This window comes from Tamandua tetradactyla, chromosome 1, assembly GCF_023851605.1.
Source record: "Tamandua tetradactyla isolate mTamTet1 chromosome 1, mTamTet1.pri, whole genome shotgun sequence".
NCBI classification, from domain to species: domain Eukaryota; kingdom Metazoa; phylum Chordata; class Mammalia; order Pilosa; family Myrmecophagidae; genus Tamandua; species Tamandua tetradactyla.
Window position 1 is genome coordinate 48,923,931 of NC_135327.1, and position 72,089 is coordinate 48,996,019.

General features: G+C 38.4%; 1 protein-coding gene across 3 annotated transcripts; it reads right to left on the reverse strand.

Annotated features, from left to right (window-relative positions):
* Positions 1-14,097: 14,097 nt before the first annotated feature.
* On the reverse strand, positions 14,098-49,573 carry BTBD3 (BTB domain containing 3). 3 transcript variants are annotated; one of them, XM_077115188.1, is made up of 5 exons: positions 49,471-49,573; positions 23,048-23,321; positions 22,465-22,555; positions 21,763-21,881; positions 14,107-18,767 (listed from the first exon to the last, which is right to left on the reverse strand). In XM_077115188.1, the coding sequence occupies exons 2-5, from the start codon at positions 23,188-23,190 to the stop codon at positions 17,735-17,737; spliced, it is 1,386 nt and encodes a 461-aa protein (XP_076971303.1). In that variant the 5' UTR covers positions 23,191-23,321; positions 49,471-49,573; the 3' UTR covers positions 14,107-17,734. The 3 variants fall into 3 exon arrangements, with proteins under 3 accessions (XP_076971304.1, XP_076971303.1, XP_076971305.1); XM_077115190.1 differs by lacking the exon at positions 49,471-49,573 and adding an exon at positions 49,046-49,164; XM_077115189.1 differs by lacking the exon at positions 49,471-49,573 and having other exon boundaries at positions 14,098-18,767; positions 23,048-25,215.
* Between the last annotated feature and the right edge of the window lie 22,516 nt (positions 49,574-72,089).

A 72,089-nucleotide genomic window follows, 5' to 3' on the forward strand; every position in this document is an offset into this window, starting at 1 on the left:
CACTCTGAATTTACATCTTGAATTCAAGGCTATCAAATATGCCTCCTAGTACTCTTTACTTGAACGTGCTGCAGTCTCTGAGTAGATTAAAGTGAGTGCGTGATTTTTATTTCATCAATAAGAGAATTGTAGGGAGTCATTATGTGACTTGGCTATGACTTCAAACTATCTATTCAGTAGTACAACTGAGTTAAGCAGTTAGATGCCCAGGATTTTAAACAGGGCTCTTTTCTCTGGAACTTGATGCTATCCAAAAATTATTTAGAACAACCATGACTACATGAAGTATTAAGAATTTCGGACCCACCTATTGTTTAATGGAATGGATAGTGAATAAAGTAGACCCTCAACATTTGGGAAAGATGTATCCTAAGTCCTTTGTGAATTTACAGATTTTCACATGCTGGTAAAGCTATATATAATTCTCACACTGGGTAGGGAATGGGTATGAACTCGATTCCCTGCCCCCCACATTAGAAGATTTATTGGAGTCTTGAATAATTTATACATAGTTTGAGAAAAGCATAGTCAACATACCTACAGAACTTAAAAAAAACAAGCCAGGGAACATAATGGTCAAAAAAACCTTGACTGGTGGGAATAGAGAGAAAATAAACTGGGGAGCGTTTCAGAAGTCATAAATTTAAAAAACAAAACTTTAACAACTGTCTACTGAAACATGTAATTCTTCCCATGATAGTAAATTATAACTGAAAAATATAAGTGACTCTTTCAGACTTAAAATAAATATAGGATTAAAGTCACAAATGTGAGCCTAGGTTGAAAAAGATATTTCACTCTTTAACTTATATGACGTGAGACCTTTTTTTTTCTTTTTTTTTTTTTTTTGCATGGGTAGGCACCTGGAATCATACCCAGGTTTCCAGCATGGCAGGTGAGAATTCTGCCACTGAGCTACCACCACACTAACCACTTTTTAATTTATATGAAACCTTGACTTTCTAAAAACTATCTCATACATTTCTTTGCCTTCTCTTCACTCTCTCAGAAGCACCAGCAGCTGAATGTCTTGGAGGAGGATCACATTTAAAGGAGAAAAAAAGCTATCATTATGTTAAACTGCAATATAACTTAGGACTCTTTCTGATCCAAGTAACAGAAAACTCCAAAGATACTGGCTTGAATCACATGGCGTAGGTATCTGTAAAGTTCAGTGGGAACATTGCCTTGATTTTGATGTCCTTATTATCATGAGAGTTATAGGACTTTTCTTCTGTAGTCCTTTCCTTTCCGTCTTCTCTTCCATGTTGGTCTTAACCTCAGGCTGGTTTCCCTTGTGAAGACAAGAAGGCAGCCAGCAGCTCTGAGACAACCATCTACCTCCTCATTTATGTTCTCAAGCAAGTCCAGAGAGAGAGAGAGAGAGAGAGAGACTTGATCATTTTAGCTCAAAGTTTTTGATTGCAAAATGGTCCCCAATTCTCTACTCCTCTCCAAATCATGTTCTTTGCAATGTAATCTTGTAGTTTCTCTTGTCATGAAGTGGCATCCATTTTTCACTCCTTGAATATACGCTGGCCTCGGGCAACAGAACATGGTGGAAGTGACAAGATGCTCGTTGACCAGTTGTGAGTCCAAGTCTCAAGAGAATGGCACACTTCCATTCACACTGAAATCCTGCCTCCACCATAAGGACAAGCCTAGGCTACCCTGCTAGAGATGAGAGAGCAAGAGGAGTTGAGAAAAGCTGTATCAGCTGACCCTAACCTAGCTTAGTCTACAGCAAGTCAACTTCCAAACACATGAGAGAGCAACAGAATTTTAGGAGGGTTTGTTACATAGCACAGCCAACTCATACACAGACCTTCTGAGGTTGCTTTGAGTACATTGTTTTAAGTCACGTGCTTACTCCTAATTGATCACTGTGGTCAGTCAAGGCCCACCTCAAGCTGCAATAGGAGTAGTGGAAACTTGAATGAACATAATGGACGGTAAAAGGAAGAACGATAGGGAGTGGGGATAAATGCAACCATTGTGAGCAGACAACCTGCCTCTACCATCACTTCCTGAGAGTTCCCGGGTGAGTAATGGAATTAGATGAGGATGAATGGGAGACCCAAATGGCTTGAGTGACTCTTACCTTAAAAGCCCTTCACAGCATATTCAGATGAAACACCCTGCCTCAACAAAAGTACAAATTACCAACTGCCCTGAAGTTCCAGGTTGCGTGAAAATTCTTGAAACCACAATGTCAAATTCACAAATAATGTTTTAAGTACTAATGGTTTCTCTGACTCCATATAAAACATATTAATAGACAAAATCCCATACCTTTTAAGCTCACAAAGCTTCAAAGGCTGAAAAGAGCTGACTGCACTAAGTAGGACACATTTCCCCACGAGTATACAATGTGGCTTTCAAGGCCCACATAACTCAACATATTTTTTTCTCCAGGTACTTTCTGTGGCAAGGGATTCTTCCTGCAATACATATGGATGTAATGAGATTACTTTGTAACTCTGTTTGGAAACACTGTTAAGTTTTTCTTAAATGCTTATTTGTTTGTTTGTTTTTTAGTTCATGTTCTAAATGAAATGTAACTGGAAAGGGATTATAATCACCCTACACAAAGAAAAAGGAAAGGATATCATATGCATTAGAATTGTGCTGACCCACAGGTATAAATATTGCTAAAGAATCATCCACTGCAAAATCAGTAATGGGAATTAGACTTCAAAAGGCAAAGAGCTATCATTGCGAGAAGGGGAATATTTCCTTCCACGCAGGGGAAGAAATAATCATGGGGTTTCTGCTAGCAAACATCTTACGAGCTGCTTTTTTTTTTTTTAATCTCCCTTCTGCTTTTGGGAGAAATAAAGGTAAGGGACATGTGTGCTGGGAGCAGCAATGTGCAGTCCTAAGAAAATAATTTAATAGCATTTAAAAAACAGTATTTGTAAGATGCCAGGTTGTCATTACCAGACACAATATCAAAGTCTAAGGATGAAAGAATGTAGCTCCAAGGGATTCTCACATGAAAACTGGCCAGAAAGACTGGAGATTTAATATGTGTAATTTCAAGGAATCATCCATTAAAAATTAAGGGAAATTGGATTAGATGCAACAGCTGTAGAAAACAGGGACATGTGAATAAGGGATTTGTCATTATGTACATTTTCATATATATATGAAATATATATATTGACCTTAGTAGATTGCTGTGGTACATTAACTGTAATAATGGCCCTAATTTATCACAACTTCCTGCATCCATAAGCATCAGGCCCCCAGGTAACCCTGGGCTTGGCCATGTGATTTCCTTTGGTTAGTGGCAGAGTAGAAAACTTGATCCAGGGAGAAGCTTGCAAAGCACTTGCATAGTTTCTCTTCCTCTCTTGGATTACTGCCACCATCACGTTTCCAAGGCCAGGCTAGCCTGCTGGGGTCAAATGAAGCAAAACTGAGTCATCCGAGCCTAACTGTGTTCAAACTCACAAGGATACTAAATCCATCAGATCTGTGCACAGACACATTCTTAAATCCTTTCGATGTCCTTAGGTCTGACCTCAATTCTGACACCAAAATCCGTATTCGTTATTAATTGCTATAGGACAATTACCTTAAAATGTCCAAGAGCTTAAATACCAATAAATGCTTATTATCTCACATAGCATCTGCGGGTCAGAAATCCGGTATGACTCAGCTTGGTGGTTCTGGTTTGAGTACTCCTGTAAGGCTGAAGTCAAGATGTTGGCTATTGTACATTGAATGCTTGATTGGGGTGGAAGATTTGCTTCCAAGATGGCTGACTCATGGGACTGAAATCAGGAGACCCAGGCTCTTGCTGGCTGTAGGCAGAGGTCTCAATTCCACACCACTTGGACCTTTCCACAGTATGGCTCGATTGACCTCACAACATGGCAGCTGGGTTCCCATCAAGTGAGTGATTTAAGAAAGCAACTCAGTAGCCATGAGATCTTTTGTAATGCAGTGGCTACACACACCATCATTTCCACAATATCTCATTTCCACAGTTCAGCCCACTCAATGTCGTGTGGAACCATGCAGTGGTGTGGATTCTAGGACATGTGACTCACTGGAAGACATTTTGGAGACTGGCTACCATAGATATTATAGATTAAGACCTACAACTATAGTGTTCAAAAAGAGATATGTTCCCTTCTAGATCAGTCTCTTGTATTACTCAAATATCTTCTAGGCCTCACCAGCTTGTGGCTCCCAGTGAATATTACTTCAACAGTTTTTCCTAAAATCTATACACGCACTGGGTACCACAGCCAAATGACAGGATCTCAGCCCATCCCTCTTCTTGTAGCTTTCTAGTAGATGCCAGAGTTGGCAGGTCTTATTTTACCTCACGTTTAATTCTTCCTACCTCTGTATGATGGTTAATTTTATATGTCAATTTGGCTAGATTATGGTGTTCTATGGTTTGGTCAAACAACTGGCCTAGATGTTACTGTGCACATATTTTGTAGATGAGATTAAGCATCAACAATTAGTTGACTTCAAGCAAAGGAGATTACCTTCCAATCAGGTGAAGGCCTTGACAGCAAGGACATAGGGCTCCAGGCATCAGAAGAAATTCTGCCTCAAACCCACACCCTCTACTCTTTCCTGTGTTCCAACCTACATAATTCAGATTCAAAAATTCAACATCACTCTCACTGGAATTTCCAGCCTCAGGGCTATCCTACATATTTGGACTAACCAGCCCCCACAAATCATGGGTGCAAATTTCTTTCTCTTACTCTGGATACATATATCACACCCACATATACATACATGTATACATATATAAATGCATATTCACAAACACATATACATTTGCACATACATGTACATATACATGCATACTGTTGTTTCTACTTCTCTGGAGAACCCTGACTGCCACATTCTGCTTCTGTCAGCTATAGTGTCTTCTCTAGGTGGGCCTCTTGGCCCTTGTCTTCTGAAGCATGGCTTGCCCAAGCCAATGTTGATCACTGGTCCATACTACTGCTACTGCATGGACTTCTCATACAGGCAACTGTTCTCTCGAATGTTGCTCCTGCTGCTTAAACTTCCATTCCCAGATGCTTCCAAATGTCCTGGCGGTAAAGAGGCTTATACTGGGTCATTCTTCTGGAGCCACCAGCCACAACTTGAGCTCGGCACTCACCTCTCTCGGTGAAGGAAATCTCTTGCCATATGTGTGTACATGCAAACAGGCATGCATGTGTTCTTCTGTGTAGAAGAAGCTGCTTGGTCCATTAATGAAGTGTATTTCCCCATTTTACTCTACACGTCTCTCCATATCATGGTGCAAAGGAATCACCACCCACTGGGGCTCTCACACTAATCTTTACACTTATGTTCCCTTCTCCAGCCCAATTGCTGGGTATGACCAGCATCCTTCTTTACTTACAGTAATTTTGTTTCCCTCACTTGACTCCAAAGCCACTCCCTGCAATCTGGGCTCACATGCCCCCACCCTCCAAGTCTATTAGACATGTCTCTATATGTCTGAACTTTAATTGTGGTTCATAAAATCTTATTCTATTTTTAATACAAAGTAAGTATATCTATGTAAGCATCTCTGTATTACCAAAAGTCTTTGCTAGACTTTTTAATAAAATTAACTTCAGTCAGAGTGAATATGTATTCTGAATTTTTATTTTATTGTCTTTCTTAGCATTAGATTCTTTCATGTGTATAGAACTTTCAGTTTACAGGCTTATTTTGAATGGGAGATCCCCACTTTCTTTTGTGCATATCCCTCCCTGTCTCATGCTTTTACAGTTGTCTCCATGTCCACACCCACAATTTAGAACCAGATCTCAAAAGGTGGTGCAGAGCTGATGGCGACTTGGCTCAGCTCCTGATCTTAAAATCGATACCTGCAGCTTGGCAGGAGCTATAGTCAGTGGCAATATTGGGTTGGTTCTTTTCTGCCTCCTCTTTTGAGTTTGGGGAACTACTCCCAGCCAATGGCTTCAAGCAGGACACTCTTTAAAGGAACTCTCTCATGTGGCTTTTGTACCTTTCAGGGAATGGCTTTCTAGTGCCTACTGCTTGCTTTGAGATCTGGAAACAACACAGCTAGAGCTTCCATCCCACTCACCATGTGTGTGTGTGTGTTCCATTTCCTTTTCTCCTGTATGTGTCCATTTTGTATTTAATCCTAGATTTGTCTTTCCAATTTTTTTTTTTGGGGGGGGTGCATGGTCTGGAAATCAAACCCACGTCTCTTGCATGGAAGGCAGGCATTCTAACTAGTGAATTACCTGTGCACCCCAATTTTTAAAAATATATAACCTTCATTACTATTTGTTTAGAGAATTTGGGGCTGGAAAAAGGTTGGGAAGTCTTCCTGAATTATCCTGACATGGAAATTCTGATTTAAAAAAAATTTGAGCTTCTGTGTGAAAAACAAACTAGAGGGGGTTAGACTTGGATGAGGGAAAATGTGTCAAGAGGCTGTTTCACATGAAAGAGGATGGTAATTTGGGTTGGCATGAAGACAGAGGAGTTGTGGAGAAATGGATGGATTAGATATGTGGTTTCAATGTCAAAACAGCAGGACATGCTAATGGATTAGGCATGGGAAATGAGGGCTAAAAGAACCCAAGATGACTGGCTTAAGCAACTACATTTGGAGTGGTGCCTTTCACTAAGATTAGAAAAATGGGAAGATGAATAAGTTGTTTTTTGCTGATTTATTTTTTGTTGCAGGGGAATAATGGTAGTCAAGAGTTCTGTTTTGGAAATGGAACTTTCAAACTGTCCAGTTAGACATCTGAATGGAATTGTGAGAAGGTGGTTGAACATCCCAAACTAGAACTCAAGTCTGGGCAGGAAACATAACTTTAGGAGTCATCTTTCAACCTATCCCAAAACAACAATCATTTTATTATGATAGCAGGTTCTGTGGATCAATATTAGAGTAGACACAGTGAGGATGGATCCTCTTTGCTCCATTATGTCTGAGCTCTCAGCTGTGAGTGACTCGAATGATTGGGGCTGAACAGTTGGGCCTGAAGGATCCATTTCCACTCCCCAGATGGCTTCTTCACTCCAAGTCTCGTACCTGGGCTGAAGGACCGACTCATCTGGGAATGTCAACCAGAACACCAACACATGACCTTTCCAGCATGGCAGTCTCAGGGTATTCAGATTTCTTAAGCCCCTCAGGGATCCAAGAACAAGCTTTTCCAGTGACCAAGTTAGGGGCTGCATGAGTTTGGCTGACTCAGCCTTGGAATCAGTCAACTGGGCTCTGCTGGTGGAAACAGTCACAAGCCCACCCAAATTCAAGAAGAGAAGATACTGAATGAACCTTGCAATGGGGGGAATGTAGAAATTTTAAGCCATGCTTAAAAGTGCCACATATTATTCATCATCATTCTCTCCCACCACTATATAAGTTCTGTTATACCAGGATTTTTGTCTGTTTTGTTCATATTGTATCCCCAGAACTAAGAAATTTGAATATTTGGGAAGGAAGGAAGGGTGGGAGGGAGGGAGGAAGGGTTTTAAGTTTCTCCAGTGAAACAGAACAGGCAGACTTAGCCATGTGACCTTCCAGCTGAAAGAGAAACTCCAAACTTCATCCGCCTTTCTTGAGTGAAGGTAATCTCTTGTTGGTGCCTTAATTTGGACATTTTCACAGCCTTAGAATTGTTAACTTGCAACTTAACAAATTCTTCTTTTTAAAAGCCACTCTTTTTCTGGTGTATTGCATTCTGGCAGCTTTCACACTAGAACAGATACAATCAACTTATTGATGATTTATATCCACATAATATTCTTACAGCAATGATCATGCCAATGTTTGCTAGGCCAGACAAGTGGACACCACAACCTGGGCAAGTTGACACATAAACTTAACCATCAAAGAAACAAAGTGAGGATATAAAACCATATAACCAGATGAGACCAATTAGGAAGAAAGGACTAGAGGAAAGATTACAGGGATCATCATTTAAGGATCTGAAAGAGGAGAGGAGACAAAGTTTCTCCCCATGGATCTGCTCCCCACAAATGGGTCAAAAAGACATGGCCATCTAGAAACATGCTTCCACCACTCCATAATGTACAGGTATCTGAGACCCTGGAATTTTCTGCCCACATGGCCTTGAGCTCAGAGCAAGCCATGCCACCAGAGTGTCTACCCTTAAGACCTAGAGGTGACCAACAGACAGCTCTTTGGCGTTGGACTGGGGAGACCACACACTAGCAAGCAAGACCCTTTCTACTGAGAGATAAAGCAGGGCTAGTAAGAGAAAGGAAGTGGGTCATGGGCAGGATCCTGGAAGTCAGACACCAGTTCTCATTAATGACCACATTCCCTGCTGCAGAACTCTAAGGCAGCAAGAATTTGTCGTTTGAACCTGACCATCCAAGTCACGACAAAGGCATATTTGTCAAGATAGAATGGAAACACATATTTTATTTAGCAGTCTGTTAGCTTGATTTATAACTGTTAACATTTAGACATGATATGTTGGCATAGGTCCTATAACCATTAGGGTCAGTCATGGTTAGAGAGATGGCCTGAGGTAGAGGGGTGGGAGTGCTAACTCCAGAACCCAGAATATCTGAGACTCAACTTCAATCCAGCATAAACCCTCGCTGCACTTGCAATTAAAATTTGCTAAAATTAGATTATGTTGCCACCAGGGGACCTGTGAGAACGCCCTAATGAAATCATAATCTAAACTTTCAGGCTTCTCTCAAATATGATTAACAAAGATCAATAATTTAGGATGCTTTTTCATTCAATAGTGAATCTTATGAAGTGGAGCCTTCATTTAAGCAGCTGAGTATAAATATCAATTTCTGCATTTAAGGGAATATATAATTTCAGCTTTAAAATTCAAGAGTACGGTGTTTGTGAAAATTTAGCCCATGTTATAATGCCAGAGGTGAGTTGATCACAAAGAATCCTTTGTCCACATGTGTATAAAACAAGCTAGTTTTTACTTCCATACTTTTAGCTATGTTATTGGAGCACATCCTCCTAGCACTTCAAATGAAATTTAGAGAGAGAAATTGTTGCTATTCAGGAACTACATGCCATATATGAACTCATACTCTTTGATCCAATCTCTGCCACAATTCATATGTGTGTGTGTGTGTGTGTGTGTAGGGAATTTTCAAGTATATATACGCAAGCAAAGATTATGGAATGAAACCCTGTGTACTTTACTGTTCACACAGTTCAAAGATCATCAACATTCCCTTCAATTTTTGTTTAGTGTTAATTTTGCAATAGTCCCAAATCCTCTTACTGAAGGCAGAAGGGTTTCTTTCTGGTTTTAGTTTACTTTTGATTTTATTTCCTTAGTTGTATTCACTTATTTTGCTACATGATTGAGATCCATCTTTCTTTGTATCAACCAGAATGATAGGGACCTGCTCCCTAATGGATATTTGAAGATAAATAATTCATTCTGTTTATCCTATTATTGTTTTTTAGCATTTTCACGTTTGGGCCCTTTACTCCCCCAATTATTGTGCATGTTTCTATTGTAACCAGAAAGGAAAGTGCTTCAGGGAAGAAACTGGAAAGAACACCAATTTAATATAGGCTTTTGGGGCTAGCATGAAACCATAGGATGGCAGGAAGCAGTTACAAAGCCTCCCATGAAGAGAGAAGTTAAATCAATCTGAGAGCTGTTCCCTGTCAAGCACAATGTTGACAAGGAACTGCTCTGACAGCGACCTGCGGAAGGCCTTACCCTGGCCACACAAGCTAACTTGCTTTTCTAACCAGGGCATCTTAGCAAGTGTTTGGGAAGAATGCAAGCACCTAGGTAAGTGGCAGTCATGTGGCAGAGCCCTGACAACTGGTTCTCTCTCCGTATCTGCTCCTCTGGTTTTCACTGCTGGCTTCTCCTGAATTTCCTCTGGCTTTTAAGGACTCCAGTCACAAAAGCCACAAAGATTAAGTTCCCCCTGATTCAATTTGGCCTCATCTAAATAGGATCTTTGAAGATCCTATTCATCAATGAGCCCAGCCCCAAATTAACAGAATCTTCTATCGTCCTATTTACAAGTGGGTTCAGAACACTGGCCAGAGGTTAGAACCTGGAGGGGGACATGATTCAGTCCCCAACAGGAGGTCAAGTGCCAACAGTGGGGGCTGAGTTACCAGCACTTCTGGCACACCTGTGTGTGCTTAAATAAAAATAGCTGGTCATTCAACTATTCCTTGTAATAGTCACATCACTCATTATAAACATCAACTCATACCAAATCATTTCATGGCTAAAACTGGTTTTAATCCTAAAATATCTGGAGAAGGGGCTTTATCCAAAGTGTCTAAGACTTTAGGTAAAGAAAAAAGAGCTATTCAGACTCTAGCAGAACTAGTAAAGGGAATATTCCTTTACACCAAAATAGACTGCTCATGGAAAACATCTTTTAAGAGTCTCTCAAAAAGTCAGAATGCACACACACATTCAGCTTTCACAGAGTAACTTTCTGAGGAATACCAGACAATTCCCTGGCATAAAGGCATCTGATATGCTAGAATCCATTAACATCAGAATAAATTATCTCAAACTCTCATTAACATGACAAAATCAAAATACTTATTAGAAACTGGATTAGAATATGAGATTTACTCAATAATACAGTTCTTTGTATAGCTTTATTATTCTCTAGCTATTGGCCAGTAATTTCAAAAAAGCAACAAAATGACTCTTCTATTTTTCTTTTTGTTTGCATGGGTAGGCACTGGGAATCAAACCCGGGTCTCTGGCATGGCAGGCAAGAACTCTGCCCGCTGAGCCACTGTGGCCTGCCCCTATTTTTCTTTTTAATTGCCTGCATTGACACCCTGTTAAACGTGCGTAAACTAAAAGTCAACTGGTTCTAATAAATGCATATGAGGAAAGTGCGTAAGTTTAATTTATAGGCTTTTATCTTTTATTTTACTTAGTCGGTACTTACTGGGCACTTCCCATTTGCCAGGTGCTTTAGCAATATTAATTTATTTGTCTGTCATAAAAACCCTATGAAACCAGTTATTGGTGCCATCCTTCTTGAGAGAACTGAGGCTCCGAGAAGTTAAGTATCTTGCCTGAGGCCACACACAGCTAGAGCCAAGCTTCAAATTCAGGCTCTGGATTCTGAGTATTAGCCACTTCACTATATGGAATCTCTTTTTTTGTAATTTAAGTATAGAATCAAACTGACTCTCTACAGAGGATGATGGAGTAAGAACTGTTTTCTATCCCTCTCCACAGGGATAAATACAAGGCAAGAGGTTCCATTCCAACTTCAGCAAGCTCCCATTTAACTGGATGCATCCTGGGGATCTTTCCTCCATGTTTCCAGAATCTTCATTCTTCTCCCCATTCTCCGGCCTCCTTTAGTCCTTACCTGCACTGCTCTCACAGTCCTAAGTGCTCCTCTTGCCTCCAGTCTGATCCAATCTATTCTTGGCATTGTTCAGAGTTTTGTAAAATACAAATCACCTGTTTCATCACTCACTTCTTCAATGTGGCTGCTTCATCCTGCAGATAAAAGCAGATAACAGCCTAATACATGAAGCACTTCATGCTCTTAACCCAGCCACAGTGAGTAGGTGGTCTCATTCTCCCACTTGTACCCTCTATTTGGACCACACTGAACTGTCATTCTCTTGCCCCTGCTATTCCCTTTCTGGAATTTCCTTCACTCTATTTCCCTTCACAACTCATGCCTCAATCTTTACTGAGTAATTTATTCTTCAAACCCAGCTCAAACACCATTTCTTCTGGGAAACCTGCTGTTCCTAATCCCACCCCCCAAGGCTGATCTAGATGCTCTGCCTTAATGCTCCTGGAATAACAAAGGGCCTTTTTCTGCTATCTCTTAGGACTACTGATTTATCCTTCTACAGCTCCCTCCTCAACACACCACTCACTGGAGACACTCAAAGTGTGACTGGCATAAGGCAACAGCCACATCATCCAGAAGCCCATCAGATAAGCAAGTTCTCAGGCCTCACCCACCAAATAAGACCACTACCATGCACCATGCATCACTGTCTTGGCCTCCACAGCACCTCTCTTATTGCCAGGATGAAGTAAGGAATCAAACAATGATCACTGAATGAACACTGGGTTAATCCTTTGAATTAACTGAATGATTCATTAACCCTTTCTCACTCTTTTCTGGGGAGCTAAAGTATCCAAGAAATACTATAAATATTCATTAGCCCATTAACACCTCCACATATTCTTAGAATTGGAATTTTTCTTTACAAATGAAAAAATATGACAGCTTTTAATTGTGAACTGGCTAAGGTTCATATACTTTGAGTATTTCTACAGAATCATAAGGGGTGCTGAAATCATTTAAAAGTGGAGTACTGGTTAAGACAAGCACAAAAATGAAAAAATTATTTCGTCAAATGCATAGAATGCATATAGTAGTCTACTGTAAAGAAAAAGATGTTTTGTTCTGTTTTTTTCAAAAACTCGGCCTCAAGCTTTGAAAAATTACTTGCAGTTTGCTTAAACAGTCATTATCTTTCTTGTGACTGCTTTTTAAACATTAATTTAGGAAGGAAAATGCAAGTTGTACAGATACAGTAAAGATTGCTACACATCAAAACATCTCAGACTTCTCATTTCTCACAAAACAGTCTTTATACTATATGCTACTCATAAAAATTATAGCACTTCCTGTTAAAATTAACAAGGCCACTAGTATGATTTATTTTTTATTTTTATTTATTTTTTCACTCCTCTAAAACAAAGAAGGAAAAGACAGTCTGTTAAATATAAAACTTTTTGACAAAGCTATACAAACAAAAAATTATGCCATAATTTTGAATTTTTTCCATTACTACTGTCACATGAAGTGAACTTAATCCTTAAAGTAACTTTACACACACACACACACCTTTCATATCCCTTTACTTAGATACTAACAGCTTAAAGGGAAATCAATAAAGAGTAAGCTCATGTTTAAGTGCTAGCAGTCTAACACATAACGTCACTCCATGTCCTAATGTTCTATACACAGATTTATTTAAAGCACAGGTTTGACAAAGTAAAAGAGTGGGTTGTTTTGCTTAGGAAATACACCCTTTTTCCCTGCTCCCCACCCCTCCCCCAAAAAAGCTTCAGAAGAGGCAGCAAAGGGGAGAGGCTCAAAATGGGAAAATATACCCCTACATTCTTTAGAGACCAATCTACAATTGCTAGCATCTTACACTGCTTAACAAGTGGCAGAGTCAACCGCCATCTTCATCTCATTCTTAGAAAATTTCCAACTACTTGGCAATTTTCTTAGTTGAGAAACTTTTTTCACCAGTGCTTATGAAATAAATGGCAAAAATCTATTTTTGAAAGCTTTCCTCAGTATTAGTTTTGTTAGGCAATATACTCTGGAAAGTAGAGGGTAACATGAAGTGTTAAGCAAATGGGGAATAGTTGGTCAATAAATGTAAATGCTTTCACAAAATAGCTGAAATTATTAATTAGGAATCCTAAAGTGTAATAGCCCTCTACTGAAACATCTTCAAGGCATTCAAAGCCCTGCTCTAACAAACACTTCAAATAACCATAGATTTTGAGGGTCACTTGCTGGTTTATAACATTTAATTCCTCAAGAGTGGTTCCCCCTTCTGGTTTTCTCTCAAGGTTAAGTCTATGGCTTTCAAAGGTAAACCATAGAGTCAAATGGGAAGAAAGTATAATTTCAATAACAAGTTGATTCCTGAGTCCCAACAACAGAAGAGGGTCATTTCCAATTGTCCTGGGATTCTGAAAACAAACATATATGAATTAAGTTTTAATAATAACAGAGAAGACACCAATGCTTAAGACTTTCTTGAATTAAAGATAATTTGAGATTCAAGTTGTATCTCTGATTAAGCAAATGAGAATACATGGCTACAATTCCCTTAGTCTTTGGAAAAGTAAAAAAATCCTTTTAGTACGTTACAGAAACTGAAGTATGTGACGTGGGGAACAAGAGTTTCACAATAAACTCCAGTAGAAAAGCAACAGAAAGCTGCAGAGAAAAAATGTCCATGTATGTGTATAATGATGAGTGTCTACATGTGTGCACACACACACATGTACTTGATATGGGGAAATACGATGGAAAACTAGTTGAGCACATATTCAAAATTCTCATATGGCATCTTATTTATTTTTTATTCCTACACGTAAGCTATTTTCACACAGGAACAAGCAGCACTGGTCACATCTAAATCTAGAGGTTATTCAGTATCAACATCCCCTCAACATAGTCACAGGCATAGACAACCAAGCAGTTACAGCATCAGAATGCCAGCCAACCACAAATTCCCAACAGGAATATAAATGTATCCATTCACTTCCTTCTCATTAACTTAAAAGTCAGGCTTAGAACAATGCAATTGATTAACATATTCGTTCTTCTCTTATCTTTTGTCTCAATTTTTTTTTTTTACTTTTTTAAGGATCACAGATATCTGAATACTTACCAAACAAATGTGCCTATGAAACCATCTATGTAAACAGAATGGCACCAAAAGTGCCAGAATTAATTTTTTTATTTTTACTTTTCAAGGGAGCCACAAAAATACTATGGAAAACAAATCTATGAACCAGTTTAATTTTATTTGCATTTAATGTGATTATACACATTCATGTGTCTAACAAGATCTGCACTGTTACATTAGAAATACAGTACAATAACATTCAACATGAGGTACTTAATATTTATATATTTTTCCTTCATAAATAATGCTATAAGCTACTAAGTTCAAGCACCCTGATACACAAGTGGCTATAGGGTCCTGAAATTAGCTGAGCTTATTTAAACACCTTAAAAAACAACAACAAAAAGAGACAGTTCAGTGCAATAATTATGTAGAAATGAGACCATACTTAAATACTACTTTAAGATATGCTTAAAGAATGTTACATTAGAACTGCTAGCCTAGTTACCCTTTATCCCCAGTATTAACAACGACAAAGACTGCCAGATACATTGAGAAAAGCATTTACAGCGTATTCTGTTTAATAAAGTTGTGTTCATATGCTAGAGTTGCCTGCCTTGTCAGAGTAATGGTTTCTAGTTTTAAGAGCTACAAAATTTGGAGAATACCAAGAAAAAAAAAAGAAAGCAAACACATCAGCCTTCATTCCATTTTGTCAGAAATGCATAAGGGAGAACAGGGCTTGAAAAATAAAAATTCTCAATTCTAAATACAATTTTCAATTTAACCCACAAATTCTTGGCACAGCCAATCAAATGACAAGAGGTGTCCCTCCCTCCCCCTTTTTAAGTGATAGTTAAGCTCTTCCATGCCCAGTGTACAGGACCTCATCTGACTTTCACCAAGCAGCTACCAGCCATATGGGAGCAGACAGCTAATGGGAGCGCTGGCAGGGGGTGTTACTGAGGAAACCCTCCCCACCTAAGGTTATCACATGCACCTCAAGAAGTTGAGATGATAAAATTAGTGCTAAGTAAAGTTTCTTCTCCTCTGGCTTAAATGAGTGCCTTCTAAACAGGTACACAGCCTACCAGTTTGCATGACTGCTATGAGTTACTGCAATGTTTAGCCATGCTTTAAAATCAAAATTCTTTGTGGAAGTATTTTTTTTTACTTGAAAACGCACCTTTATTTCATCAATGCTTTGCCAAAACTACTAATATGAGTCACTGCCAGAGCATTTTGGAAAGCTGTCCTGGGATTAATCCTCTATAATCACCAGGAACAGTTTTTGATCCTCAATGGTAACTGACCTAGGTAATGGCAAAGGTGATTACAAAAATGTCCCATGATCCAGTGTTCTCCACCTTTAGCCCAAAGGCAACAAGCCCACATCTACAGGGGAAGAAGTGGCCCAGAAGCTCAGTGAATAAGATAAGGGCAGCCACTCACTGGGGCCTTGCTGGGGCCATAGGGGGGCCCTTTCTGCCCCACTTCTCACCAGCCAGGCAGGGAGGAGACAATTCCTGAGTCGGCAAACGCACTTGCATGCACATGGGCATGCACAAATACATGCACTCACCCCGGGACTAGCTCCTGGCTCCAGACAAGCCAGCTTAAGGTTTGCAGAGCAGGAGAAGGAGGTGGCCAGGGACCACACTCTGGGTGGTGGGGGAAGCGACTTCAGGATCACGCTGAGCAGAAAAGCTGCCCAGAAAACACATGGGTACTTCAACTAGAAGTGGACATCTGGACATTGCCAGGGTCATAGGCACTAAACCATCACAAGCCATCACTGAAGGAGAATTTTTTAGTGTTTCCCTCCTTTGTTTATATCATCCATGGACAAATGAGAGCTGGATATGATGCTGATGCAGTGAATACTAGGTATAATGAAGTGTCACTCCAGACCATTTTTTAAAAAACCCTGCAGGCATATATTGGCACTTTAAGATGGCTAGAGGACTGATTCTAGCAGTCTAGGAACAGGGCAGATTTATAATTAACTAAGAAGATAGTGTGTAGTCAAGGTAGATCAGGTAAACTACATTTCAGATTTTAAAAAAAATCAATGAATAAAGGTGTTTTATTACATTAACATGTAGTGCTACAAAACTAATTGTTATTCAACTCATCCAAAGAATTGTTTGGTCCTTTCTCAATGGGATAAAGGGAATAGGAATTCTACACAGTACAACTTACAAAAACAAGTAGAGATCAGAAGCTAAGTTGGGAGAAAACAGTTTGGCTTTTTCAAACTATGTATGTATTATAATATGCCATTAAGTAAAATATTTGTAGTAAGGGACTTTTTAATGATACTTTTTCAAACCAACCCCCCACCCACCCACCAATTTGAAAATATTTTACTAGTCCTTTACATGGTGAAACAAATTATCTTTTCAAAGTTCTTGCCCCAAGAGATTGAGTTTGACTGCTTTCTATAATTCATGGTGACAAAAAGATTTAGTTTTGTTTGTGTGTGTTCCAATAAAATTTTATTTACAGGCATTGAAATAGGCTTCTTTTTAAAACTGTTTTTAGTTTAATAGGCCTGCAACTTTTTCCTACTGGCAATAAAATTTTGTATTAATTATTTACTTCTAAAAGAAGTTTCTTACTTCAATATTCTGTCTTCTAAACCAAAAGAATATAAATCTGCTTGCTAGCAGAAGTCAGGGTCTAAACAAACAATCAATTTCTTTTTTTTTTCTCTAGTTTATACTGACACCACAGTGTTAGATATGTAACAGTATTATGAATTTAGGACTTAAAAAAAAGCAAAGCCCAAAGCAAAAAAGTTAAAAAGAACAAAATAAAAGCCAAACATGATTACTATTTTTTTAAAACAAATCTACTTTCTAGACCATGAAGCAAAATTTCTTTCAAAATTGTAAACTGAGGTTTGTCTGTTTTTGGGGGGAGAGCGTTTTGTTTAAAAATAACTCCTCTCATTATTATTATTTTTGGTCATTTATTTCTACTCATCAAAATAAAGCCCAAAACAAACTTGGAGGGGATCCAAAAATTTTCTTAAAAGGGACAAAACTGGGAGGTCAGTGGGGAGGTTGAAAGAGCACAAAATCTCTCTTGATGTACAGATGCGACTCGGAAAACAACAAAGCCTCAAGAACTTGGCTCTTTTAAGCATACAGTTAAAAGCTGAAAGCTGCTTTTTTTGCCTGTACATACTTAAAAGGTTAAAAGAAATTAGAAACTGCCTACAGCTTCATAAATTACAAATTACCTGCGCTGATCACAAATCTGCAGATGAGCTAAGCATCAAGCAAGCAGGAGCCAGATATGCCCCTCAGAGCAATCTCTGCTTCAGGAAGAGGGTTTTCAAGCATAGAATATGAGTTCAGGGATCTGCCCTCCCTGTACCCCAGTGCCATTAGTGCTGTCTGAGGAGCACTGAAACTGGACAGTCACTTTGCCACACTGAACCTCTGTCATGCCTTCCTGTCCAAAGTAGCTGAGTTCATTGCCATCTAGGATGACACTGGCCGTATAGAAGGTGTCTGGCTCAATCTGCACGGGGTACTCAAACCACACGGGGAAGGTGTTGCTGGAGCCATCTGAGAAGTACTTGCTCAGGTTCTGCCCCAGCACCACACCCTGCCTCTTGAGTTCAATCTTAGCACTGTACTCTGCAGAACCACAGCTGGAGCCATAGAGTCCAAAGCCAGCGATAAACACTCTCTTATCAACTGCAAACTGGATGCTGTCACAGCGACCCCGATAGCGCCACTGGTTGCTCCGATAGGCACAAGACTGGAAACGGTGGCAGCGCTGGGGAACTAGGCCCTTGCGGGCTTTACTCACAAACTGCAACTCAGGCTTTTTGGCCGCAGTATACCAGAGGAAGATGTCATTGGTCTCATTGAGAGTTAAAACTCCAGACTGCGCAGCACCATTGGCAAAATCATCAAGGGCCATCGTGGGTATCCGGATCAAGTAAAGTGCCTTTCCGAGGACCTTGCGTTTATTTTCAATGCTCAAGGCTAGATCTTGTCGCTGGCATTCTACTTCCGCCCAGCTGAGAGCTGCTTCAAAAACCACAATTTCTTTGGCATTCAGAGTTTCCCTGCGGAGGATACTTTCTAGTGTCTGGAAATCGATATCGCAGAATCCCTCCGACTTGAGCGCTAACTCAGCCTGGGCATCAATCACCTCCCAGCACCGCTGGGTCAGGTCTGGCTCCTCAAACAAGCAGCTCTGGGAGAGAAGCACGCAGGCGTTTTTGGCGCTCAGGCTGGTCTCCAGGAAATTAACGCAGGCCCTGGCAAGGTGAGGGACAATGTACTTTTTGGCAGCGTAAAGAGTGGCCAACACTGTGTCAGCAGCCAAGTCAATTTCATCACAATAGATATATCTGAAAGAAAGCGCAGAGCACATAAATGGACTTTTCACAAAAATGAGAGCACCCAGCAGGAAAAGTTGCAGTTACTTGCAAATTGGTTCCAAGAAAATTATCTTATGTGACAATTATTTTAAAATTTTTAGGGATTAGAGTAATACATGAAATATTATTCATAAATTATTAACATTTGAACACAGTGGTAAGTTTGAATTATGATTAAAGACATTAGTTTTTGTTACCATTCCTGCCTCTATTTTATAAGCTGCATTTGGTGGCTTCTCAACAAAAACAAAAGACATTAGAATTATTTGAGAAACAATCACACATCAGAAATAGTCAATGTAAGGGAAAAAAATTAAAATTATATTACCTATAATATATTTAATCAAACAATGCCCCCCACCCCCATGTTTTAACTTTAAACTTTTTCTACATTCAGACAGAAAGTAAGTCTGACTTGGATTTTTTTTTAAATAAAAAACAAAATCTGAGGCTGAATAAAAATACTTCTCAAGTAGTTTTGAGTTCAGTGGATTATCAAATATGGACTCTGATGCTATAATCTAGTTAATGTGAAGAAAACTCAACACAGACTTTAGAACTGGCTTTTTAACTCTAAACTCTTACTTCTCCCCCCCACATTCCATCTATCCACCCTCAGAACGAAAGAATACATTATTTCCAGATATACTTAATTAAAAGACAAAGTAGGAAAATGTAAATATGCACTTCTTTCTTTGTTCCTATGAACTGTTACTATTTCTGGAAAGGAAATACTTCCTGGTGTGGGGGACCATTGCAGACTCCCAAAATAATATGTAGAGGTAGAAATCACTTACTTGTTTTAGATCGCTATAGACGATATAAAACGTAATCAGTGAAGCCTACATATGGCTGAAAAACACACACTGATGACATTTAATTCTAAAATGTTTCTAGCTAAGGGGTATAACTACTTGTTCTAAAGTTTTCCTTTCAGTTATTTCACCTTAGTGATAAATAAAACAAGAAATTAGCAAAGACTTCTATAAAAAAAATGTAAAAACACAAGAATGGCAGTAGGAAAAATTGTCACAATCATAAATAGAACCTGTGCTTTTGTTCCCAGGAAGCCCTTTCTCTTCTCCAATGGGTGACGCCAGCTACTACTGGCCAGGTCACCCGATACACTGACTGCAGCTCAGCAATGCTCTGAAAGAATCCGGCATGGGGTGGGGGTTGGGGACAGGAGCCTGGCAGCACTTTGTAGTTCTTACCCTGGAACTGTCAAATGAGCAACTGTCCCTTTTTCCTGACAGCCCCCTTTTCAGGGATACTGGCTACTCATCCACAATACTGGGGTGAGCAAAGTCTGGCCGCTATGATGCCAGATGGCAACGTGGTTCTGATCAACTACAATCCAATAGTAAATGACACATTACTAAATTTCTGATTTTTACCGCTTTACATGAATGATGTATATAATTTTTAGAAGCTGTATTACGATATATTCTAGGCAAAACATCTGTGAGACAAGATGCTTGTCAAAGGACAAATCAAGTGACTTGGCGAAATGTAACTCTCAGGGATTCTTGTTCATATTTCCTAATTACATATAATCTGAAATGATACAATACTCTACTTGCATGCAGTAAAGCCAAAATGCTGAAGTAGTGCTAGCACAGTCCTCAGCCACAGATAATATCATCAAATACAGAAAACTGTGACTTCACTTGGAACACACACACACACACACATTACTGGTGGGTCAAATTGGTTTCTGCACATATACCTCCAAAAGGTCACAAAGTGCTGGCTGGTCTACAGGGGTAGTCCAGTTTACACTTTGGTACTTTATATGCTCCCTTGCCTTTAACTTCTCCAACCTCCCATCACGTGAGCTCCAGTCAGCAGCAACTAGACTTTAAAACTAGACTATGAGTAAAGAATTAAATATTTTTAAGTTTTAGGACTAACTATGATGCTTTTTTTCCTTCAGCAGATGGCAGACAACATATATCCACATTTTTACAGTTTGTGGGATTATTGTCCAGCTTCTTGACCCACCGAGTAATTTTTTCAACAAATACTGTACTGATTCCAGGGAACTGAAATCCCTACAACAGCCTATAACTATGAACTCAGATATACGTTGGTGTGGTAGAATTAAGAATTAAAAAAGATCATATAAATATTATTTAGAATAAGCATTCAATTTTAATTACATTATAGATTATTGCACTGCATAACACCAGTAGCTGATAAAACAGCAAATTCTAATTTACCTGGTTAACATTTACTGGATTCTGGAAAAGATACTCTAGATATAAAACTATTTTTTCAAAAATACACTCTATATCTTAGAGCTTTACATTTACACATTTACAATTAAATTTTTCTATATAAGACCACATAAAACTACAAGTAACCATTCATATCTTTCAAAACTTTCTCTTCCACTATTAAATGCAAACACTTCTTATCCTTCAGAAAGGGTGTCTGATTTTACATGAGTCTGTGTATGTGTGCATGAAGACCAGACTATTTCAACAGAGTAAGTTTGCATTTGCTGACAGAGAGACAATAACTCTTAGAAAACTCAGAAGTCTCCTAATTGGTGCTGTTTAAACAAAGTATATAATTTCTGAAATTTCTGAGGTAAAAATATAATTTATTTCTTAAAAAACATCTTCATAATGCCTTCACAGAGAACATGCTCTATTAGATTATGTCTATACCAGAAAGGTATTTTTCTTTCATTCTGCGTCATCAAAAAGTAAATCACTAAACTTAGCACTTGCCCCAACATCCCAAGCTAAGGTGTGATAAGTGCCTGCCTGTAGTATTCCGCACACTCTCCGCTGAAAAATGCACAGTAATTTTCTCCAAAATCATTTACAAGGTAAGCAGCACCCTCTTTCTTCATTGGTGCTTCCGTTTTCCATTACACAGAACTTCTATTTAACTCTAAGACCATCAGAGTATAAATACAGCATAAACAATTCCCCAACATACGAATGATGCTTACTTCAGCATAGCAAGAAAAGCAGCAGGTTCGACATCTGGTATACGGATTTCATCTTTGTCCTCAGCAAGTTCTCCATAAAACATTGCATGGAACACAGAGCTCCCAACAGCTAAAACATACTGTAGAGAAAGGGAAATCTTATTTCATGCACTAACTTGAAAGCATTTTCAGAAAACCAATCCAGAAAAACAACTCTAGGCAACTGGGTTAGGTGGACACAGAACACCTACACCTCCTCCTTTGCGAACTCAAGATCTGGTTAAGCTTACCGTGGAAGCCTAAAATATTCACGCCAAATAGTCTCTACAATGCTAATTAACTTCAGGCTTTATGAGATTAATACGCAAATTCCCTCATTACAAAAATAAATAGATAAAATAAAAAGCTTATCTAAACTGATTTCTAGGGGGAAGGGTAAACATTTGACTTTCCTAGCCTGTCACAACAACTTCCAGACATCTTAGCCCATGACTGGAGAGTTAAGATGGCATGTTTTTGTGGGATCTATAAAGGAAGATAGAAGGAGACAAAGAAAAAATTCAGCATAGCCAAGGCTCCTGGGACAGGCTGTGCTTTCTCTGTGATCAGGCAAAACATGCACTGGCTGCCATCGGCAAGCTGCCCACACCAACTTCCAAGCTCCCAGGGAGAGCCCCTCTTTGTAAATCTCAGGTCCAAACCGGTAATGCAGCTGTTGCTTACTTTATGTCCTGGCAACCGCTGAGTCCCACCTGGTGGCCCAACCACAAAATGTACATCTGCCATCAAATCATTATTGAACATCACCGCATTTCTATAAATATAGAAGCAATTCATTAATTCACAGCACCCAGCATATTTAAATCCCCCCTCCCACATATAAAACCTACAGAAAACTTAAAAGCTAAACAACAGTTTAATGTCAGGGCAAAACAAAAAATAAAAAGTTCTAACTAAACAACTGAGTTTGTAAACTTTGCAAACGCATGGGAAATAAAGTTAAAAGGGAAAAAAAGTTCTCTAAACTTTACATAAGACTGAAGGACAAATAAAAGGTTTCTATCTTTTAAGACCCACAGATGCAACCCTATCATTAAAAGGTACAGCCTGCAAAAACATTTTTTTCCTAAGAGGAAAACAGCTGTACTGTTTTGGAAAAGATACAAGGCAGTTTCCCATTACCAATAAAGCTTCTGGGAAGAGGAAACATAGATTTGTGTTAAAATATAACACAGGTTGTGCAAAAGCAGAAACTTCAACACAGGAAAACTTTTAAGGTAAATAAATATGCTGGCCCAGTACTTACCTCTCTCTAATGGTGGGATAAAGACCCTGCCAATTTGGGGCTGGGATAAGGTTGTTGTTACTGAGATTCTGCTGGTGGTACTGCGGGACAGTGGTGGTGCTGGAGTTGGCTGGTTTTTTGCGGGGGAATATATCAGCAGCCATCTTCTTCTTCTTTTTAGTCTTCAAAGTAATAATTTCATAGCAAACTGGGGGCAATTTGCTGCTGCTGCTGCTGCTGCTGCTGCTGGTATTTGCTTTCTTCGAGCTTTTCTTGGACTTGTTCTTTACCGTCTCTGGAAGCATCAAGAAGAAGGTGAGACATTTCATGTTCTTTTCCTTGTCATCTACCATGAGTACAGTATGTCTCTTTATAGCTAGATATCCCAAACTGGTACAAACATCAAGGAAAAGAGGCTAGCACGAGCTAAGATGTTAACAGAAACCAACAAACTGTATTTTGCTTCTTTTCTCGGCCAGGCAAGGTGACCTTTTCACTATGTTGAACAGAAACTGGCTTTAAGTTTTGTCCAGTACTTGGTCTGTTAAATACATCCCCATCATGATTCCTGTTTCTCTTATTTGCTCATAAAAATCACCCAGTTTCCTAGATCACCAGAAATTGCTACACTGAGCAAAGATGACAGGCACAGAGCAGAAGCACTTGTTTTCTGAATTAGGTGAGCAAGCTGGGCTGGAGTCGCGCGAGTCTGGAGCCGACCGAAGTTGTGTGGTGAATGGATCGGAGTAGGTATTACAGCCCTGCAGATGGAGTCAGACAGCCAGTGCCGGGAGCCAATAGCTGAAGTCACCAATCACGATTGGACCAAGCAAAACAGTGACACCTATTGTAACGTGCATAGTTCGGATATTAAAGGAACAGCAGTGCATTCTCTTGCCTGCTGTATATTTAAATCAGATAAACAACATACGAAACACTTGAAAACAGGAAAGGAGGAGTTTATGTCCACAAATTTCTCTTCAGTAGACATTCATTTTTATCTCCCCAGTGAAACAAGCAGGATTAATTAACAGCGGGTGGGGAATGGTATCTATTCTGCATTTCTAATACAATTTTTTTTCCTGGGAGCATCCAGTTTTGAATACTTCAATGGAACCCTACCTAAAAGCTAAAAGGCATACCATACTAAATACATGTATCACAGCTTAAAAGGGAGGGATGCTAGGTTTCCTCTTTTTTCAGTCTATTTGAGTACAGTTATGTTCTAGTGCAAAACAAGAGAAATGAGGTCATGCATTCAAGTTTATCTCCCAGTATTGTTAGGCTAACATTTGTACCTGTATGCACAGCTGTACTGAAACAGAGGACAAATTCTAAATGCAAAAATAAGACTCAAATGAAACAAAACTAGTAATCAGTGTTTAATGTCTATAATTCACTGAAAATATGTCAGATGAAGCCCTATGCAGGATCTCAAAAGCCAACTTAATTATGTTAAGGCTGCATTTAACTTTGGCATAATTTTAAAGACTATAATCCACAACTTTAACACAAAACTAATAATAAGGCTACTCAAAGTGGTAAGTATTGTGATGCTGCCTGGTGAAAATACCTCAGGTTCTCTTTGCTTTGAATCTATGTGGTTTTCATAGATGTGAATACTCCAGCAATATATATATCCACCTTTAGTAAAAACAAAAAAACAAAACACCTACTGCAGGTTCCACATGGGCTTATTTATTTGCAAAGAGGGACAAATGAAGAAATTTAATTTCACTCTCTATGAATGACTTTCATTTGTCCAAAGCACAGCAGCCATTTGCTACCCCCCCCCCATCTAATTCATTCTCCACTGCCAAGGCCCTGTTTGTTGCCCAACATTGGTCTAAATAATGAGTGCCTGACAGAGTGAGAGCTCAACAAATGGGAGCTACTACTATTATTATTATAACTAATAATCTACTAGAGATAACACACCAAAAATCAGCCTTTTAGCCCCCCAGGACACTAAATCACCAAGGCATGTTCTCTTTATTGTCATCATTATTCTTCTTAAAAGTCTGTAAAACTACCCCATGATATACAGTGTATGTAAGACTTCAGCATAAGGTTATCCATTCCCATTTTTGACGGATCCCAAAGTACAGCTTTTTATTACAACTACTGTATTCCTGATTGCCAAGGCAAACATATATTTACATACTTCTTAATCAACTTCAAATGCATTTAAACACTCAATGTTAGAAGGAGAGATCTGGTTTTTAAAAGTACATGGAGAGGATAAAACTCAGTATGTTGGGCAGATAATTAAAAAGTATGGGCAAAGTCCCTTGAGGGATAGGAAAAAATATATGGTACTATTAAACTTTTCCATCAGGGACACCTCTGATATTGTCTCAAACATTAGAGACTCCTAAGTCAATAGACCAAGCCCTTCATCTTGAGGCTTGCTCTTATGAAACTTATTTCTATAGCAGAGAAACTAAGCCTAACTACAATTATGCCTAAGAGTTACTTCCAGAAAACCTCCTTCGTTGCTCAGATGTGGCCTCTCTCTTTCTCTCTTTCTCTAAGCCCAACTGTGCAAGAAAAATCATTACCCTGCCCCACCAAATGGGACATGACGTCCAGGGGCGAAAGTCCCCTCGGCAACATGGGACATGACTCCCATGGATGAATCTAGCCCTGGAATGGTGAGATTTGACAACACCTTTCTTACCAGAAGGGAGAAAGAAATGTAACAAAATAAAGTATCAGTGGCTAAGAGAGTTCAAATAGAGTCAAGAGGCTATTCTGGAGGCCACTTTAATACAAGCTTCAGCTAGATATTGTTAATTACCATGGTTTGCCAAACTCCTGTCAACCCTAAAGAATACCTAGGGCTCTATCAGAGATTTACAAAAGTTTCACTCATTAAGATTACCTTTCAGAAACCTACAACCTCTAAATGTAAGTTCTTAGGCCAGGTAAGTTCTGAAACTCAGAGGGGTCAACCTCTCCAAGAACATCACCTAGTTCCACTCCCCTAACCCATACTGTCAATACCCTTTTCCAACCTGAAAAAGCTAGAATGGCCATAGCCCAAACACCCCTAAGGACTGGGAGAAAGATAATAGGAGACAGAGGAGTTATAACAGAGAAGATCGAGTTAACAAATAAGTATGACTGAATCATTATATTGATATTTCTTTTAGTTTCCAGTGTCTTAGAGCAGCTAGAAGGAAAAACTTCAAAGTGTGGAACTGTAACCCATACCAAACTCTGAAATCTGTTCTGTAACTACTTGTTACAATGCACTTTAAAATGAATTACTTTGTATATATATTTCACAATAAAAAATGTTAAAAAAAAAAAAAGCACATGGAGAAACAGATGGGAAAATAAATGAGCCTCTTAACTGTTCAGATTACTGTTAAAATCAAAGCAGTATTTCTGCTCAAATGCCACTGAACTCCCTGACCTCATCCCTCTTAGAAAAGATTCCATGCCAGGTAGGCCCTTGTGCTTAGGATCAATCCCAAACATATTTCTTAGTTATCTGGCTTCTCAGGTCAGGAATAATCTATAAAAATGGAAAGGGAATTGAGTCGCCCTGAAGTAGACAATCTAATATTTTGTCCCAGCAGGACAGGGAAGAAACTTTTAAAAAGCAGATACAAGAATTTAGAAGGCTTTGTGATCTTTATTCATTTCACATACAGTTCAACACCCCTCACCAAGAAAGTCTTCAGAAAACATGGTTCTTACAGCTCTAGGTTGAAGAAGTAAAGCATGCACAACAGTTTTAAGAAAGAAAAAATGTATTTTAGAAAACACTCTTTCTAAAATTAAAGATTTTCTGGAAAATCATGTTTTGTAGAAAAGCTTAAAATACTAATTAAAGTAAATACTGATAAATCTAAAACTTCTAGAATAGTACTGCAAAGACGAACATTATCCTCCTGCGTGGGGGGAACTGATGAGCACTACTGTTTTAAAGATAAGTTCTTACCTATATGGAGTAATCCTATTTTTTAAAGACCAGAATGACTTTTTTTATTAACATGAAAAGCATGAAAATTTTTAATAAAATCTAGACAATGAAAAACTTCTTTGAGAACTACTTCTCTACCTTTTTCATACCATAGCAACAAGACAAGTAGCACAGGTCCTTGCTACTCAAAGTACATTCCAAGGACCAGCAGTCACCTCAGCATCACCTGAGAGCCTGTTAGAAATGCAGAATCTGCCTATCCCAGTTCCCAATTCTGGATCAGAATCTTCTAGGTAATTCATACAACATTCAAGTTTGAGAAAACCTAGTGTAGATAATTAAAGAACTGTGTAATTTTTTCCAATGATCCAGTATCAACATCTGGCATCACATTTTACATTCAATTATCAAGTCAATGGAAAAATAATTTAAAACAATTTAATTTGGTTTTGGACATAAAACATAATGAATATCCTTTGATACCTGGCTCTGAAATTCTTCTGACTAGGTCCTAAATGCCAAAATTCAAGGACTCATGAGTACAGGCAGACAAATGAGAAGCTCCAAGATATTATGTCCATTCTCTCAAAGAGAAGTCAAGCCCAGAGTATATTAATGGTGATGAGTGAAGTGATTTTAGTGAGGAAAATAAATGATTAAAAACTGCAAGCATGAAGCAGATGTACCACTTAATATTTTTAAATGAACAACTTCACAATTAAAAAAAATAGCAATACGCCATAAAAAAAATACTACTAATTAGCAATCAAGTCATCTAGTTCAGTTCTGGTCAGGCCACTTAAAATGAAAGTCAGGGAAGGGCTTTTAAACAAATCACTGACACTTTAAGGACCTCAGTTTCCTCATCTATAAAATGAAAAGGTTTGTCTAGACTACATGAGTGCTTCTCAAACTTTATCCTCAACTCATAGTAAGAAATGCATTTTACAATCTGGCCTAGTACATACTCTTAGCATGTATGATATACTCATATATTTCCTATTTTATTCTTTTCTTTTTAACGTCAGTGTTGAGTCACTCAATTGATTTCATGACCACAATCTGACAAACAACAGTCTAGATTATTCCTAAGGGCTTTAAGGTTTAACATTTTAGAGTTCTTTTCTATCAAAAATTTGAACCAGGCTCCAAAGAAGAAGTGGAAGGCAAGACTGCATCAACTTAAGAGTGTCCATAAAACCACTCAAATGCATATGACATTAGGAATGCACACTTATTTCTTGGAAAAGAGAAGCCATAGCATTCATGTGCCTTTCAGAGTAAATCACAACCTGAAAGACAATAAAATGCCAAGAAAATCTAAGATTGATTTGAATATGAAAAATATTAATACCACTTTGGTCTCTGCCTTCATTTCCTGAATCCATTATTTTAAATTCAAATTATGGCTTTTTCCCCTTGAAAATTTTAAATATAAATAGTTAAAACTCCATTAATCAATTTGCGAATTTGCAAATGTCACCCACTGAAAGAAGGGTAATAAGAGATGTCAGCCCAATATCTATTGTGAAATTTTACCTCTTAAGAGTTTCTTTCTAACTAATCTTCTATCACTTGTTTCTACACTTCCTGAATTTGAGAGCTGTTTCAAGACATGGTTAATCTGCCCTAATGAGGTAAATGGGTCAAGAAGCTTATCAATCCTTTATGAAGTATTTCCAAAATACAACCTGTTGATCACACAGTGCAGTATATGAGGTAGTGGGGATACAATGGTAAGCAAGATAAGAAACCAAGCTTAAAAAGCTAGCTTGTAATAGTGGCTTTGAGATGATTTTATAATTGCGAAAATTCCCAATAATGACAAAATCATCCTTTTCACTGCTGGAAAGTTTGCCAGCCATGCTGCTTGTATTTATTACAGTCTTGTGGGTTCTATTTGGGGACTGGAATGAGGTTTGGAACTGAAAGGGCTTTAAGAAATCATTTAATGCAACTCTGTCTCACAGATAAGACAACTGGTGTCCAAGAGATTAAGATATTTGTGAGAAGCCCGCAGTTAATTAGTAGGGCAATATCTGGACTAGAATGCAGATTACCTGACTACATACCCAGTTCTGTTTGTTTTACTCATTTGACCTTTCAATCACTGTAATTACCCCACATCCTTATATAATGCTTTATCTTCAGGCTTCTAATCCACTTTAAAAGAAAAACATAAACGTGTGAAATTTACAGAGATGAAAACCATTCAGACCACATCCCTAGAGGAGGCACCCTGCAGGAAAGAATGCTGGAAGAGCACTTTCTGGAAGGAAATGGAGAGGAAGGAACATTAACAGCCATGAGAAAGATGCTCAAAAACAAAAGATGCACTCCACGTAAAATGAAAGTTAGAAAACCAGCCATTCAAGGTTAAAACCAACAAGTTTTATGTTAACAACGAGGCCTGTATGTCACTACAATGCTGGCAACTCATTTAACTTGTTATAACTTCAGACTCTTTGTCTGGGCTTGTACATGGTTTACTACAAGATACATAAACAGCTACAGTACCGTGAGGTTAACTGAGGTTATAAACAAGGGAGGGTGGATTGAAGAAATTTCTACCGTTTCCAAAAATTATCGATACAAAATTACAGAGTAGTTTAACCTGAAGTGGAATTGCAGTTGTATTTTTTGTTTGTTTCTTGGGGGCTTTTTTTTTCTTTTTGGCTTATTTTCCCCTTTTCTACTGAACAAGAGTTATGTTTGTCATTTGGGAAGTAAAAAGATAAGCAATCAAATGTTAGTAGTTGTGAAACATAGCAGCAGCTGCTGGAAAACAGACTATATGCCTTCTAAATTTGGAAATAAATATGGAGTCAACTATTGGAAACACCATACAGTGAAAAAGGCAAGAAGAGCCAGTAACAAATGACCTGAAAATTAGATAGTATCTTTGAGCTTCATTTTCCTCTTCTGCTAACTGGGATCATTATACCTGGTTCACCTTTCTTGGGTTTATTGTGAAGGTAAGGCTGTATGTTTGTGAAAGCACGTTGATAAAAGTTGAAAGCACCCTAAAAAAGTAAGGAGGTAAGCCTTCCTTGCAACTGCACCTAAAGCAGGAAACATCATTTGCAATGCAGTCTTCCTAAACACAAAAACCAAAGATTAGCCAAGCTCAAGTTTCCTGTACTCTTCCAGGCTGCAAAACTACTGACATTTCATCCTATCTCCAGGCTTGCTCTAGCCTTACTTACAAGTCAAGCAGTAGGTCCACCCACTGTGAATCTTGCTCAGATTTTGCAAGCAGGGGTAAATAATCAAGATTTGGTTGTTCATTGTGATCAAGTCCCCATCCATGATGGTTAAATCATGTGTCAACTTGGCCAGGTTACCATGTCCAGTTGTTTGGTCAAGTAAGCACTGGCTTAATTGTTAATGTAAGGATATTTTGTGGATTTAAATCATCAGTAAATTAAATTCATCTAAGGCTGATTACATCTACAATCAACTGAAGAGACTGCCTTCACCTAGTCTCATACAATCAGCTGAAGGCCTTAAAAGGAGAAGGGATGATTCAGCTGTCAGAAGAGAGAATTTCTCCATACTGACTTCAGCTACCCAACCTTCATGTGAGTTGCCAGCATGCGGCCTGCCCTACAGAATTTGGACTTTCTATTCCCACAGCTGTGTGAGCCTGTTCCTATTTTAAAAATCTCATAATATTTACTATACATAAATATATCTTGCCATCTCTGTTTCCCTAGATAACCGTAGAGAACCCTTATTAGTATACCATCCAATGCCTGAATCCTGCAGCATTATTTTCAAAATCCTGTCCTGTGATACTGGCCACCAGGCTGGGTCTCTACCATGGACTGTAAGATCCCTAAGATAGCCTGTTGACTGGCATCCCATCTGTACCCATTTCCTGAGACAGCCAGCAGGCAGCTATCTATCTAGTTACCCAGCACTGTCTACACTAGCAGCTCAATTTGGTCCTACTCAGCAATGACCCAGTTTAAATTCTAGTAGCAAGAGTTATAACTAAGACAAGCACTTGGGTAAGATACACCTCAATGCTGTCTAGAAGGATGAGGCTTGGGGAAAATTTTCCTAAGTCACCTCCTTTTTACCATACAGAGTTCCAGTTAACCTGGAACTTTGGAGAATTGCCCAAAGGTAAGATGTGACAATTCTTAGAAGGCAAGAACAACGATTTTTTAAAAAATTCTATATGGCATTTAATATGATACCTGGCTACATTTCATGATTATGGCTCCTTAGTAATACTATCTGATTTTGTATTTTGTCTGGAATGCTTAATAATTCTCTATCATACATTAAGTGTGGGCATCTTGAAAAGGGGTATATAAAATTTATTATATGAGGTACTCTAAAATAGCTGTTTAAAAATACTACTACTATGAAATATTTAATAAAGTTTAAGATTCTTTGGTAAAACAGGTAAAATCAACTGCTAATTTTTATATACTCTGGATATAAGCTTCCTCATCTATAAAGTGTCAACTACATGATCTCTTACCTTTTCCAATTCTAGATTTCTAAGTTTCAAGAATCTGTTTAATGTTTGGCAGAAACATTATTTCTTTAATGTAGTTTTATTTACATTTTAACATATGATCATGACTAATATCCAAATACTGTATATGTACATATGTGCCATATTTTATCAAATATAAAGTATTTCCTCCACATTCTCTGAAATTGGACTGTACCTTATAATTGACAGTATCTCAAAACTATAACTGTCAGATTTTTTCTTCCTTTCTTAATGATACACAAAATAATGCATGTCTTACAACGGATAGCACCCTGTGGTCAATGAAATATTTATAATTCAACAGAAAGAAAGGAATCTCTTCTTTAGGTTGGTTAATTATTCTGCTAACCAGCAAGATGACAGCTCAGAATTCTGACTGAACTACATAAGAATAACTGAGCTTTCAACAATCTGGTAAAGTATAAATCACAATTCTCAAATGAGACTGCTACTATGACAACGGTTGATATGGTAGAAAGTCTAGATGGAAATCCCAAAATGGGAATTTCCACAGCCTGAACTGGCACGACTTCCAGTATTAAAACAATACGTTCCTAATATTTTCTCAAGGCTCACAGTAATACATATACTTACAAATGATTGATAAAAACCTATTACTACCTGAGTAATATGTACTTAAAATATTTTATCAAACGATCTAAGATTATGTAGGTCTTTATACATAAGTTAAACCTGGAGCTAAATGAATCCTTATAAGTTACTGCTTATTAAGATAGAATTTATATTAAAATGTTAGTTTAACTGAGAGAAATATTTATCATGTTACAATGATTCCCTTTCAACATGACTCTCCCCTAAATACTTGAAAACAATGTATTCAAAGAAAAGTAATATCAGGCCTTTAGGAGGTCTCTTTTGAAAATGGGGACTGTTCTGATTCAATAAGGAAACATCAATCCAACTGGAAATGTTGCAATGGAATAACCTAACCCAATCATTTCTGTGGTTTTTCTCTGGTCATTTCTTGGTTTAGTTAATGTAGAAGGAAAATATGTGTTACAGTCATTTAAAAAAAAAATCACAAGGTTGTTTTTTTTTACTTTGGTTGGTGATATATTTTTTCTGGTATCAAAAATATACCTGGTAACCAATTTATTAAGAAGATAATATTTGGTCACCCTTTTCCAATCAGCACAGGAACTGGAAAAAAAAATTCAGACCAACCCCACAAACCACCAGATTTTACATATTAAGTTCTAATTATTAATAGTATTCCTAGTGTCAGGACTGAATTTTCCCAATATCTACAACTGTTTGTGAAAAAGCTCTATAAGACATATAAAAAGAATTTCTCAATAAAAGTCCCTAAATGTGTACTGCACCTCTAATCACTAAAAGGGGCTGTAAAAATAAATGCTTCTCTCTCTTATTCTTCAATTTACCACCACCCTTCCCCCCAAAATACTCTGAAATAATGACAGAAATTACCTTTGATTTTAAATTTTTATTATTATAAAATGAAAAGAACTGGTTTGGAAAAAGCAAGGCCAGAAAAGGGCTTTTCAAGTCATTTCTTATTTTAGCAAAATCACACAGAAAAGACCAGTTGCCAATTGCACAATCTGACCATCATTATACACATGTATGTGGGGACATAATTAACGAAATGCTTTCCTTCATTTTTATAACGCCCGTGACTAGAATAAAATAGTTACTTTAGGTAAAAAAAATGCCAGATCTAAAAATAAGAGGCCTGCTACATTGAATGACGTCTGAGAAATTCTGTTACAGGAAAACACACCTAGTTTCTAACATACCTTCTTCTGGAGTAGATACCACCAAATGAAAATGAAGAAAGCATGTTTCTAAACTTGGTCACAATAAAACTTCCTAACAACAAATTCAAGTAGTATTAGAAGCCTGTGACAGAGGGTTATTACAGAAACTAACTTCTGGCAAACACTCAAAGTAAAACCTGTTTAAAAGTCCAAATTAAAAAATATGTTTTATGCTTGTTTTAATTGGGTTTAAAGTGCACATAGTATCCATGACTGTTGTGAAGGATACAATATAAAAGTCCACTGTACCGTAAATGTTGGCAAAACTTTAACTACATCAGCACCAAGAAACATTAAGAGACTCCCTTCATTTGCGTTAGAAAATAATTATTTGGCACTGATAAAGCACTCCCTTGTGGCTTCCATCGTGCATGCTATCGTAATAGGAATAAAAGTCGGGGAGGTTCAATACTTTGCTAGATCCTATGTTAGAACTCAGAATTTAAGATATTCTAAACAAAAATTCAATTCTAATAATATATTCAAGTTGGGTTTTTTTTAAATCAAGAACCACAATATAAGGAGATCAGTACTTGTACTGACAAGAGGTACAGAATAAACTATTTAATTACTCATAAAATAATGCTCAAGTAAGTTTCACTTACAAAGTCAAAACTATTTACAGAAATATTTGGATTTCCCCAAATGCTGCACTGTGAAACAACCGGTAGTTAGTATTTAATTGTGTACCTTAACTACAATGAGCAGATTAAAAGCATAAAAGTCAAAATATGTCTTGAAAGAGTGGCACTCAACTACCAGTACTTTTCTTTCCTTTAAATAACATGCACAGAGGCACCCATTTGCACGGTTAACAACTACACAGTCTCTTTTAAGATCCATAGCAGTGATGACTGGAACCAGACTGAGGAAGAACAGAAGAGTCTCTTGAAAACAGTGATCAACATTTACATCTGAGTCAAGTCTCTCAGAGCATAAGGATTTTACTAGCCAGCTGCAGGGATGCTCTAGTTAGGAGACTAGATTAATGCCAGTATTTATTGAAGGTTTAGCTTCAAAAAGGAAACAAGAAGGGATATTTCTTAACATGGCATACTGCCAAAGTCTTAACCAACCACACCATTGTTCTTCCAAAAGAAGTTACAATGTGAATCGAGGGTGGTCTCTCCTGTTATACCAGCATGCCAGAATGCAGAAAGCATCCATTCAGGAAGAGAAGACACTCCTAGGTCACCATTTTCAGTGAGAGAAAGCCACAGGGTTGGCAATGCATCCTGGATCTCCATGACCTGGCTCCAATTCACCATTATTCGCATTTTGCATCAACGTCTTCATTCACCCACTCTGCAAACATGACTATTCCCACACTGCAAGTGTGGCCCACACTTTGCTGCTCCAGATCTCTTGCTCATGCCATCCTTACTGCCTTTTCTCTACTACAACCTTTTCTGCCAAAAGCTATCCATCTTTCACCCAAATGACAATTAGGTTTTCCAGGTTCTCCCAGTCATAGGCTTATTCCCTCTCCCTGTCCAACTGCAGCACTTTGTTTTCTCTCATTCTGTCTTGCCTTATGCAGTCTGATTAGTGAGTTCTTTGAGTGCTCTATGCCTATCTTGCTTATCTACCTATCTCCAACAAGAGCTAAGAGTTCCACACCCACAGGCCTGGTTTTAAAGATTCAAGCTCAACACTTTCAAATGCATATAGAAACCTCTATGCATTTGTGGAACACAACTTGTCTTGGGATAAAATGCTATGAAATCCGGATTAGGCTTAGATGGGATACAGTGATAAGGACCTAGATATCCATTAAGTATGTCCTGGGGCTCTCCAGAGCATGTCTAAGCACAGATGTGGTAGTATAAAATTGCATTCTTCTTGCAGCTAGTCCAACTGAAAAATAATAGAACTCGCCATAATACAAGCCCCTACATGTGCTCAAAGCAAGGCTTTGCTTCACTAGAAGTCTAAAATGTAATATAAAATGGATATTCACAAACTCAAAGAGAAGTATGGGTTAACTAGGAGCAAGACTCGGTTACCAGGACAAAGGTGCCTTTATCAACTAGTCTCAATTCATGGTCTGGCATATTTATTTATAGCACCAATAGAGAACTTTAGTGATTTAATGAACTGGAAAATATGATAAATTCTCAGTAATTCACATGAAAGGAGAAAAGCAGTCATATGAATAATAAAAAAAATGGCTAATTAAAAAGACTTTTATATGTGGCTTTGAAATGTGTTTTGCCTGTACGTACCACTGAATGGATGAATTTCCACTCCCAATGTTCATTAGACACTCCCAATCTTCAAATAGAGTAATAAAACAGGCTTGTGTGTACAGAACTGAGTATGAGTAGTTGAGAAACTCCCGCCCACCCCACAAACAAACCACACTGCTAGAATTGGGTGAGGTGCAATTTTAGATGACTGCAGAGCAGGAGGATGAGTAGAAATTTTCTGAGCGTACTTCTTAAATGCGTGAGACTATGCTTTGTGCTTACCATGAAGAATCAGATCGTTAAGTAATCAAGTGTGCTTTGGTTTTTATTTTTGAAAAATAAGTATTTCTCCACTTCCAACTCTATATATTACCTTAAAATATAGGAACATGCATAAATGAAGACAGTAATATGAATAGCTGAATCTTCTGGCTATGGCTGGAGTCTCTGCCTAGGCTAGTGTATTTATGAAAGGAAACTTATCACTAGCAATGATAATACAAACAAAACTGTTTTAATGTAACTGAATTGTGTGTGTTGGGATGGGGGAGCCCTGCTTGAATTCTCATATAAAGATTAACTGGTTACAAAATTATATATTTTTTGGAAGGTGGGGTGAGGTAAACACATTCTATGTTTCGCTTGTTTGATGTGTGCATGATTTAAAAGCATGAGGGATTTTAAGGGTTTTGAATTGCACTGGTTAAGAAAGTACTTATTTGAAGTAGGCACAAGGGGCTGGATCCCTCTGAAACAAACCTCCTGACCACTCAACATTTGGTAGGGGTGATGATTTATAACCAAAAGCCCTCACAGGAGGGACCATTTGCTCAAAACAGGAAACCCTCTCCTGGAGAGTTTTCTCCAGGAGAGTCACAACACACAGACTGGTCCACAGCATGGCTCTGCAATTTTTTTTTCTTTTCACTATTGTTGCTAGTTGTTTGACGGTCAACCCACAGGGCTCTGAGCAAAGGGAACATGACATTGAAGAACCAGTCAAGTCACTTATTTCCCCCCACCTCCGATCAGTGGGAATTGAGGATTTAGGAATGGCAGTGAAACAGCTTGGGTGAACACAGATTAGCTACCATGCAGTCCTTTGCCATAACTAATGTGCTACTCAAGGAGAAGCTCCGGGAGATGAAGCAACAGAAGTTGATTTTGTTAAAACGAATTATTCCTTGGCCTTACCTCCTTTAATGTTCTGTGTGATGAAACGGGAAGTATATATGAAACATTCCTGTTAAGATCGAAAGAGATGGTTGTCTTGAGGAAAAATACATTGTGTAACCATCTGAATTAGGAGGCGAACCAGCCTCTTTTTTCGGGGAATACCATTGTTACTTGAAAGAAAGAGTGTCAAAGTATACCTGTTTAGACTTATGTATCTGGCAGATATTTTCTCAAAAATGAATGAAGTAAACCTGTCACTTTGAGGAAAGCAGTGTTTATTACCTATGATAAAATTTGAGTCTTCAAACAAATATTAGAATTTTGCCACCATGAACTTGACAGCTTCCCAATACTTAAAAGACTGTTCTGATGGGACTGGTGGTAACAGTAAATGAAAGTGATTTTTTATACTATATAATGAAACATGTTAACATTTGGAAGATTTGCATAATTCAGTGCACCAATGTTTTCTAATGATAAAGCATTATGTTACAAAATCAGGCATGCTAAAATGATCCATTCAAGACCAATGGACTTCAATATAACAAGAGTATGAAAAATTCACAGATAAGGCTTTAGATTTCACAGAGCAATTTGCCTTATTAAAGTGTTGGTGGGGTAGCAAAGAATATCCACAATTATCTGAAAAGGCTACAAAAATGCCCTTCTTTCCACATATTTATGTGAGACCAGATGCTCTTGGTATGCATCACCCCAAAACATTCATTTATTTTTAAATTATAATTAAATGTTTTAATTTCTACTTCAGTAAATATCAATAGATGCAATAACTCCCATAAACAAAAGCTCTCTTGACATCTCAATTTTTAAGAATATAAAAGAATTCAAAGGCCAAAAAAGTATATAAACAGTGATGCACACTATTATTAGGAATTTGAATTTTATTGAAAGTGTGGTGAAAAGGCACTTAAAGACTTTCAAAAAGGTTCTTAAAAGAGAATCTATAAATGATCAGGGTCAGGTTTTTACACATACCTGCTCTTTAGTTCATAGCCCTAGAAAACAATAACTAATTCTCAGAGCAGAATTCCCAAACATTCACTCCTGGTTTTTTTTAGGTAAATTCCATGGTGAACACAAGAGCAACATGACAATATCTGCCACAAAAATTAACAGCAGTAAAGGAACGTCATTGTTTCTGACACTGTTTGGCATTGCCCAACCCCAGAAAATTCACAGAATCCTAGGTACAAGATAATTTCAACTGATATCCTCTTTGCAAACCTTAAGAGAAAAATTCAAATGTACTTTCAGTAGATAACCATTCCTAGAAACTTCATATAAACTCACAAGAAAGAAGTGAGTATTTCTCTCTGAAAATCTGCATCCCCTTATATCACCTTTCCTTGCGGCAACTAGAAGTAGTAACCTTTGCTGTTTCCCCAAAGGAAGAATGACTGTCAATGTTTAAGAGAATTTGTTACTTATCTTTATCACTCATTTAGAGATACACACTAGGCAAAATCTGTTGCCCCCCACATCCATTTTAAAGCCTCCCTATATACTATTATCTATATAGTATAGTATGTGATATTATGCAATATCAAAACCTGCCTGTATATTAAAATAGCAGAAAAGAGTCTGCTGGAAATAAAGTTTAGGTTAGGATTTTGCAGAAGTTCACATAAAGGAAATATTTAATTTATCAGCAACAACTTTTCTCTATAAAATAAGCTCTTCCTAAAGAGCCAGTATCCAAACACTTTCATGTCTTCATTCTTAAAAAAAGAAAAAACTAGTAGGATCCTGAGTCCTATAAGTACGTCATATTCAATTGTATATTTTTATAGAAAGATTGCAAAGTCAAAATACATGTTGCCCCCGTTTTGAACACTGATTTTTCTATAACCCATCCCAAACACAATCATCCATTGACATTCTTAACCCACACCCACCTAGTCAAGTACCTCACTGCCTGGTGATGACTTTGAGTACAAACCAGGGGCTACTTGCCAACAAGAGTCCAGGATCAATTTTGACATTCTGGGGAATCTTTCATGGTAAGATAAGAGAAAGCAGTTAACACAGTAACTCAGAATTTCAGGTAAGCATGAGCTGATCTCACAGATCCCCCCAAAATACTTGCTAAATGGTATTAACTTCAAAATCTATTAATGCAAAGAAGTTATACAGCACGTATTAAAATAGGAACTGACATCCTCTGGGAGAGAGGTAGGGAAGTCTTCCCTGGTATACAGACTGCACAGAGATGAGAAGTGAATTTACATGGGCACTGTCTACTGCCCTGCCCTGTTAGATGACCTCATTCAAATGACAGCAGCTCTCCACTTCCCAAGGCCATCAGAGAGGATGAGCAAAGAAATCACAGGAAGGGAGGGAGCACTCTGGGATGTACCCTATCAGCCCATGTGGGGTGGGCTGGACTGGGAAGTGAAGGATAGGGGTAAGAAGGAGCAAGTAACACAGCTGCCCAGAGGCTACCAAAAACTGCATCTTGAGAAGGATGTACATCTGAATGACGTCTCACCATTTTTAATGCTGCCAATTAAGTTTATCTTGGGATAAGATGCCTGCTACAACCCTAATTAAGAATTTTATCATTTTTTAGATTCTCTAGGAATAAAGATACCACTTTCCCAATAGCACATCTAAATGTGGTTTGACTTATTGTGTTTGACCTTTCACTATATTTTCCAAGAGTAAATATATGAAGCTAGGTGGTGGTCTGCACATAAGCCCTTTTCTATCCAAAGAAACCTAAAGCATACCAAAGCCAAGAGCCAAAATCAATCCCTTGCTATAGAGTAGGTAAGTGTGCTGGTGCTTGTAAGCAAGACCACCACTCTAAAATAACTGGATGTAGAGAAGTAATGAAACAATGATTAAAAAAACAAAACAAAACAACTTCAACTAAAGGAAGCAAATACTTACAGGGGTCCTGAAATCAAATGTAGAACTGTATAAACAAGGAGTATTTTCCTACTGGGCTATCCATTAATTGCCTAAACTGAGGGAAACTTTGTGATTCGGCAGTAGAAAAGAAGGCCAGTGTTTTCAATTTAGCCTTGACCAATAGTACTGACTACTTAGGGTCTAATATAAAATAAATTTGGAACAGTGGTTATTTTCAAAAGAACAAGTCATCACAATAACTATGGATACAAAGCTAATCAGAGTTTCAAGGGCAAGACAAATTCATCATGTGGATATGTTCAGAATAGTCATTCTTCTGAAATTTTGTTTCTAGTATTAATCATTGTTTAATAGTTTTAAGGTTAAAAAGTTTATACTCTGAATACAAGCCCACTCTTGCTCATATACTATTAGTACAGAAAAATTAAGTAGAGATAAAACACACAAACTGAACTAGATATGCCTTGAAGGAAAAATAATAGTAGAAATTGAAGAAAATGTTGCATTTTTTGTGTGTATAGGTACCAGATATTGGGTTTATGCATTTCTAGAGACAGACATAAGGGTCTGGATTTACGTTCTATTCTTTCTATTCTTTGGTTGCTTGAACTATTTCTAAAATAATCACCTTCTTGCTAATGAAACATTTATTTGCACAGCAATTGCCACCAGTATAAATCTACAAATACTCCTTATTTAAAAAAGAGAAGAAAAAGGAGTCTGATTTTTGGGCCTATTTTTGGATTTGAAGGGCATAAAAGGAGTCTGGAAACACTGTAAACAAAACTTAATGAAAAGACTATTTAAATAAAAAGACTGATACAATGATTGCTGTAGGGATGACTGCAGTGTACTCTTGTTCTAGAAACTGAAGGTAAAGAACTGAGATCCTTTGATTTTCTGGATTTAGTATCATATTCAATTATGTGTCCCTCTCTGGCTCTCAAGGGTTGCAAAATCACCTTCAGAGGGTAAAAGGCTCAAAGGAAACATGAAAGATGCCCTGAACATACAAGGTAATATGACAAGAGACCGAGTGTATTCCATGTGACAACCAGACCAGAAACTGTATCAATAGATGGACCCTACAAAAGAATTGACCATTTGCTGCTCAACATAAGGAAGAACATTTTCAATAATGAGAACTGCCCAAGGATGGAATAAGCTGATTCAAGCTGATAGTGAGTCCTGCATTGTTGAAGATGTTTAAGCTTATATTAGACAGCTATTTGGTGAAAATGATGCTTGTGTCATCTAATAAAAAATTCAAGATTTTACCACCATGCAGGCAAATGTAAGTAGGTTATCCACAGAGGAAAGAAATCAAGATGGCCTTAGACATCACCTCTAAAACACAAAATACTGACAACAAATAAACTGCTGCAAAAATTTGAGGAAAGAAAATAGTAAACCAAACATTTTCCATTTACTCCAACTCCCTTTCACACATGAAGATTCAGAGAAGCCTCTCTGTATCTAGTTGGTCTAGAACCTTGCAAGTAGACCATTCCAGGTACCCTTGAAAGAAACTACTTGAACACACCATAAGTACTAGAATGCACAATAAAATTAAAGTTGCAAAAAAGGGAAAGGTGACACCACAATTGCTGTCAATATGTATCCAAGACTGAGGTAAATGGCACTAACCTTTTTAGAAGGACAACTTAAATGTGAAAAAAAAAAAAATGAGTCTCTAAATCAAATTCCAGATGATTAGAACAAAAGTAGGCTACAAAGAGCCTGGGGGAAGAAATCAATACACTCAATTCTTGTCTCCTTAACAAAGGACGCCAATTTTCTTGCATTCCACTGACCAGAGAAATACAGAGTAAAGAAGACTTTTGAACAGCTCACCAATAACTAGAAGAGTTGAAAACAGATTACCTTCCAAATCTCTAGAGAAGGTGAAACCAAAAACAGAAAAGAAAGGAAATAACAAGAACACACAAAAAAGAAGAAAACTAATGGTTGTATTTCACTTTAAGAAACTGACATTTGCAGAATGGTTGAAGAACAAAATACGATATTTACGAGGCATATGAGTATTTTGAAAAGCTCCCCAGTGATGTCACTGTCCATACCCTTAGTTAAAAACTAATCAAAATAGCACAGATTCTAAATACAATTCACATAATTCAGGGGTGAACCAGGGCAGTTGGCTAGGCTTTTCTGACAGTTAAGTGACCTGGTCCTACACACTGGCCCAGTTTAGCAATTTAATGATAGTATCTTACTTAATCCTCATATCCACTCTACATATTATTATCTCCATTATAAATTATTACATTTAATGAAACTTCTCTGTTACTTGTGGATACACATCATCAGTGATGAGTCCACAAATGTGAAATTACTATTCATATGCTGCTTTATGAGAAACTCTAGGAAAAAAAAAAAAAAGGAAGATAGACCACGTTCATTCATTCAAAAATATTTACTGAACACCTACGTAGCAGGCACTATTCTAGATGCTTGGGACACACTACAGAACAAACAAAATTTTGCCCTCCTGGAACCTACTCTGATAGGGGTGGGAAAGAAAGAGGAAATTTACAAAAAGCAAAAAAATGTTATCTAGTAATTGAGACAGGGTAATGTTAATGCTGAGGAAAAAGAAAAAGTAGAATACTATAGGAGGGAAGCAGCTTTCAATTATAGAGGATGGCCCTCGCCAACAAAATGATATTTTAGTAAAGACTTGAAGGAGGTGAGAGTTGGCCATGAAGTTATGGGGGTGAGGGGGATACCACAGGCAGAAGGAAAATGGCGCAAAGGCCTCAAAGTGGGAATGTGTCTGCCGGGTTCATATTCAAAGAAGAGAAAGGAGGTAAAGACGCTGCAGTGAAGAGCAGGAGAGGAAGAGAATAGGGAGAAGAGGTCAGTAGTGGGCAGACTGTGTAGGGTTTTATGAATCATTCTAAGAAATCTGCTTTAATTCTAAGTGAGATGGGCAGCCACTGGAGAATTTTAAACGTGATTTCACTTGTTTCATAAAGATCACTCTAGTTGTTAGGTTCACGACAAATTGCAAGGCACCCAGACAAGAAGACAAGGAGTCCAATTACTCATTACTAGGTCACTGCACTACTCCAGGCAGTAGATGGGGGAGAATTGGACAAGGGTGCAATAGCAAAGGTGGGAAAGCAGTGGAATTCTGGATTTATTTTAAAGGCGGAATTCTGAAAACAGAGCAACTAGACTTGCTGACAGCTGGGACGTAGGCTGAGAGAGAGAAAGAAGTGTCAGGGTGACTCCAAGATTTATGGCTTGATTAACCTGAAAAATGAAGCTGCCACCAACCAGAATGGAGTAGGCAATAGGTGGAGCCTGTATGCAGGGGGAGATCAGAAATTTGGCTAGGTCCTGTTAAAATTGAGGTGTCTTTTACACATTCAAGTAAAGATGCCAAACTAACAGTTGCATATACAAGTTGGGAATGTAAAAAAGACGTCCAAGCTAGAAATATAGATTGGGAGTCTCCAGCAGCTACATGGTATTTCATTAAAGCCTTGTGACTGTTTGTGACAAGAGTCTGACAAGGACTGAGCCCCGGGCACTCCAAATTAATAGGCTAGTGAGAAGAGAAAACCAGCATAAATTAAAAAGAAAAGAAAAGAAAAGAAAATCTATGATAGCCTCAAAATCAAATAAAGAAAGTATATAAAGGAAGAGACAATGACCAATTATATAGAGCTGCCAACAGGTAAAAATGAAAAATGATGTCCAGGTTTAGCAAGTTGGGATGTTTTTTGGTAAAGCTCTGGTGACTCCCTATCCCCACACCAACCAAGAAGGCATGACTATGCAATGAATATGATGGTCTGCCTTCTAAAGAACTGAATTCAGTTTTCTAAAAACTACCCACAAGGAAGGGTTTAACTCCAACTTAATATTTAGGAATCACAGCAGTAGATTTGATAAGGAAACTCGATGCAGGTGCTGAAGGTCATTTGCTAATAGCCAATTTCCTCCCCTTAAAAAAATAAATAAACCTCTAGGTAAGTTGGACATAAGATCGATTTCCTTTGCCTGTTGAGGAACTATCACAAACCAATAGTCAACAGCGTACCACAGTTTTTCCTATTAAAATAAAGAACATGTTTGCATACTGTCACTCCTATTTGATACTGTTTCAAAAGCATTTTATAACATTACAGAATGCTAACTCCAGCGCAACCTGCCATAAAGAGAAACAGAAGGTATAATTATTAAAAGTAAACACAAGTATCACAATCTGCAACTGATTACATAACTAGGAAACCCAAGGAATAAATTGCAAAGTTCTTAGTTTAAGGAGCCAGCTATAAAACGAATATACAAAAATTAAAAGGCATCTTATATCAACAATAATCAATGTGAAGAATCCATCTCAACAGCAAAAAAAAAAAACAGAAATACCTAGGAAGAACCCTAACGGGAAATGTCCGAACATCAATGACGATAACAAAACTCAGTTGCAAGAGATGAAAGACCTAAAAACATTTTATGTCAGTCAGTAGCAACACTGACTACTCTACAGATGGCAGGCCTTGCCAAAGGACCCAATCAGTATTCTCTAGTTTTAAAGATTCATCAAGAGAATCTTCCATGTTAAGAAAGGAGATTTAACATACATATATCCAATTACACTCTTAAACTAAAGTGACAGATGTGATTTTTCTAGAAGAAACAGACTCAAGGACTTGAAAAACTGGAGAGGAGACCACAACAAAATCAAGAAAGTATAAAGCAGATGGACAAGTGGCAAATGTCTCAGCAGATAAGAAAAGCAAACCCCTAAACCTACAGTGAGAAAACACTCCAATGTACTCAGCATAACTCATAAAATAAGGTTAACAAAGGCGGTTTGAGGGGCTGTTAAATGCCCAGATGCTCTCCCCACTACCTCATGGTACATGCTCATGGAGACCTGATAAGTCTTGGACTGTGAGAGTACGGGAAGCTTCCCCAAAATGACTACAGAAGGAGGAAGCTGACACCTCAGCCAGATTCCTCTGCAAACTTCAGCAGTTAGACCCCTTTATTCAGGGCTGGACACTGGAAGATCATTCTGAAGAATCCGACCACCACCAGCCCAAAAGGAAAGACTCTACAATGACGCTAGTGAAAAACTCAGAAAGGACAGTATACAGAGAAGACTGACAGGGGGACAGACTGAGGGCCCGGGAGGAAACTGCTCATAGACTTTTAAAGCTATGTGCATGTATTAATTTTAAAATAATCTTTATCTGAAAGAATTTAAGCGAATATAATTTTTTTTTTAAAGAATGGTGGGACTTGCTCTACCAGTATTTCGAAGCATTCTAAACCTACAAAGAAAAAGATATGGCTTTAAGAATAGAAATTAATGTGCAGATGAGTAAGACCTAAAACAAAAACATACTGTAAAATGGTCAAGAACTTAAAATGTAATAAAGAAAAGATCACAAGCCAATAAGGAAAGGATGGACTATTTATTTAACAAATGATGCTGGTAGAACTGGCTAAGGGGGGATGGGAGTAGCATTGCATAAGATCAATTCGTAACCACACACGATTACAGTAATAAAAAATATATTTCCAAATCTTTTGTTTCATTTACCTCAACTTTGGCATTTTTACCATATATGTTCATAAGGAAAAATCATAAAGGACGAGATAGACTTAATAAAATAAAAATGAAAACACTGTTTGGAAAACATCATAAAGAGAATTACAAGACATATAATGAAGTACAGAAAAAAATCACTACAGATGTGATAAAGACATGCTTCTTTTATAAACAGACATTTCAAACTATTTTTCAAAAATGATCAATTAAGGGTAAAGTAGACAAACTAAACTCAGCTAAACTTACAGCTCCCAAAAGGAAAAACAAGAAAAAGCAAATTTTTCATAAAATAAGGTTAACAAAGGCTGTCTGAGAGATAAAGGCCCAGATGCTCTTCTCATCTCCTCATGGTACACCACTGGCCATGGAGACCAGTACAAGTCTTAGACTAATAACCAAAAATTATAAATTAAACGTAAATAAGCATCACATTTTTGCAGAAAATTAGCAAAGATTAAATACCGGAGCGCTGACACGCTATGGGGAGGACAGACAGGTATCAGGGCATCCCAATTTGGCAATATCCCTCAAGAGTCATAAAATCGCTGCCCCAGGAATTCTACTGCTATAAATCTAGGTTTGGCAAGTAAAAGATACTGAGCCTTTCAGACAAAGACATTCATCAGCTCTGCTGTGTCTGCTATTACCTACTGAGCCTTACTTCCTGGCCAGCACCAGGGCCTTTCCGGATATGTTCATTTCACCTCCCCAAAACTCTATGGTGCAGCCATCATTATTACCCCCCACTTTACAAGTGAAAAAAAAAAGTTAAAGAATTAGTTAATTAAGGTCCCTTAGCTAAGAAATGGCTAAGCTAGGATTTGTACTATATTCTCAACCATTAAAATCAGAAATAATGTAAGTCAAAACAACAGAAAATTAGTTAAATCAACCTTGGGGATATCCATCATTACAACACTATTTCAAAGAAGATTTAAGGGTACAGGAAATGTCCATGATATAATGCAAAGTGAAAGGGCAGTTTTAAAATTACAGATACAATTAAACCACCAATGTTATTTTGAAATATGCCTATGCAAATAAAAAGAGCCAAATGGAAGCACATTATCACATTAACTATTATTTACTTCTGATGAAGTGTTGTGATTTTTATTTTCTTAATTTTTTTGGTAATTTCTAAGATGTCTACAACAGGTATAACAATTTCTTTTTTATTTTTAAATGTTTAAAAACCATAGATATAATAGGAATTTTCCATTGTAGTTGCTTTATTTGTTAAAAAAAAAAAAAAAAGGAGATAATAATTATACATTAAGGCACACTTCGAAGGAATTTTGTTTCTGGGTGACTAGATTGAAAGACACACTAAATGAGAAGGCCTAGCAGTAAAAATTTTAAATATGCAATAGAAAAAGGAAAGAAAAGGTACGAGGATACTCTCTTAGCAAAACAGCACTACTGTAGAATACAAGGTCCATCCAATGATGGAGTTTTCCATCACCATTATTCTATTTTCATAGACTGAAACAGGATAAATAATTGGCCTTGCAGAATTTGCTGGATAGCCTGGACAACTGAAATTTAACTAGCATATAAAATGAGGAATAGTTGGACAAGAAAATCTCATCAACTACCAATACACACTCAGAATCATTGGAGCCCTAAAGGTATTCTGGACTTGACTAATTGAATTCTGATTATTACACTGTAAAGTGTGAAAGGTTTCAAAAAATTAAATAAAAGCCAGAGAAACTTAAATGGCCCGTTTCTGTACTATTTTGTTCTGAACAGTTTTAACAGTTTCTTATTAGATAAATTAGAATTAGATGGCTACAGCATACTTGTTTTGAGCAGAGAAGAATAAATTTTTTAAATTGATCTGTTTGGATGTGAACGTTGGAGGAAGGAGGGTGTAGGCGAATTCACAGAGGAACTATGACTTTCCTTTATTATTTTAAAGTGCAACATTTCAAGAGGCTTAACTATTTGTGAAGAGTTCCATTCAAGGCACTTTCTAGGAATAAAGCGATTTAAAACGCTGATAATGATTATTTTGCCACAAATCCAAGCTGTTTTTCCACGGCTGTGGAAGGATTACATTTCACTTTGCAAATTTCTTAAATATGAAATATCTTAGGACTTCAAAGAAATGACGCATACAACTCTTAGGTTTACGTGTCCCAGAGGAAAACTGCTTAGAAGTCACTTTCCCAACTCATTTTGAAACTTTGTTAAACACATTTTTGGCGCAAAAACTGGGAAAGAAGGAATGATCAGGAGAGAACGATATAGTTGCTAGCAGTATCAACCTACACAACTACACTGATAAAATGATTCTGTGGAAAGAAAACCTGAAACAAAACTAAATGAGCTCACCCTTACTTGTGAGGCCAAGAACTGAAATGAGTGTTCGAAAATCTTCAGTAAAGGAAGAGTCCTATTTGGAAACCCAACAGTGTGAGAACCCGCCCACTTCCCCTGCAGGACCCGTTGCTACGGGAACCGGTTGTAACCCTCTAGAGTGTGCAATTTTAGAGAGTATAACTTGGGAAAGGGGATCCTCCCTGAAGCCGGGGAAAGGCCAAAAGGAACCGAAGTAGTTTAAAAAGGGGAGGGGTGCTTGTTACTCCTTGGCTGTGGCAGGGGGTAGGAAAAGGCAGTTTTGGTAATCCCGGCAGAAACCCAAAATATCATTTAGAACAACGTTCTGGGTGCGAGTTCAGCTAAAGTTTGGACCATTTGAGACGCTTTCCCCCCTGGCGGGTAAGAAACAGACCTCTGGGAGTTCCTGTCCGTGGAAAAATGAAGCTGGAGTTTCATTCCATCAGCTACAAAGTGCATGCTACTTCGTAAAACTATATCCTCAAGGTAGAAAACTATGCTGCACACTGGAACCACCTGGGGAGTCTTTTACAAACGACACTGTGACTTAACTGGTCTGGGCTGAGACTTGGGCATGGGGAGTTTTAAAAAGCTCCCCTGTGATTCTCCTGTGCTGTCAAGAAGTTTGGGAACTACGGTATTTCACGATTTGGCGAGGTGGCGGGGAGTTTTAGAGAAAGAAAGAGAGAAAGAGAATAATCCCCCTTTGTCTTTTTAGGGCTAATAATAGAATTAGCTGCCTTTCTCCAAGCACTCAAGGACAATAGGTTGCTTGATAAATAGGAATCCCCAGCAAGCCCTAATAATACTTTCTTTGAGATAAAAAGCCAGGCAGCATAAGCCTTTTCTTCTTAGTATCCTTCTTACCCAAACACCAAACTTCAACATCTACTGTAAGGGCGACTGGGACACGGATGCCACACAGAACTTGGAGGACAGGTTCTAAAGCTCAGAAGAAAGCCGACTCCGCTACCGCCCACCATCAGTCCCCGGGTCCCTGCAGGGTCCAGGGCTGGGCAGGCCCATGCTGTCTAGCCAGGGGCCCCCAACTCGGATCCCGCCCCCGAGGCCCCGTTGCCAACATCTCAATAAAGTTACTTGAGGGAAGTTTGCTCCGGTTTCCAAAGGCGCGCCTCCCCGGGTGAGGGGCGCGGCCCCGGCCACCTGCTCGACGCCCAGGCTCCCCGGCCGCGCCCCCTCCACAGAACCGATCCCCGCCACTTTCGGGGGTCGCGAAGTGCTGTGCAGCCCTACGGCCGACCGGAGCCCCGGTGGGCTCGCCCCGGTCCTCCCCGGGACCCCTCGGCCGCCTTTCGCCTGCTTCTCGGCCCGGGGAGGCGGGAGGGATGAGTACGCTCAGCCTGGAGCGCCTCGGTAAGGCGCCAGCGCGGCCAGCGCTCCAGAGTCTGAGGGGGAAGCCTGGGCGCCCCCGCAGCCCGGGCCAGCAGCCCACGACCCAGACCCGGCCCCGCCGCACTCGGCCCCTCCGGCCCGCGGCGAGCGCGCGCCCCTAGCCCGTCGTACCGGCGCTGCGCACGCGCGGAGGCTCCCGCCGGTCCGCCCGCGGCGCCCTCACTCACCGCCCGCGCTCCTAGTCGCCTCGAGCGCCGCCGCCACTCGCGCCGCTCGCCGCCCCGGCCCGGTGCCCGCTCCTCAGGCCCCGGTCCGGGCACTCGGGGGATCCAGCGCCCGGCGGGCTCGGCGGGCACCCGCACGCAGGGCACGCTCCGCGGGGCCGCGCGCGCGCGCCCGGGCGCTGGGAGTGGGAGGGCCGCCCTGGAAGCGCGCCCAGGGGCGGCTGTGAATACGGAGCATGCGCGCTGCCCGCCCCTCCCCATGGTCCGGCTGCGGAGTTGGACCCGAACCCTGGACCTGTGCAAAGACGGAAGATGGAGGACTAGGAATTCCCTTCTTTAGGAGGCACCTATGCCCTTGTTCTACAAAGTACAATTTCGTCTCTGGTCCATTCATCAATTAACGTATTAAACACTTGCTGAGCACCTACTTTGGCAGAGCTGCTGTGTGGATACAGAACATTCTCCCGGAACGGGGTTCCAGATTGCCTTTGGGACTCCTTTTCCAGCACTGATTCCAGCCCTTTCTTTGGACAGATGCGGAGAGTGCAAACATAAGCATCCGGCAGTACCTGAAACTGCAAACCTTAACCACATTCTTAAGAAGTTTGGGGAAGGAGAGGCGCTTCTTTGAGAAGCCTGGAAGGATAGGCAGAGTCGGAGTGAGAAGATAAGTTCACCTGGGGAGAAAGAAGAACATAAAGGCATAAAAACAAAAAGATCAAAGAATATGTGAGCATATGAACCCTCTAAGAGACCATTTTAACCCTTGTTCATAGTGAAGGGTGAGAACGATGGCTGGAAGGGTAGTTGAAGCCTGCGTGGAATGATCTTTTAATACTTAGCCCAAAACTTCAGCTTTATTTAGTGGGTAATTGGAAGGCACCAAAGATTTGGGGATGGGGTTAATGGTTTGATTGAAAGCAGAATACAGGAATATAAAGAGAAGACTAGAGACACTAGAAATGCCTAAGTATTCTAGGTAGGCAATCGTAGAACCCTAAATTCAAGTGTTGTCATGGGAAATGGAAAGAACGGAGATGGTTCCTGAGAATCTGAGGGACAAGATGATTGGCTAGCTTTTATCACTGCCTCTTTCAGAGTAGAGCTGTTTACCATGACACGTCATTAGTTAGATCACCCTACCTGGTGAGTATTTATTAGGGGATAAACTAGACCTGTAACTGTTCCAACCCAGCTCTTGAAGGGCTTGGGCGAGGGCAGCCTAAAGACCAAAGGACCTGCGTGGCAGAGTTAGGCATGAGTTTATTAGGACTTATGGACAGAAGATCTTCCAGTGGTGGCCCACCGTAGAAAATGAAGGTTAGCACCCTACAAAGGGGATGGGGAGTGCAAGGGCTTCTGAGGGTTTAGGACAAGGGTGTAAGTATAGAATTTCAGCAGGGTCTTGTGACACAGGGGTTTGTTATCAGCAGCGATCAAGCGAGGGGAGTTTCAGTGCCTTGTTTACAATACCATCTGTACATTCTTTCCCCCTTGAGGAGGTCTGATGACCTTTAACTTCTGTCCCCATCATTGTTGGAACCTAAGTGCAGTGAATTAATCTTTATATGGGGTGGAGAGGATAGCGGGTGGGGGGGTGGGGGGTGAGGGGTGGAGCTGGGCCCTGAGTCTCTACAATAAAATATAACACTGTGGTCACTAAGTGCTTCTTTGAGCATTTGGCCCTGGAAGAGCTTATCTCTGCTCAGTAGAAAAACCATTCATTTAAGAGATACTATGATTGTTTTGGTTTGCTAAAGCTGCCAGAATGCATATACCAGAAATGGATCAGTTTTTACAAAGGGGATTTATTAAGTTATAAGCTATAATTCCAGAACCATAAACATGTCCAAATTAGGGCACCAACAAGAGGATACCTTCTTGGAGGAAAGGCAGCTGCATCCTGGGTTCCTCTGTCATATGGAAAGGAACATGGTGACATCTGCTGTCCTTTCCTTGCTCTGGCTTTCAAATGGCTCTTTCAGCTCTTGTGGGTCCTCCCTCCTGCTTCTCCCTGGGGCATTTTCTTTCTTAGCTTCTCTAAGCTCTGAGTTTTCTACAAAATATCACTCTTAAAGGACTCCAGCAAGTGGATTAAGGCCCACCTTAAAGGAGCAGCGTCACATATCCATAGAAACATGTAATAATCAAAAGGTCCCACCCACAATAGGTCTGCCCCCACAAGACTGGCTTTAAAGAACACAGGCTTGCCTGGGGAACATATTCAGACCAGCACAATGATTTAGTGAAAGGCACCTGGGCTTTAGAAAACAGTAACTCCTTTAAAAGCTACTAAGCTTTGTGATCTTGGGCAAATTACATAACCTCTCTAAGCCTTAGTTAAGCTTATCTGTAATATGGGATCATAATACCCTATAAACTCATGAGAATTAAGTAAATTGATTCTCATTTGAAAAATAAGGATTAAAATCTTAAATTTGTGAAGAAATGAAAAAATAAAAATGGGTAAAGCAGCCAACACAAAAGGTCTCAATAAATGGCAGCTATTATGTGAACACCAGAGGCAAAAACATAGAGGGAAGAGGTTGGATATTGGCACTCTGAAAGCTTTTTCTCAGTTCATTAGGTAATAACAGTACATTTTAAAAACAGATTTAAGAGGTAAAATAAAATTTTGGTCTTCCTAGCTCTGACAACACACTGAAAAAGCAATACATTTGTATATTTTAATTACATGCAAAAAATGCCCTAGTGAGCCGTGCATTAAAGATAGACCCCAAGCTTAAATATTTTTCATGCTTAATGTTTTAATCTTAAGACATTAAACATGCAAAACAGAAATATGAATTTGATACTGATCAAAAGTGGGGAGTTCTCTGCCTGATGCACTCAAATGACCAATTCCTGAGACACCAGGGTTTAAAAGAGAGTTTATTGCTAAGTGAGAAGCAGATCAGATGGCCTATCAGTCTAAAAATCTGTCTCCCCAAACTCCAATAGTTTAATAGTATCAGGAGGTACTATAGGATAATGATGTCTTCAGATGGCACAGTCTGAAGTGATCTAATTATTGAGCATGTGCAGATTGATTACATGCTGAGTCACAGAATGTATATAAGAAAATGCTGGCCTTCATACGATGTTGGTGTGATTTTTAGTATTATAATGAGGTATAGGTGACTTATAGGTTAAAGTTTAAGCTGCTGCACACATCAGGCAGGCCCATTTTGGCTGGATCCAGCTTCAGTTATCAAGATAATTTGGAATTGGGGTGGGTTAGTTCTGGGCTGACTCAAGTTCCTTCATTGATAAACATTAGGGGCCATCTTTTATGGTCATAAGACTCCAGAATCAAAAAACAGGATTAAGTGGGGCCAGTCACAAGGTTTTTACAATCACAAGACAAAGGCTATATAGTTATACAATCATTATAAAAGATTGAGGCAGCTGGGCCACAGTTCAGCAACCTTGAGCATTTCCCTTTGGTCATTTTACAATAAACAAGAGAATAAGAAAAACATCTATATAATGATTCAGTAATCATAATTGTTACCTCTTAACTCAGTTACAAATTCACATCTAAATGTCTGTTCAAATTTACATTCCAGTTCAATTCACTCAACGTATTACTAGGAAGGAGGGAACTAGGAAGAGCTTATTTTGAAATAATTCCCAATCTCAAATGGTAGGTGCATGGTAAAGCATGTATTCAATGTGTTGATGAAGTGAATCAATGTTCAATTTATTGAATCCCTTATATGAACCAAATTAACATTTTCATTTTACTGACTCATTTGTCAGATTTCACAGGAAAGACAGTAAGAGAGGGCATGGAAGGAGAGACATTGACAATTCATTCAGATGTAGAACCTCTTTTCTTTGTTTTCTCTTTCTTTGTTGCCATTGCTATTTTATTTAAAGGAGAATTTTTGGAATTAAAAAAAAATCTAAGTGAGATAAATTTCCTTGGCAAATGGAGAAGTATGGGAAAAATACACATACTCTCAACCTGAAAATTACAAAAGGTGGGTGTTGGAGTTTATAAAAGGACAGAAATGATTGAGTTGGAAATATTAACAAAGTTGGACAGAAATAACCATCTGGTTGTCCTGTGACCAATGCTAACTGACACAAAGTGACTTCTTTTTTCCCTCTGCATGAAAATGAAATATTCCACCATGGTGAGAGTAAACCAACTCCAGGACTGACAAAGACAAGAGATTTTGGGAGGAAACAGACAGCATTTTTGTAACCTTTAAATAACCACGATAATACTCTATTATGAGAATTTGAATATATTCATTTCATGAGTTTGTCACAGTGACTGGGATGTAAATTAATCTGGGATTAAAGGAAACCCTATGCTAGAAAAGGAAGAGCTTTAATAAAATTGAAAGGAATGGCCTCAAGCCACAGATGATAATTATCATCTGATGAATAATAATGGTGATTATAGGAGTTATGAAATAAGTTAAAATGCATCCTGGGCCAGATTTTTTTTTTAATTACAAATCCTGGAATGGCGCCTTATGATTTAACCAATGTGCTAGCACTAAATGGTTTAAAATTAGACATAAAACACAATTAGCATTACCCTATCCATTCATATGCAGCACTCTCCTTTCCATAGTCTTTCCTTATACTAATGCTACTCAAAAGAATTCAACGTGATAAGAATCACAAGTAGAATACTGCCCACTCAGTAAAGAGGATGGCAATATATGTATTTCTCACTCTAAGAATATTTGATCTTGAAAAATCAAAATTAAAAAAAAAAATGGCTAGCAGGCACAGAATCTGTCATACATTACAGATTCAACTTCCTCCATCCTTCTACCCCTCCCCTTGTGCTTTTAACATTTTATTTTAGGGACAATGTGAGGGATTGACACATACTTTTCAATAAGATGGCTTTTGCACATTTTAAGTAGGTCTGTATCATGAATCCTAGATGAACTTTACATCAGTATAACATTTAAAATATTAAATTGAGGCTAATCATACAAATTAAATGCATATAAATTTTTTGCATCAGCAATAATGAAAAAACTGTGCAACAAACCCAGTATGGAGTTACCAAAGAAGTCTTCTTTAAAAATAAACCTCCCACAAAACACTATATCCAGCTTTCTAGAACATGCACACATACCTCATTAGGCAAGTTTTCTTTTTACAATCACATAAATATTAAAATAATCATTTTCATAAATAATTTTCTAGCTTAATGGGACCGTCTGGGTCAGCCTTTTCCAAAAGAAAGAAAGATGAGCCACATGTGTAATTTGGAATTTTCTTGAGGTCACATTAAAAAAAAAAGTAAAAAGAAGCAGGTGAAAATAACTTTAGTAATGTATCTTATGCAATTCAATAAATCCCAAATATTCAACATTGTTCCAAACCAACTTAGCCTCAAGATCAAAGAACAGGCCTGGCACAGAGTCACCCGCGAGTTCAATTAGAGACTTACCAACAGGAGAAGGCGGCCGGTTAGGAAGTAGAAGTCAGTGCAGTGAGCAAAAGAGAGGGAGGAGAGCCGGGAGCGGCTTATAAAAGTTTAGGTCCCCAGGCTGTGACAGAGAGCCTCTACAGGGTCTCGCGAGATTTGATTAGGGGCGGGGAGACACTCTTTCCCCGCTGAAGGAGTCTGTTGACCTTTAATATCTGTCGGGTCACGTGGGCTGTGTCGGCGGGGACTCGTTCTCCTAATGGAGGGGATGGGGGCTTGGTCCTCACAGACATATAATCAATATAAAAAATTATTAATGAGGTATTTTACATTTTTTATATCACTTCTTTCGTATCTGGTGTGTATCTTACACTTACGACATATCTCAGGTCAAACAAGCCACATTTCAAATGCCTGATAGCCACATATGACCAATGGTTATCGTATTAGACATCACAGTTCTAGGATTAGGTAATTGCTTCACCTGAGAAACTTGAAAAACTGATGCCTGAGGGGTCACAGTCCCAAGATTCTGGTGTTTGGACCCTGGAATGCAGCCTGGGCAACTGGGATGTTTTTAAAGCTCCCCAGGTGATCCTAATATGTAGCCAGCTTGAAAATCACAGGTCTTGCTTACTTAAATTTTTAAGAAAAGCACTATCAAAACTTTAATATTATGAAATCGGTGGCAATTGTTCTCTATTTGTTCTACTTAAAACCAACAGCTTTTTAAATCATGCTGCAATATACCAGTGATAGAGCATAATAGCATGTATGGCATGTATATACCACTAGTATATCTTAATACATGTAACGTTGCTGATGAAATTTCAGTGCCCTGGATGAATCTGTCATGGGTTCAAATGCAACATGGACCATTCCATGTTAAGATTTAATCTCAATATTTTATGTGAACTGTTGAACAGTGATAGTTCTTTATATGTTCTTAGGATTTTTTACTGCAGATTTGTTTAGCAAATCTCTTAATAATGTGTCTTTGACAGTGAAGTCATGAAACCTTTCTATCGTTTCTACATTTACTTGCCATGTTTAACTCTTGTATGGAGCATCCAGTTGCTGAGATTGAAAGCGAAATCACATTCCTAACAAATATTCCCCATCTTGTTTTCTACCCCAGTGATTATCATCTGTACCTAACACATTAGTTATTTATTGCTGAGTAACAAATCACTCCAAACTAAAGTCTTAGTGTTTTTAAAACAACAACCTTAATGACTTCTATCAACTCTACAGTCTCTTTGGACAGCCAGACTCTGCTAATCGCTAATCTCTCCTGGGCTCTCACAAGCACGTACATCTAGCTGGTGGATGGCCTAGAGGCTGATTGGTCTAGGATAGCCTCAACTGAACTGAACACCTCATCCCTCTCCAAATGCTTTCTTATCCTCCGGCAGGCTAGCTTAGGCTTGTTCTTAGAGGAATGACGAGTTTTCAAGATGGTATAAAAATTTTTAAGTATCTGATTACATCAACTTGCCACTCTCCCATTGGTCAAACTCAGTTATATGGATAATCTCAGAGTCTCACAGGAGGACATTACCAAAGGACCCGAATACAGACATTAGTGCATTCCATCTACCATGAAAAGTGTATGGTTTCATTAGTTTTATCAATGTTTTATTCTGTTCATTTCCATTTGTTTGCACTGTGCAGTATTATTTATCTTAGGCTACTGCATCTCATCCTTTTGAAAATTGTATCTTTCTTTCTCTAAGCTTTATTAGCCTTCAGTTTATTAGAACTATTCTTTATGATTCAGTCATTTATACACTTTTAAAACCTTTTTAAACTTTGAATATATGGGTAAATGATAAAATGAACAAAATATTTGATCAAAACAGTCAGTAAATAGATGTAATGCATATGCATTGTACTGAGTTCAGAAAATGTTTAAGTGCTAAGTTTAAATGTTTAAACCTAAGTTCAAAAAGATTAAGTAACTAGTGTTCATATGCATGCAATATTTATAAATGCTCATTTCCTGCCTGTCAATTGTCCATTCAAGATTTGTAATCCATATCTCTGTTTTTCACTTTGCACTTTTCACAATCAATGTCTCAAGTCATTGTGCAAGAGTGTTGAGTTTTAAGGAAAATGTACTGAAAAGCTATGTAAGGAAAGATTCTTAAAACCAGACATTAAAGTAAATGGCATTGTATTTTTACCAATTGGGAATATGAGTAAGCTATGTTTTAAGAAATAAAACAAGTGCATTTCTTTCTCTGATGTTACTCATTTATCATCTGTGGAGTTTCAAAGTCTTATAGAATTATTATTTTTTCTTCTTCATTTTAAATAGGCATTGAAATTAAATTTATTATTACATCATAACCTTATATAGTAAATTACAGTTCTTAGAGTCTGAATTACCATGGAACATTTTATGCCTAGATGAGTAAATGACAAAAAAAATAGACTAAGAAAACACCACCTGGTTATGTTATGCTTTTTAAAGAGCTTTTTTGCTCTTTAAAAAGTTTTATTACTGTATAAATCCCCATAAGGAAGGAAAGGCCAAATCCTCTTGAGTTTAGCCAGAGAAGGTGTTCTTTCTGATGAAATAATAACTTCGACTAGGAGAAGCCTTGTGAATTCTGATTTTCCCAAGGTTAGCTTTCTGGGTTTGGGCTATACCGCAATCCCATATGACAGCATGGTGCCCTAGCCCACCAGACCCTCTTATTTTGGTTTTCCCCAGAACCAAAACAACAACCAAGGATTTAAGTTTAAGTAGTTTATTTATTTGCAGGCAATTCAAGGAAACATTGATGGTGAAGTAGAGGATATGAAATAATGAAGGCGAGGCAACATATGAGGCATGTGTTAAAAAGTAGGTTATCACTGTGGGCAACTGGAGCTCAAGCCTGCTGTGGACCTCTGGAAGCCAATGTAAAACACACACTGCAGAGTTATCCAAACTGAAGACCAAGGTTGCTGGGATCACGGTCCACTAGCTCTCATCCATCGAAGGGTGAGAGTATTCCCAGAGAAGTTAATTTTCCAACACCTTCAGTTAATCCCTGTTCACACACTGAATATAGCTGGGCCAGAAAACAGCAAAACATTTCAATTGCTCGTAATTGTGAGGCTTCTCATACCTATAAGGATAAGGAAACATGAGCAGGGCAACACCGGCATGTGCCAGGTAACATAGGAACACAAAGTGGCATCGTGAAGCCCCTTCACGGCAATCATGAATACGATCCTCTTTGCTCTCAAGGATCGCCTCCTTGCCTGTGAAAGGGGATGATTCTCTCCAATCTTAATATTCTTCATACAAGTATACTCTAAAGATGTGCACAACAGACAGCAACTCATCAGGCCCAGAGCACAATGAAGTGTAATGTGGAGTTTGCCAAACCACCAGACTACTTGCCCGTCCTCTGAATGGGACACCTTACAGCCAAACTATTACCAGAAAATTTGGAAGAAATTGTGCAAAGACATACGCAGTTTGGAGAAGACTTGAAAACAAAAGTATCAGCAATGATCCAACTAGAGCAGTGGTTCTCAAGAGGAGGAAAAATTGCTCCCCCACCACACCCTGCCACAACCCATCCTAGCCCAGGAGATATTTGGCAATGACTGGTAACATTTTGGTGGTCACAGCTGAGGGGCGGTGCTACTGGCATCAAGTGGTTAGAGGCCAGGGGTGCTGCTAAGCATCTTAGAATGCACAGGACACTCCCCCACCCATCCCCCACCCCACACACAGAGTTGGGCATTCCCAAAGATCAGTTATAACACTGATCCAGAGAATCAACATCAGTGGAAGAGAAAGAAGCTGCAGGTCATGCATCCCAATTCCCTTTCCCAATCTTTACTCCCAATTTTTATTTTAACAAGTAAAGTTTCCCTTGATTCCAAAGGTGTTTCTAAGCAGATTGGGAGGCACAGAAAAGAAACTCATTACATTTTGTTAAAACTTTACTAAATTAGATAAGGGAATAGCAATCTGACCTTTTAAAATGTTTCCAGATTCTAGGCTCATATTGAAATGCTAAATCTCATGAACCAAATATTACAGGTTAGTAGTGCTGTGGCAAAAAAAGAGCAGTTTTCTTTTGATGCACCAAGTCATTAAGGATAAAAAGATATTGACACTCAGTGATTAATTTCTGGAAATATGGTTGAACGAATCAAATTATGTATCATTTGATGCCATTAAATTTGGGTTCCTGCATTATATGTGGACCTTTTGCTTTTCAAGCTTTCTCAGTGTGTGAAATTGAATGTGTCATTTACAAGCTATCATGCAATTTTCTGTTTTCTGAAACAAAAGCAACAATCTGGGAACATTAAAGACCATTATATAAATGACAAACCTGCTTTTTAAAACTTGAACCAAAACACTTAAAATTACTGTCATTTGCCAAAGGGAGTTATTCCTTAATACTGCAAAATAATTTAAAAATTAAAACTCCTTTTTACTTTTGTTCCAAAAAGAATAATTTTCATGTGCATACATTTTCACAGTTTACAAAGTTTCTCACTTGATTTTCAGATCAACTCTATGAATAGACAGAACAGATATCATTATCTTCATTTTTAGAATGAGGAAGCTGAAAGTCAGAGATCATAGTTTACTGATTCAGCTGTGAAGACACGGTGTCCACTATTTGTAAGACAATCACATTTTCATCACATCATATTACTCTGACCCGATGTTTAATTTCCATTTTTAAACCTTCTATTGAAGTATAACACACATAAAGAAAAGCATGCAAATGAGAAGTATACAACTCAAGGAATTTTCACAACCTAAAACATCCATGTAGCCAGCACCCAGTTCAAGAAATCCAGTGGGACTACCATTCCCAAAGCCCTCCCCTTTTCCTTTTTGAGACACTACTGCCCATTCTCCCAGGGTAACCACTCTCCTGGCTTTCGACAGCATAGATTCATTTTGTGCAGTTTTGAACTTCATATAAATGGAATCATACAGTATGTACACTTCTGTGTCTTCCTTCTTTTGCTCAACATTAGGTTTGTGAGGTCCAGTCAGATTACTAAGTGTGGATGTAAGTTGTTCATTGTCATTATTGTATAGTATTCCATGTGTGAATATTTAAAAATGCATTCACACCAGTAATGGGTATTTGGGTCATTCTACCATTAATGGGTATTTAGGTCATTCCAGGCTTTCTTTTTCTTTTTCTTTTTACAAGTAGTAGGGTATGAGCTTCCTTTATCCATGTCTTTTGTTGAACTGAGGTATCTATTTCTATGGGGCTTATATCTAGAAGTAGAATTGTTGAGCCAGAGGATACGCATTTATTCAACTTTAGTACTTATTGCCCAATAGTCGTTCCAATTTACACTTCCACTAGCATTGTGTGAGAGTTCTAGTTGCTTCTCATCTTTGCTAATACCTGGAATTATCTATCTTTTTTCATGTTAGCTATTCTACTAGGTGGAATATCACATCATGGAGACATTTAGTTTCAATTTTAATTTTAACAGTTGGAACCCGAGCCTCAGCATTACTGGCCTGTAGGTTGAGCACTGATGTTTATACTAAAATTTGCTGTCCCTAACTTCCACCTACAAGAATGAAGGTCCTCAACAGCCACTTCAAAACCCAGTTATTTCAGGTGGTCCATTTAACCCACATCAGAACCATGGATGCCAATTTTCTGAGTACTATATTTTCGAGAGAGTTTTCCCCCTGTACTCCAAACACTGCCAAGACCAGGGCTACTAAAGTACATTACTGTGTTCTATTTTTTTTCCTCATTCCATGAGTGAAGTGTTCCACTAGGAAAGGTTCCTCATTACCTGGGTTCTTTGTTGCCTAGGCCTTCACCCCCAACCCCTGTCCTGATCCAGCTGGACAAATCCTATTAAAATCACATATTTCAGCAGCTGCTTAATGACTTAGTTCTGTCTCTCTCAGTGGTCGTCATACCTAATTCCGGGAGGAAGCTTGGAAGAAACATCCCCTACTGATCTTTCCACCCATCTCTTTATTCCTCCCATTTCTGACCCAGGAACTTTTTTTTTCCATGCCTAAAATCAGGGCCAGGTACTTTTATATTCAACTTCTGCCTTGCACACTCCCTGCCTTCCATGAGTGGGTATACTCATGTCAATAGCTCACCAGTCACAACCGGACTCTCAGACTCAGTTTACGTGGGATAATGCATATGATTTTTTTTTCTAATAAGAGGGGTAATTTGGAAGTTAGAAAATCATGAGTTATCAGGACATAAATTTCTCTGCATGAACCCACTGATAAGTCACAGAGTTGCTCAAGATGAATAATATCAGGAAATGGATGGGAGTTTGAGCTTTTAAAACTGGATAATTCTACCTGCCGAGGCTCTTAATGTCTTGCAAAGTTGCTAATAACTATAAAAACCTAAAACAAGAATAATTTGCTCATTATTTTCTCTAGTCCTAGCTTTGCTTTTATTAATCGAGTATATTGTGAGATAAATGCTTTGTAAAAAACCACCCCCAAATTCAGAGGCTTACAACAGAAACCATATAGTTAGCTCATAAGTCTGAGAGTTAGAGATTTAGTTTTGGCCAAGCTGGGCCATTTTCTGGCAGTTGGTTGGATTCACTCACATATCTGGACTCTGAGAGCCATGTCTGGAATGACTGAAGCTCAGTTCTGCTCTAGGTTTGCTGTTCTAGTTTGCCAGCTGCCAAAATGCAATATACCAGAAACGGAATGACTTTTAAAAAGGGGAATTTAAAAAGTTGTGAGTTTACAGTTCTAAGGCTGAGAAAATGTCCCAATTAAAGTTGTAGAAATGTCCAATCAAAGTCATCCAGGGAAAGATACCTTGGTTCAAGAAGGCCAATGAAGTTCAGGGTTTCTCTCTCAAGTGAAAAGGCACATGGCGAACACAGTCACAGTTTCTCTCTTGGCTGGAAGAGCACATGGAGAGCAGGGCATCATCTGCTAGCTTTCTCCCCTGGCTTCCTTTTTCATGAAGCTCCCCAGGAGGTATTTTCCTTCTTTATCTCCAAAGGTCACTGGCTTGTGGGCTCTCTGCTCCTCGTTTTATACACAACTTTTTTATACACAACTCCTCTACGAAATGGGATTTTGATTAAAATATGGCTTTTCTAGGGTACATACATCCTTTCAAACCAGCACAGTGTCTCTCCGCCTTCCTCTGGGAATAGCAGACTAGCCTTAGCAGGTACTTCTTATGGCGACAGCAAAGGGCAAGAGCGAGCAAGCCCACTTGTGCAGGGTCTTCTCAAATCTCTGCTAGCATTAGATTTGCTGACATCCCATAAGCCAATGCAAGTCATGTGGCTGGAGCCAGAGTCAGAGTGGAAGGTACTGCAGAATTATATGGCTAAAGGCATGGGTACAGGGAAGGGTAAGGAACTGGGGCTACTTTTGCAATCTAGCACACTAAGTAAACTTAGTCACTTAAACTTTCTCAGCTTCAGTTCTGTTCTCAATAAAATAGGGATGATCAAGGAAAAATAGCCCCCTAAATTTTACAAATGATTTAAAATGCAAAAAATAGATTGCAAACAAGTGCTTCATAAATTAAGTGACATATACATGCAGGGTGTTATTATTATTATTATTTACATTGTTATTGTTATTACATTTACATGATTGGCCTTAAGCAACATTTTGAGGTAGGTGAGCTTGGCTTTCCAAGCCCCTGGCCCTGAACAAGTGCCTTCAAGCTTTACCAGGCCTCCAGGAGCTTCCATTGCAATTGACCACCCATTTTTAGGAAGCACTCAATGAATAAGTGAAAGGATGAATACATAAATGAACAAATGAATGAATGAATGAATGATATTTTCAAGGAAATGGATGGTCAATTCTTGTCCATTCTTTAGTTCAAGCAAAATAAATTCTCTGGGCATAGGTCCTTCAACCTCAAGTACCAAGAAAACAAATAAGAACAGAGACAACCATATCCCTGAAGGAATTCACAGTCTAGGATGAGAATCACTCCCAAATAAAAACTGTGTTACGAGGTATGGAGTGCTCCATTGGAGCATGAGCCAGGTGAAGAGAGAGCGTCCTTTGAAAGATGAGGGGACATTTCAGAGAAGGCACTTTGCAGCTTGGGGAGATTAGTGGGAAATGCTCAGGCACATGGGCAGTGGGTGCACATTCCAGGCCAAGGCAACGCTTTATGTCAAAAAAGGGTCTGAGAGAGTGGCATGTTCAGATGCTGTTCAGAAAAGCTGGAATTTATAATAGGATCACAGGTGTAATGGGAAATGATGTTAGATGCGTGAGCAACTATTAGAGCATTCCTGAAGGACCTTTTATGTCCTCTCCAAAGTTTCCACTCTGAAAGCAATAGGGAACGTGGGACACTAAAGAGTTTACAGGGAGTGGTATGTTCAAATTTTAGTATTAGAAAGCCCACAATGGGGGAGATGGACAGGAGGGGAAAATGGCCCTTGTGAAGAGCAGACAATAAAGATGGCAAGAGTCAAGGTGAGAGTTGTTCTGCCCTTGATGCTGGACCATGGGCAGGAGGGATGGAGAGAGAGGGTTCATGTGGAAAATAGACACAAGTGTAAATGAGACATTGTGGTCCATGGAATACAGGGGTAAGGTTATCTTGAGACATGAAAGAAGTACACCATCCCACAATAGATGCATGAAAAGAGTGTTAAGTCACTGTGCTTAACAAATGCTCTTGGCATTTACCGAGAGCTTATTTGGCCATACCACTACAGAGCAACTATAAAGAAGATGAAGACACAGATACCTGACAGTTAGTAAATAAGTTAATGTATAAGTCACAAAATAGAATAAAAGCCTCAATCAAGGAGTAAGCAATGTGCTATGAATCCATCCAGAAAGGAGTGGTTAAGCCTGATTAATCATTTTTATTTTAGGGAGCTGGGAGATAGTCTCAGAATCTCAATATTAAATTGTTCTTGCCTCTATTCATTGCCATAATGGATTCTGTTTCCTTGACAAAAAGCCAGCTAAATGCTTTTCATTACCCTTTTCTAATGTGTTTGACATGGAACAAGGCTAAAATTGATAGTTTTTGTAGAATCATTTTCCAGATATGGCTGAGCCAGCTCTATATCCATCTTTGCTTGCGACAGCTGTTTTGAGGGACATGCTTACCTCCCAATGGTTCTTTACTTTGAGAAATATTAGGGCAATATGACTAATTCTGGGAAGACTAGATCTTGGAAAGCATGAGATATGAGTCCAGGTACTTAACTCATTCTATCAGCTATCTAAAATAGTGTAAGATGATTCCTCAGAGATGTGGGAGGGCAGCCAGTTCTGGAAACATCGTCTTGAAGTGTTGTCATTCACCTGCAGAAATGAGCTTTTGTTTTATTGTACCTAGCATCTTGGGTTGGATTCTCCAGAAGCCAGTACCCACATTGAACAGTTATGTAGAAGTGCTTACAGAGACATTTTTCTCTGAGGGACCACAGGGGAATGAAAGAAACAGGGCAGGGAAGGAGAGCAGCCAAGCAAGGGTGTGATTAGAAGGTGAGGTCCATACTTCAGCTTGATCCTATAGGAGAGCTAGAGGATAAATTACACTTTAAACTTTGTCAAGCCTTGAAGCAAGGAAATCAGACTTATATGGGACATAAACTCCCAGGCACTTCTGGCTCTCTGTGAGTGGGCAAAGTGCCTGCAGAGCCCAGCAGCAGCCCTTGGAAGAGATTCGCAGGTGCAAACTGTAAGAAGCAAAACACATCATGGATTTAAACTGGGAGAGGATAGAAGTGCAGAAAGTATGAGGTTGAGAGATCACTGGACTATAGGTCCTGGTAGAAATAAAGAATTCTCAGTGTAGAATACTGAATTACATTCTCAAATTTAGATATAGCTTTATAATCTTGATCTACATTCCTGAAGATGTTATTCTAGTTAAACTATTTCCCAACCGAATAAAGTTGAGTGCTAATCCGAATTACTGGAGTCTTTTAAAAGCAAAAGAAATTCAGACACTTAGGAAGCCACAGGGAAGTCAATGGAAACCAGAAGAGAAATGAGAGGTCATTGCCATGTGACACAAGGCAGAGATCTGAGCAAAGAAACCCCAAGAACTGCCACAAGCCAGTGCCAGAATATCACAGATTGTGGGGAAAATGTATTGCCTTGCTGATGCCTTGATTTTGGATTTCTATTAGGCTCAAAACTGTAAGCCAATAAAATTCCTGTTGTTTAAGTTAACCTGTTGTATAGTATTTGCCATAGCAGCCTAGCAGACTAAGACATTCAGTGTCAGCAACTTAAGGAAATGAGCTGGAGAGAGGAACTATCTAGTAGAAATACGGTACATGAGATTGAGATAATGGCGGATTTATAGTTATTGCCTAAGGAAAAGTGTAGAGCAATAATTCTTGATAGAGGGATACCACTAATGCATTTTGGATATTTGTGGGGACTTTTTGGTTGTCAATAGGTTGATGACAATGCTGTCACTTAGTGGACCAGGGCCAAGGGCACATAGGACATTCCCACATACTGAAGAAGAATGTCCCAAATAGCATGACACTCGAATATTCCACCAAATATGGGTTGAGTTGAAAAAGCCACTTAAAATCATATAAGCCTAGACCCTAATTCCATTCTACTCATAAACACAAATTACACATCTCACGCAGTATTATACAAACTGACTTTTCTAGGAATGGAATAATCATGTGAATCAAGGGACTATTGTACTATGATTTTTCTAGAGCATCGCTGAGAATCATTTGCCCTTTTGGAAAAATTGTGGCATCTTGGGATATTTGAGTAGCCAACACAGCACACTGGTTTTGATATGTTTTGGGAATTCACAGTTATTTTTGTAAATAGGTAGAGCTATAAGCTTATCTGGTCTTCATTTAAGAAAAAAAAATATCCACAGAAGCTGGGGGATGAATGTGTAAAAGGAATCTGGGGAAACTGAACAGGTCATTATCTTCTATGCCTGGGCGTTTGAGCAACCAGCTGCATCCACATCAAGGGGGCGGTATTTGGAGAAGAGTAATCTCCTAATTTCTGGTTGTATATTTATACCTTGTCTTTCTTTATTAACTTCTTATGGGGATGTGAAGTGTACTTTTTTGTGTAGAAAGGCTACAAGTTTACTTACCTAAAACATATATTTTGAGAATATTATTCCATGTCAATTCTGAAGTAATGATTTACAGTTGGAGTAGAAGGGCCAAACCATTTTCAGAGTTCATTGAAACTTAACCTATAAAATATTGTGAGAGACTCTGACCAAATTACACACTTTTTCATAGGGGAAAGTGGACTGATATCAGCGGGAAAGGTAAATATGAGGATCAGTTTTCCCAGTTACAAAGCAGATCCCACTGACACCTGGTTTGATAAATGCTTCCATTTGGACCATGGAAGTGTCAGTGGAAATCTATGCAATGCCAAAATGGTGCATTAATTCAGAGTATTTCTGCATGCAGTCATCTGTTTGGACAGGTAGTCAGAAAGAACCTAGCAGAGCAATATTAAAGAAAATCATTTCCTGAAATAAGATGTCTAAAAGGAGCAAAAAAACTTATTTTCTATCCCTTTGAGGTATAATTGATATGCTAATCAGAGTCCATAATGAGTTTTCATTTCTTTCTCCAGTAATGTAAATTGATAAGTAAACTCGAGATTGATTTGTTTTCTTAAGGACATGGAATAATATTCTCAAAATATATGTTTTAGGTAAGTAAACTTGTAGCCTTTCTACCCAAAAAAGGCAGGCAATATAAGTGAATAAAGAAGGCCAGATACAGACTATAGAATCTGCTCCTTTGTAAAGGAAGCAGTTACTTTTCATCCCCTGACTATATAGTTGCCATGTGAGAATGAGATGTCTCATATTAGCAGACATCTAAGCACTTGACAAAAATTGGAATCTGTGAACACTCCCAGATTAAAATTTTGTCAGCTACAAAAAAAAAACTACTATGCTAACACAATCTTATAAATAGCAAGGACTCAACAGAACAGATTCTGTTGCATGTTTATTTCACAAGAGAATAAGCTATCAAGTGATTACTAAACTGAAATTATTATATGAAGGTTTATAATTACCTTTTGCTATTAAAAATGCATTTGGGGGGATGCGAGGGTAGTTCAGTGGTAGAATTCCCGTGTGTCCTGCGGGAGATCCGGGTTCGATTCCGGGTCCACACACTTCCGAAAAAAACAAACGAACAAGCAAAACAACCAACCAAAACAACAAACAAGCAAGCAAAAACTCATCAAATGGTGCTGCAATAACGGGCTATTCACATGGAAAAATAATGAACTGTGACTATGCCATACAGCATACAAAAAAAAAAATACATTTGATTTATTGCTTACTTTAAACTTATATTCACTTGATTTTCTCTCACCTCTGTCCATTTTCAGTAATAAACTCTGTTTCTGCTCTTGATATAAGGCCCACTGCTTAATAAATACCTTTTAAGTCCTGCTCCTTTCTGGGGGTTTTGAATCTGGAAGCATCGTTAGCATGCAAAGATAGCCAGGGGAAGCACTGTGGGAACCTGTGAATCTATGCCCAATTGACCAGTAAAAAGAACAGTAAATAGAATCCAAAACGTATTTTGTTTCTGGTGCTGTTTCTATGTTCCAGTCTGGGAAGATTGATATAACATTAATTGTTATAGAACACTTAAGTCTTTGGAGAACAGCAACAAAAAATCTCTATGAATATGAATATCTCCAAACCATGTGACCTAAAATTTTGTTTCCTAATGAAAATAGAAATTTGTATAGGCTCTTATTTTGCTTGAATACAAACTCAATTCAGTCCAAAAATTCAATGAAAAATATAAATCAAAGTCAGAATAACAATGAAATAGTTTGTTACCGGTCAGATTAGCAAAGATTAAAAATACCCACTTTTGATGTGAATTTTCATTCTTTTTCACTCCAGGGGGGACTTGCAATTATTATCACTTTTGATTATTATCACTCAGTTCAGCAATAAATGACCAATTAAAAATACCTTTTGATTCAGCAATTCTACTTCTAGGAAATTTATTTTATCATTGTTCATAAAAGTAAAACAAAGGCAACAATTTCAATACTTATTAAAAGGAAAAGAGAGATGAATAAATGATGGCACATCCAGTGAATGGAATATTTTACATTCACTGTAATAATAATGTATATTTATATTTGTTGACATGGGAAGAATGGTGTTATATGTGAAGAAAAAAAAGAGGGTTCAAAACAACATTCTTATTATGGTCCTGTGTTTGTTGACATACATATGCTGATAAAAGTTAAAGATACAGACAGAGATAGAGGTAGAGGTAAAATTGAGAGAGAGAGGTACTATGCAAGATGTCACTGTAAATGTTGTGAAACTGTAAAAATGACTGCAAGCTCTTTAACGTGTACAGGAAATGAAATAAATAGTAAAATGAATACTTATTTAGTACAGTCTAATATGAATATTTAAAACATTGTAAATTAAGTTGTTTTTTTTTGGTATAAAACTCTTCAAGAGTAGTTTGAATGGTGTTTGCCTTCTTCTTGTCATATAACAATAAATGGAGCAAGCATCTTTTCTATGCCTTGGAAAATTGTCATATTCCTTTCTTAGTTTGGATCAGCTGCCAACATTTATTCTTTACACTTTCAATGTCATGACATATCTCAAAGAGTTTCTTTAGGTAAAATGCTGTGCAGCATCACTTCTTCTGGGACATTTCCATCCTTTCTTCATAACTATATTCCCCATAGATGTCAATATACCCATGGTCATCCATTTCTGTTCTAACTCAATCTGCATTCTATTTGAATTTCAGTTTTTCTTTGCTTCCTTTTCATTTAGTTGACCAATTCCCTTATTTGATTACCCATTTCTGTAAAATGTCACATGGGGTGGAGTCAAGGAGGTAACATAACTACAAGTTTTGCTGTCTGTACATGAACCAAATAACAAACTGATCACAGACAGACTTTGAAAGATGTGACATCAATGGTCACTGATCATGATACAAGCCTGTTATTTACATTATGATTGGTAAACAGAAGAGCTAGAAGTCAAGTTTATACTTCTTACAATTACAGCTAATATAAAAGGGTAACTGAAATTTGAACTGCATTGTTGGAGGACTGAGTGATAACGGAACTGTATTAACAGAAAGTCTTGCATATCTGCACCACACGAAGTGGGAACTACAAGCATGGAAAAACCCTAGAAGGACATGAAACAAAATATTAAAAATAGCTTTCTATGAATCTTACATTTGCAGATGATTTTATTTTATTTACAAAATTTTTGCTTATGTATATTTGCTAAATTTTCCTATATTATTATATATTACTTCTAAGTACAATAAATAGTACTAAGAAAAATGTAGTGCTTACTTTTTACCCCCTATAAAATCCAATTAAAGCTCTATAGGAGTCAATAACATTAATTTGGTCCAGGTAACTTGAAGATAACTTAGTTAATAGAAAGTTTCAAAATTATTCTTTTAAATTCCACCCTCCAGTTGGTTTTCAGTTAAATAGGGAAATTTGATTATATTACCATGAGGAGAGAAAACGCTATTACAATTTAGTCGTCCCAAGAATACTGATATGTCTCTCTGCTTATTCTTGATAATTTTATGCTCATCAGTAACATTTGATAGTGATTTCCATAAAAGTCCTTTGTATATTCTGTCTATTTTATCTAGGTATTTTTTCCTATTATACTATGAATGGGGACATTCCCTTCCTCCTTAGAGGAATTTTGAAATAGGGCAGCTGTTGATTTTTGTATATTCAGTCATATAAATTGACACCTTACTGGACTCACTTGTTAATAAAATTTATAACTAAGACAGAAATGCATTTATTATGTCTATTGACAAACATGGCAATTTGTACAATGATTGAGCTTCCCACAGTCTGTTATAAGGCCTATCTTTCAATTGTGTCCTGGAACTTATTCTATCCCACTCAAATATCCTCTCTCTCTCTCTCTCTCTCTCTCCCCTCTATAGTTGAATTATTTCTCCCTACTGGCTCCTTCTCATCAGCATTCAAACATCTTATAATCTCATTCATCTATAAGATAATATAAAATGTTTTTTTGACAGTTTACTTTCCCTCCAGCTGCCATATAATTTCTCTTACCCCCCTTTTAAATAAATTCATCAAAGGAACAATCTCTGCTTGCTGACTCTGTCTCCTTGTACAGAAAAGAGTTAACACAACAGGCCTAACTGCTTTCCTTTACAAGGCTTGCTGACAATGCTGGCCCTGGGCTGGGTCTGGGAACTTAGATTTGCAGAGCGTTCCCATCACCATTATTTATAAGAGTAGCTCACTGTCTAAAACAGTCTAAACTGTTTTTGCAGACAGTATAGTTTATGCTGAACATCTGTTTTTCCTCTGGGAGTCTGGACTTCTGGTACATGCTGGGCAGAGGGTGCCTAAATGACCAGGCTGTTGGTCATATAGTGCCCCATAAAAGGCATATTCAGGTCTTAAGCCTTAGCCTTGTGGGTGTGAACTCATTTGTAAATAGGGCCTTCAAAGATGTCATTAATTAGATGATGCCCAAACAGAATAAGGATGGACCTTAATGCAATGTGGCTGAAATCCTCATAAACAAAGGAAGTTGGATTTGAAAGAGAAGACAGGGAGAACAGCAAAAGCTGGAAGTCAATAGAACCCATGAGTTGTCATGTAATTGAAAAGCCAAGGAACCCCAAAGATTGCCTGCCAGCAAGAAGATATCTTGCTCAGAAGGAAATAAACCTTCCAGCTTTTGAAACCGTGAGCCAGTGAATTCCTGTTGTTAAGCCAACCCATTGTATGACATTTGTTTTAGCAGACAGGAAACTTAATACAGCCCACATAAAAACCCTGGATCTTGGGTTTCTAACAAGCTTTCTCGGTTGGCAGCATTTCATATTGTCACATCTTGATGCTGGGGGAGTTCAGCATGTCCTATGTGACTCCACTGGGAGAGGGTCCTTGGAATTTGCATCTGGTTTCTCCTGGACTTTGCCCCATGTGCTTTTCCTTTTGCTGATTTTGCTTAACATCTTTCATTGTAATAAATCATTACTGTGAGTGCAACTTTATGTTAAGTTCTATGAATTCTCCTACTGAATAATTGAACCTGGAGATGGTCCTGGAAAACCTCTGAAAAACTCTTAATGTATGATTCTTTTTTGAAAGCCTTCCGTTAAGATTTTTATTTCTGGTATCTCCTGGGAAACCACTTTTGTCAAGATCCCCAATGACTTTCAAGCTGTCCAATCCAGAGGCCATTTCTCAGGCCTCATCTTCTTCTGCCTGTCAGTAGCTTTTGAATCAGATCATCACTTCTTTCCTTTTGAATTACTTTCTTTGGTTTCCAGGACAGCACATTGTCCTAGTTTTTCTCCTGTTTAATGGCATGTTCTTTTCAACTTCCTATGCTGGATGTTGCTCCAGTTCCTGAATTCTACATTAGAGAAGACTTTTATAAGAACAGTTTTGTTGGCATTTTCGGGGTCAGTATATGATTTGGATGGTTTGAGGGAGAAAAAAGAGACATCAGAGGTAACACAAAGGCAAAGTAGATGATTCTTCCTTGAAGCGTTGCTATGAAGGGGAACAAAAGTATGCTGCTACCTGCTGGGGAAAATGGGATCAAGGAAGCATTCATGAAGTTGGGGAAATTACAACAAATTTAATTGCTGAATGGAATGATGCAGTAGAGTGTGGTGGAGTGTGAGGAGGCAAGATGCAGTAGAGAAAGTGAAAATTGTGGGCACCCAGTGCAGTAGATGAGGGTTTACCTAGATAGGAGCAAGAGAAACTTTGTTCAGAATTAATAGAAAGAAAAGCAGGATTCATGGGCCTTTTGCTATTACATTGTTGATGTGGTGAGAGCCAGAAGTGATTCAGGGTATTTCTCTTTTGTCCCTGAAAGAGGACATGAGTTATCAGCAGAGAGTGGAATGGGAGGCATTTGCTGGACATTTGAGTGGTGAGGACCCTATGGACATAGAACAACTACAGAACTTGTTGATGGATTAAACATAGGGATGAGGGTTGCATAGATCTGCACTGAATTTTCCGTGCCTCTGATGGAGATATTTCCCAAATGTGACATCACTGGGATCTGCTTTGTAACCAAGAAATTTATCAACACTAATATCAGGTCAGTTTTCCCTATTGCACAATTCCCTGGTGTGTAATCTATGGACGTTTTGTGCAATATTTTAAACGCAAATTTCAGTGCACTCTGAGAAGGGTTAGGCCCTTATATTCTAATTATTAGATTTAGAACTGACTTGGCTACAACACAATTCTCAAAGAGTTTAAGTTTGGAGGTGATTTGGAGACATCCAAATGGGCATGCCAGGTAGGCACCTGTATATATTTATATGTCTGGGAGTCAGAAAAAAGCCTCACCTGGCACTAAACCTTTCTGTGAGTCATTTGCTTATAGGTAGTCATTAAATCTGTGGGTGAAAAACTAAAATAGGCCAGGCCAGAGCCTTGTGGACTGTTATATATACTCACTGGAAAAAGAGAATGAACCTGCAATAAAGGCAGCAAGAAAAGGAGTTTCCTAAGAGGTAGGTGGAAAACCAGAAAAGTCTGGTTTCCTGGGAACAAAGGGAAGATAGTATTTTAAGGAGAAGGAAATGAACAAATAGAGCTGAAGGTTTATGTTGGAT

Excerpts from the sequence above, each read along its gene's own strand:
- BTBD3 (XM_077115189.1), bottom strand. The coding sequence starts at position 23,379 with ATGGTAGATGACAAGGAAAAGAACATGAAATGTCTCACCTTCTTCTTG. Across the intron at positions 22,556-23,047 it reads TATCCCACCATTAGAGAGAG|AAATGCGGTGATGTTCAATA; the intron begins GTAAGTACTGGG and ends CTATATTTATAG. Across the intron at positions 18,768-21,762 it reads GCTTTTCTTGCTATGCTGAA|ATATATCTATTGTGATGAAA; the intron begins GTAAGCATCATT and ends GCTTTCTTTCAG.